The 71447-nt window shown below is 39.2% G+C and overlaps 5 protein-coding genes across 6 annotated transcripts in view; 1 reads left to right on the forward strand and 4 right to left on the reverse strand.

Moving 5' to 3' along the window:
* Nucleotides 1-17050: 17050 nt before the first annotated feature.
* Nucleotides 17051-19331, reverse strand: LOC133713022 (probable complex I intermediate-associated protein 30). The gene is made up of 7 exons (XM_062139146.1): nt 19311-19331; nt 19050-19161; nt 18519-18644; nt 18327-18376; nt 17951-18155; nt 17180-17272; nt 17051-17093 (listed from the first exon to the last, which is right to left on the reverse strand). The coding sequence occupies exons 2-7, from the start codon at nt 19120-19122 to the stop codon at nt 17086-17088; spliced, it is 555 nt and encodes a 184-aa protein (XP_061995130.1). The 5' UTR covers nt 19123-19161; nt 19311-19331; the 3' UTR covers nt 17051-17085.
* A 5691-nt stretch (nt 19332-25022) lies between these two features.
* Nucleotides 25023-28305, reverse strand: LOC133712044 (uncharacterized). Its single transcript, XM_062138123.1, has 2 exons — nt 25881-28305; nt 25023-25660 (listed from the first exon to the last, which is right to left on the reverse strand). Exons 1-2 carry the CDS (start codon nt 27969-27971, stop codon nt 25232-25234), a joined length of 2520 nt encoding a protein of 839 aa, XP_061994107.1. The 5' UTR covers nt 27972-28305; the 3' UTR covers nt 25023-25231.
* Nucleotides 28306-29559: 1254 nt separating this feature from the next.
* On the reverse strand, nt 29560-31876 carry LOC133710203 (guanylate kinase 3, chloroplastic). 2 transcript variants are annotated; one of them, XM_062136215.1, is made up of 2 exons: nt 30838-31876; nt 29560-29897 (listed from the first exon to the last, which is right to left on the reverse strand). In XM_062136215.1, the coding sequence occupies exon 1, from the start codon at nt 31736-31738 to the stop codon at nt 30866-30868; it is 873 nt and encodes a 290-aa protein (XP_061992199.1). In that variant the 5' UTR covers nt 31739-31876; the 3' UTR covers nt 29560-29897; nt 30838-30865. The 2 variants fall into 2 exon arrangements, with proteins under 2 accessions (XP_061992199.1, XP_061992198.1); XM_062136214.1 differs by having other exon boundaries at nt 30858-31873.
* A 1682-nt stretch (nt 31877-33558) lies between these two features.
* Nucleotides 33559-39077, forward strand: LOC133710202 (BTB/POZ and MATH domain-containing protein 1-like). Its single transcript, XM_062136212.1, has 4 exons — nt 33559-34254; nt 34812-35160; nt 36521-36806; nt 38611-39077. The coding sequence occupies exons 1-4, from the start codon at nt 33833-33835 to the stop codon at nt 38790-38792; spliced, it is 1239 nt and encodes a 412-aa protein (XP_061992196.1). The 5' UTR covers nt 33559-33832; the 3' UTR covers nt 38793-39077.
* Nucleotides 39078-67665: 28588 nt separating this feature from the next.
* The window catches only part of LOC133708533 (mitogen-activated protein kinase 16), a 5574-nt gene continuing 1792 nt past the window's right edge, over nt 67666-71447 (reverse strand). Inside the window, exons 2-10 of the mRNA XM_062134000.1 lie at nt 71324-71447; nt 71050-71177; nt 70874-70933; nt 70323-70472; nt 70037-70192; nt 69722-69933; nt 68872-68973; nt 68581-68738; nt 67666-68425 (exon numbers count right to left, since the gene is read on the reverse strand). The exon at nt 71324-71447 is cut by the window's right edge and continues 282 nt beyond it. Of these exons, the coding sequence (XP_061989984.1) occupies nt 68136-68425; nt 68581-68738; nt 68872-68973; nt 69722-69933; nt 70037-70192; nt 70323-70472; nt 70874-70933; nt 71050-71177; nt 71324-71447 (1380 nt within the window). The 3' untranslated portion in view covers nt 67666-68135. The remainder of the gene's footprint in view (nt 68426-68580; nt 68739-68871; nt 68974-69721; nt 69934-70036; nt 70193-70322; nt 70473-70873; nt 70934-71049; nt 71178-71323) is intronic.

Here is a 71447-nt window from a genome sequence, read left to right on the forward strand (position 1 = left end):
GGAGAGATCATACTTGGACTCTTACTGAAAACCTAGCGGCTGAATGCTGCAATCTTCCATGGCTAATGGCAGGCGATTTTAATGAAATCATGTCACTAACAGATAAATCTGGGGGGCCACCGAGAGCAGCTGCAGCAATGGCCAAGTTTAGGTATACTATGTCAAACTGTGGATTCATCGATATGGATTTTGTTGGAAGCCGTTTCACATGGTCCAATAAGTATACAAAGGAGAGATTGGATCGTGGTTTTCAAACTACTCAATGGAGAAGCAGATTTCCTTATAGCGGAGTCATCTCTCTTAATCCCAATGAATCTGATCATTGTTCGCTTCTAATTGAGGTCAGTGCAGAGAAGATGCAAAATAGGAGGGGTGTGAACAGATTTCGTTTTGAGGAAGTTTGGCATGGCAATGAGAAGTGTCGTGCTATAATTCAAAAGGAGTGGGCAAGGCAGAAAATAAAGTATGCTAGGAAGGAATTGATGCAATGGCACCATACTGAATTTAATAAGTAGAAGGTGGAGATGAGAAATTGAACGATATTATGAAGCGACCCTACTCACCAGAGCAGTATGAAGTGCAGCGTGAGTTACATGTCAAATATAGCATCCTACTTGCGCAACAAGAAAAATATTGGAGGCAGCGTTCAAGAGATATTTGGTTGCGAGATGGAGACAGAAATTCTGCCTTCTTTCATAGGCGTGCCAACAACAGGAAAAGCAGGAACACAATCAGGAGACTTGCTGTTGAAAATAGGTTATGGCAGACCGTTCCAAAACAAATTCAGAGGCTGCTTATGAATGATTTTACACAGATAGTGAAGCTATTAGAGAAGTCATTGAGGCTACACCGGTCAAAGTCACTGATATGATGAATGCAGAATTAGTAAAACCGTATACGGATGAGGAGATCAGGAATGCCTTGTTTCAGATGCATCCCTCCAAGAATCCTGGACCTGATGGGATGTCTCCCTTATTTTACCAGAAGTATTGGGATTTGGTGAGTCGTGATGTCTGTATAGCTGTTCAAAATTTTCTTGATGGGATGTCACCCTTCTTTTACCAGAAGTATTGGGATTTGGTGAGTTGTGATGTCTACATAGCTGTTCGAAATTTGTTTGATAAGGGTGAGGTGTGGGATGAATCTAGTTTTACGCATCTGTGCCTAATTCCAAAAATCAAGGACCCTAAAGATGCAACCCACTTTAGGCCTATTGCTTTATGCAATGTAATTTGCAGAAATTAGCTCCAAGGTAGTAGCTAATAGACTCAAACAATGGCTGCCAGATATTATCTCCCCCCTGCAAAGCGCTTATGTTCCTGGCAGATTGATCTCTGATAACACACTTGTAGCCACTGAAGCGGCTCACTTTATGCACAAACCGAGACATCAGGAAACAGGTTTCTTTTCCCTAAAGCTAGATATAAGCAAGGCATATGATCGTTTAGAATGGAAATTTATGCATGTTATGTTAACTAAACTGGGTTTTGTGCAAAAGTGGATACAAATGATTATGAATTGTGTTATTTCAGTTCAATATTCCATCTTAATTCATGGGGAACCTACTCCATAGATTATTCCTTCTAGAGGCATCAGGCAAGGTGACCCATTGTCACCGTACTTATTTATTTTATGCGCAAAAGGATTATCTGCGTTGATCTCCAAAGCTGTTGATACATGTGCCCACAAGCACCTACTCTACATAATTTATTTTTTGCAAACTATAGTTTCTTGTTTAGGACGGCTAATGAGGAAGAATGCTTCCATTACAGAAGAGTGATGAATGTATATGAAAAAGCTTCAGGTCAGAAAGTAAATTTTCAGAAGAGCAACGTTGTTTTTAGTAACAATGTTACTGAGGATCAACAATTGAAGCTAGCCTCTATTTTGGAAGTGAAATGTGTAAAGGAGCATGATCGATATATTGGGCTTCCTTTGAGGGTTGGAAAGTCTAAGACAACAATTTTTGCATATATTAAAGAAAAGTTGACAAAGAAGTTGGTCAGCTGGCCTGGAAAGCTAAAATTCTTAGTTCTGCAGGCAAAGAAACTGTCATTAAAGCAGTAGCATAGACCATGCCTCTTTATGCCATGAATTGCTATCTTCTACCAAAAGGATTATGTGATGACATTCATCAGCTATGTGCCTCTTTCTTTTGGGGTGATACGGATGAGAAGAAAAAGATTCACTGGAGAAGTTGGGAAAAACTGTGTCTCACCAAGCATGAAGGAGGTATGGGTTCTAAGAATATTTTTGCTTATAACTTAGCTATGTTAGCAAAACAGGGATGGAGACTGCTTTCCAATCCCAACTCTCTTATTGCTAAATTGTACAAGGCTAAATACTATCCCAGTTGTTCCTTTTGGGAAGCTGAATTGGGGGATGCCCCATCCTTTTCCTGGAGAAGTATTTTGCAAGGTAGACCAGTCTTGAAGGCGGTTGTTTAGTGGAGAATTGGCGATGGTCATCTAGTGAATATATGGAGTGACAAATGGATACCCAATTCTTAATCCAAAAACCCCCAGATACTGTTTTTTAGCATGTTGCTGACCTTATAGATGCAAGAGAAAGGAGATGGATACCGGAGGCAGTTCGGCGCATTTTTTCTCATGATATTGCTGAGAAAGTCTTATGCATTCCAATGAGTAGAAGACATATGACAGACAAGCTCTTTTGGGCTCCAGAAAAGAAAGGCTTTTATTCTGTTAAAATGGCGTATTGGATAGCTCAAGAGAAAGTTCTCGAAAATGTTCTTACATCTACTTCTATTGGTGACCCCTTTAAAGAGTTGTGGAAGCGAATATGGAAGGCTAATGTTCCTGGTAAAGTCCAAATATGTATATGGCGTGCTTGCAATGAGTTGTTGCCTACAAAAGTACAATTACTCAAGATGGGTTACACGGGAGACACTTATTGCATGTCTTCTTTACCCTAATGGAGTTGAAAGTGCTGCTCATATATTCTGCAAATGTCCCATAGCTCATACCATATTATCTGCACCGCCTTTTGAATTGCATAAAAGCCTTCTGCCCAACATCATTTTCAAGGAATGGTTGCTTGAGCATGCTATCAATCTCAAGCAAGACATCTTTGAAAAGTTACTCATGGTACTCTGGGCTCAATGGAAAAATAGAAACAACAAACTATATATGGAATGGTACGTCCCAAACTTCAAATGATATTATTTTCAGTTCGCTATCCTGGCTAGATGAGTTCAGGAAAGCAAGACAACCAAGTCAAAAACCGACAGCAGCTATCAGGAAGAGATGGTAGCTAGCTGGTGAAGGCAAATGGAAGCTTAATGTGGATGGTAGCTTTCTGCCACATCAAACTAAAGGAGGTATAGGTGGAGTGTTACGAGATGCTACTGGACAATTCAAAGATGCGTTTGCTATCCCTGTGCAGCATGTAGCCTCTGCTAAGCAAGTCGAGCTCCTGGCCATTATGGAAGGATTACACCTGCTCCAAAGTTTGCACATTCAGCAGGTTGTTGTCGAAACTTATTGCAGTGAAGCTATAGCTGATATTGCTACTCCGAATCATGATCTCTTAGTTAATGTTGGAGTCATTGATGATATCAAGATCGCTATAAGCACATTCACATGTTTGCGGGATGGTTTTGCTCCTAGAACCTGTAACATAGTAGCACATCGCCTAGCTAGTTTAGCTTTTGTGAGTACCCACAGATCAACTTGATCTGACCAGGCCTCAGAATGCATTCTGGATGTCCTTCAATTTGATTGCAATCAGCTGCATTAAGCTTTGAGCAATAAAGATAATTCCTTGATTCCCGAAAAAAAAAAAATTAATTAGAAAAAGTGTTCTAATGATCATGTACCTTATTTATACAAAAATTTTAGGTTGTACTCAAAAATAACCTACATACCTTATTAATAGAATTCTATCTTATATATAGAATAAATAGCCAACATATATAAATAAAAAATTCTAAAAACTCGGACTGTTCTGTCTAGGGTTTGCAATCTCTTCTTCTTGTCTGGTGGCAGCCATGGGCGGCGTTGGCTCGCCTCGTCGGCTAGCGGCTGCTGCCGGATGGGAATTTGAATACTAGAGGCCTGGAAGCTTCGTGGAGAGGGGCTTGGCTCGGATATGGCTCTGAATGGTTTTGGCGACGAGCTCCGAACGACATCTTCAAGGCGGTGGGCGGCGGTGCAACGCAGGTCTCGATTCGTCGAGGCTCCTCCAAGATCAGTGACATGCTGGAGGGGGCTGGATCGGCTGCATCTTGGGAGACCGGATTAGATGCGGCGTGGCTCAGTCGAGTTTCGATGGTGGGTTGCGGTGGTCGGGTTCGGCGTGGGCTTGTGGCGGCGAGGTCGGCGTTGGCTTGCAGGTGTGATCTGGCGTTGGTTTGCGGCGGCGTGATTCAGCGATGGGTTGCGGCGGTTACAATCTGGCGATGGATTGCGGTGGCCGACGACCAGTGTAGCTGAAGTTGCCTTTGGGCTTGGGTCAAGCCTTTTGTTGTTGGGCCTGAGTTGGAGATGGGCTGCTATTTTGGGCTGGCTATTTTTAGTTTTCTTTTTCAATAATTCCCTTTGTTTAGGGAACTCTATTTCCTTTGTTTTTAGGGCTACTATAAGTTTTACCTTCTATGAGCACTGGTTGTATAATGAGTGGTCTATCCCTATGTATCACCGTGGTACCCCCACAACCTCTTGTCTGTCGTGCCTGTTTTTCCATTGGCAGCGGAGGGATATGTAATGGTCATTCTGGCTTGAGATTTAATGACAATCATTGATGGATTGATTCAAAAAAAAAAAAATATATATGCAATAAGATAACCAGCAAACCTAATTTATAAGAAGAAATTGTATACAAAATATATTGATATATATATATATATATATACACAATATAAACCAAATATATTGTGTGTATATATATTGTATATATACATATATGCAATAAGATACTAGAAAGCCCAACTTAAGAGAAGAAATTGTGTGTGTGTGTGTATATATATATTGTATATAACTATATATATAATATCTTGAATTGAAGCAGGTCCGCATAGCAAAAAAAAAAAGTCTAATAAATTCTCTTTCACCTAATTGTTTCAAAAAATATATCAAAACTCCGTTATTATCGCAATAATAATGAAATGAATTAAAACAGCATAATATTTAGTATACAATAAATACCCGTAATCAAGATATTTAAAAGCAAAAACTTTAAGTTAGAAAGACTTTCTTTCTTCCTCTCTCTAAAGACTGCCGCCGTCTTCCAACCTAGGGTTTTGTTCCTTCCTTTCATTCTCGTCCGGAGGCTCCCGCGCCGAGCATGGCCTTTGGACTTGTCAGATTGCGGTGAGTGCAGCCGGGCGAGGAGTATTTTTCAATGGAGCTCGGTGGCTTTTGCAAGATTGAGTCTCTCTAGGATCGTCGGGATTGGGGTTTCAGGTGGGAGGTCGGCGTCGGGTTCTCGATTGCAGCTCTGAGACTATAGAGGTCGCGAGCACAGGTCCCATGGTTTGGGCTGGTTTCGGTTTCCTCCAGATTTATTTCAAACTATGGTGGCGGCGTGAAGAGGGAGGTCGACGGCTTGGGGTGCTGCGGATCCGCATCCGAGGGGATTTGGGTTCGTGCTTCGGTACGTCGGGTCTCTCTCGGACTCTTGGTGCGTCGTTGAGGTGGTGAAACGCTGGGGTGTGCTTGGATTGGTGGTGGCGGTCGCGTTTTGCAGCGGTGCAGCGTCTGCCCTAGCAGAGGAGGTGGTGTCTGGGCCTGAGATGGGCTTTTCCCGTTTTGGACCCTGGCCTGACTTTTCTTTTTGGGCTCAATAATTGCTTTTATGGTTTATGTTTTTTACTTTTCCAATAAATCCCTCTTTTGGGGGACAATAGTGGGCTTCGCCCAAGTTAGGTTGGCTAGGTTTTAGTCAGCATGAGCCTGCACGATTATGGTTTCTTTTTACACCAAGTTAATGAATCTCCTGGAGTACCACAATTGAGTGCATTGACGAAGGGAGATTCAAGGTAGTTTTCTTAGCGTAAGCTGAGATTTGTAATAGTGTAGGCTCTTGAATATTTGAGCGACAATGTACTAATGTATGGTACACTTTTTCCCTTACCTGCTTGACCACTGATGTAGGGTACAGGCATATGGGGATTACTTGTAAGTGCCGTTCTGGCTTTGGGATTGAATGAAATCTCTATTAATCTGTCAAAAAAAAAAGATATTTAAAAGCATATGTCAATCATGCTCATTTATTATGTTTTGTTATATTTTTTTAATCGAAAAAGGTCAACCCAATTTTATAATTCAGCAAGCAGTACCAAACGACCCACCCCAATGGAGTCGTCAATAAAGAGCCGTCCTTTAGGACTTATAGAGAACCTATTCTAGACAAATAGAAGATTCCACAATCCAGAGTACACCCACCTTTTAGGAGATTAACGCACCATTATTCTAACAAAAGCCAACAACTTAGAAGCCGTTTAAATAAAAAATGCAACCAAGCAGAAGATTTTGCGACCCAAAACTAAAATTAAAAATTACTAGTAGAAGAGGCAGCCAGAGCTGCTTCCTCCACCGCTCCCTCCACAGCGGTAGTCACCACCAAAGGAGTATTCTCATGCACCCCCTCCAACACTGTAACGTGTCCATCACCTTTATCAAGATCAGAAGCTTCAAGAATTGGGTCAAAAGTCAAAACTCTTCCCCTGCGTTTATACTCACGAAGTTTTTTTTCTTCCTGCTCCTCAGTAGATTTCACCCTATACTTACTTCCTTTGGGACATCCAATCTTCTTCTTCTTTGGTGAAACCAGAATCTTGCCATTCTTATGCTGCAAGATCAATGAGACATCAACTTCTACCTCAAGCGACGAATCAGGTAAGACCAAGTATTTCTTCCCAAACCTATCTAACTTCGTGATAGCTTTTCTTTTCCTTCCCGCTGACACCACTTGCATGGAGGAGAATTTCACAAGAGTAGTCTCATGCATATTCAACGTAGCAGCAGGTACCACAGCCAATGACAAGTCACTAGCCCCGCCTTGAGCCACAGGAAGTTGCATACCCCCTCCATCTTTAAGACCAGCTAAACCATTATCCAGTAAAATTGGAGTTCCCACCAACTGGGACCCCACGACCCCAAATGATCGCACAAACTCCTTACCTCCCTTCCCAGCAGGGCCGTCCCCTGCACTCATATCCTTTGATCCCGAGCCTTTCTCCATATTTGGTGCAGTAGTGCTTCGCGGCAGCCAGTGCTCCATCTCTAATCCCCAGCCTAGTCCTACCAGTGATCGAGGAGACCCTACCCCTGAGGTTAGAGACAAACCAGCCATAGCAGACGTTGGTGGAGCGGCCTGAATCTCTGCCTTCTCTTTAATCAACAGCTTGTCACAACCGAGAGTGTCATGGATGAACAATCCGCAGTCCCGACAAAATCCCTTAACCTTCTCATAAAAGAAGGACAATTCCGGTTTCACCACAGGGGAAAATTCGATTACCTTCCAGGTCCGTATCCGACGTCGAACGTCGAAAACAATCTTGACCCGCTGCTCCTCCTCCTTTCGTTTAATAGCTTTCTGATCCACCCGAACTGTTAACCCTAATGACGCCCCCACCAACTCGAGTGTCGTCCTATTCCGCAGAGCAAAAGGAAGACCCTTCACCCCAACCCAAGTCTCCATCGTGTTCAGCGGGACGGCCTCCACCAGACCGAGTCCATCATACGCTCCCACCACCAGCATGGTATTGCGGTAAAACCAAGGACCCCCATGCAGTATACGGTTCCGCACGGCTTCACTCCCAAACTGGAAAACAAATCTCTCACCCGCATCTTGTATCGTGAGCCCTGATTTAAGATGCCAAATAGCAGCAATGGTGCCTTTGAAACCTGGAAACGAAGCTTTTAGGGCTAACAGACAGCCAGCCATGTACCAATACCCACCATGAAACGCAGCAGCCCCTGCTTCCCCCAACGTAACCAATGACGAGTCCATATCGATGCCCGACGCTGGGATTCCCTCCCCCCCCCCCCGGGTCCGCCATCAGGGAGAGAAGAAGATCGATAAAGTTTTGGTAATTTGTCGATGGAGAGCCCACCAAGAAATCCTAGCAGAGACGGCTAGGTCACACACTACTTTTGATCTTTAGTTAAAAAGAATTTACTTTTTATGTTTTGTTATATTTGAGTTGTGGCAATTTGTGTAAATTTTAGAAAATATAAGACATAATATTTATCCTAGGTGCATTTTGGGTGTATATTGAAGAAAAATGTTTGTTGGGTTTTATCGATTGCATTTTACAAAAATTGGGTGTATATTAAAATTCCCTATTAAGAAAACATTCATGATCTAGTTAATTCTTTACCAAATCAAGTTGCTAATAAATCAATAAAAATGTTATCTTGAACTAATGTGTATACATCTCTATGATGATACGATGGTTTATGAGACTGCAGTGTGGTGGGTACTGCCCTTCCTAGGAGTCTTTTGGAACTGTTTATAGCGGCGCCACGCTGCTTGCAAAGCTTGAGCTATCCTTGTTTTGCATGATTGCTCCAAACCAGAGATGGGGAAAAGCCACCAGAACTTAGACGTTACATGCTTCAAGTCATTGGCCCCTAGAGCAAACACTTAAACTTTTCTATGCGTCCGGATTGTTTTGGTAGACATGGGAAGGTAGGATCGATACGCCCGGATTGGAATAAGTATTGATCGAACACCCAGTCAAGAAGTTCTTGGCCATAGAAGTCACCCTTTTTTAGACAATCAGCGCCTGCATTGCCTGCGGTGGTGCAAGTCAGTAACTTGCGCGCTGCGAGTGATGAACAACATCTCATCAAAAGGGTCACCTTTCTGGAGTATGAAGTTGTGTTCTATGTAAAGCACTGGCTTTAGATCATCACATAATGCATCAAGCAATCGTTTATCCATATTTTGAAGCTTTGGAACCTGCAGATGCAACCATTGTTGGAAGGGTTGAGGTTTTGTCAGATATAATTGCAACCTTGACCAACTCCAACAATCAAGAAAATATTCTTTCGGTGATGGCTATTGTAGGATTAGTAAGTCTAGGTAAAACTCGCTCAGTTACCAAGCAACTAAAAGAAGGTGAAATGGAAAAGTACTTCGATACTATGCGCTGGGTGTACGTATCTAATACTTTTGATGTCAATTCAAATTTATATCGAATGGTGGAATCATGTGAGGCGACGATAGCAAACCTTTCAAGTCGAGAAAAATTGATGGAAAGCCTCCGCAACAAGTTGAAAGAGAAAATGTATTTTCTTGTACTTGATGACGTTTGGATAAGGATGCTAATAATTGGAATGATTTGAAGAGTTGTCTGTTGCAATTAAATTCTGCCAAAGGAAGCAGTGTGATTGTCACCACCTGTAAGGCAAATTTTGCATCAATCATGGAAACACTTCCTAGGTGCTATCTAGGAACTCTATCAGATGATGAATGTTGGTCCACATTGAAGGATAGAGAATTTTCAGATTGTTAACGTTAGTGACCGAGGGGGTCTCTAGTTAGCTTAAGTGAGAGAGAGAGAGAGAGATTGACACGAGATGTATAGTGGTTCGTCTCCGCCTTGGCGGGAGACTACGTCCACTTGAAAGCTTATACTAGTGTGTTGAGCCTTGCGGCCCGAGAGGGATTACAAAGCATGTAATGGGATGAATGGTGTTTAAGTGGGAGGAGAGTTCCTTTTATAAGTGAAGGAAGCCATCTCCTTTACATTTTCTTAGATGTGGGACAAGAACCCACTATTCTAGTCTAGAAATGCCTATTATGGAGGCAACTTGGCAAGGCCGGAAAGGTGGCTTCCCGGCGACGGATTTGCGACTTCCGGATACCGTAGCGTAGCTTGAACATAGGGCTACAAGATGCAAGTAGCGGTTGGGCCTCACCATGGCTTGTGGGTGTCCCAAAGAGGGTGTTACTTATGCTTGGTGAGATAGCAAACTAGCCTTGCTAGTAGAGGTATCTACAAGTCCCCGAAGTCCCCAAGTAAGAGGAGCTTCTTGGTTGGGGAGTTATAAACATGAAGTCACCAAGCATAAGTAACCGGGCGGCACGGAGCCCCTACAAGTCCCCGAACTCCGTAAGCAAGAAGGGACTCGTTTAATCCTGCACAATGAGACAAAAAACGCGCATATGTAGAATGCTTGTTGTATTGGTTACAGGTATTAATGGAACGCGAAAAGAATTCGATTTGTAGTGAGCAACAAATGGTAGAAGAATTCAATATTCCATTAATGTGTATGAACATGTAAAACATTGATAGTTGTATATGTGGATCTTATAGCCATATAACACGCACAATAGATAGTGGCAAGTGTAATGGGTGTCCATATAAAATTGTGGGAGTAGTCCCGGTGACATCGTATGAAGCGTTTGTGAACTTGGGGCTTAAGTAAAACATGTTGGACATGATCGAGCAAGTTGGGTTGTTCGAGCAAGTTGGGTGCAGTTGAGTGTGTAGGCGCTGTGCGAGCATGCGAGGCGTGGCCTAAGCGCAAGTCGTGGCCATACTCGATACCCAAGCGAGTCGTAACCCGAGCAAGTCGTTTATCCGAGCATGTTTTAACTAAGTCGTAAGTGTCACAAGCTTCTAGATGAATGTCACATGTTTATTGAATTGAGTTGCAATAATAGAAGCATGGCATATGTGTATAGCATGTACTTGTAATAAAGTTGCTAATAACATTTTGTAGGCATGCTTAAGGGTCATGGAGACATGTATAGTCATGGCAAAGGCTCTAATTGCAAGAGCGTAAGAGATAAGATAGAGTGACTTATCTTATGCCGAGCATGACGGTCTATTGCATCGGCGAAGTTCCTTAGTAGAAGCCTTGTTAATTGATGCTGTACTAAGTGACGGTGTCCCCTTAACATAAGGTAAATGATTAGCATTCCTTCCATATAATTAAATTGATTAAATATGTGCCATAGATATTTAATGTACACATGTTTTAGAATGTCACAGTAGTGACCACAGTGATATTGTTGCTTCGTATATATGCATGGCATCAATTGACATGTAAAGTCTAGAATTTCATGCGCATGTGCAGATGCAAGTTTGCATCATATTTGAATTAGGTGAAGCAAAAAATGAAAATTGATCTAGGGTGTGATCATGGTATTTTGAGTTTATCTTATTGCTAGCTTTATAAACCAAGAAGGTTGTACACATGCACAAGCTTAATTTCAATGCTATGAACAGTGGTGTAGCCAAAAAAATCATTTAGAAGGGTCAAACTTTATTAACTAACAAATATACTCATTTCCAGTCGTCTTCTAAAAATAACACAATCTTTTGCCCAAAAAAAAAAAAATTTAGTATAATTAAGAAAATTTAGGTGTAATATTTCTTGTACTAATGCTGAAATTGAAAGATCCTTAAATCATGTTGAATAAATTTTGGGATCAAAAAATAGAAAAAATTATGTGTTACTTCAATTTAGCATATTAACAAAGAATCGTAAATATGCGCATATATCGATCAATAGGGTAAGAAAACCTTGAAAAGATTCGTATTAATTAGATATATATAGTGTATTAATAGTGTAAAATATTATTACATTCCATTAAAGTTCAAGGATAATTAAAACTAATTAAGATAAATTTGTATTGAATTTTGAAAATTGAGACTAGTTAAGGATTTTTCAAAAAATTGAGAAGGGGTCAATTTTATTTCATTTCATTAAGGTACATAGATCATTAACACTAATTAAGGATTTTTTTAAAATTGAGAAGGGTCAATTGACCCTTCTCGCCCTAGGCTAGCTACGCCCTTGGCTATGAACACGTAAATAAATGAAACCCATGTGTGATAGTGTTGATTGATGATAAGCATACGCTTGTGGTTAAGCACCAAAATAATTGAGGTAAACCATCTAAGAGATGATTAATATGGTGCATGGTAACAGATATGCTTGACATGATAATCGATGCGATTGCATTTCAATACTTGTACGTAGCAATGAAACAAGCTTAGGCAGTAGAAACTTAGTGGAATAAGTTTGACATTTGGGCCATGTACATCACAGAGTCATGTCTAAGTAAATGCCAGTTTGATAATAATGAAAACCAAATAAGGTAAACACATGTTAACCTCATGACACTAGTTTATTATGCTCTCAAAAGTCAAAAGTCATAAATTGCTAGTTGCAACATGCACGGATGCAGTATGTACTAGAATGAAGCATGAGGTGTCTAGTATATCATCATATATGCATGTGCCAAACCATTTATTCGGTGGACACCTGGAATCAAACAGATTAAGAGTGCATATGTGGCCACATATAATTTTGGCATCTGGTAAGTGACACATGCGAACACAAATATGAACGCACAGCAAGTTGAAGAGCACATATATATACATATTTGAATGCCAAACAAACTGCATGGAGAAAAAGGACTTAGCTGTTCGTAAATCAGAGGTTGAGCGAACAACGTGTGGCAGCGAGGATGGTGCTGACTCTGATCGAAACATGGGCGAGGCTGAAATATATATAGTCGAGAGTCGAAGATGGGCATTCGAGCGCGCAGAGAGAGTTAAAAACTGCTGGGTGCACAGAGTGAGTCTGAGGGGTGCCAAGAGAAGAAGGATTGAACACGAGTGCCCAGAGTAGATGATAATCTGGGTGTGGAGAGAGTTGTCCAGCGGTGGATTTCCTGGAGGAAGCTGTTGTCGGACTTGGCGAAGCTGGAGTGCAGCGGAGGAGGTCCGCTGACGGATATTGGCGGAAGGAGTGGAAGAATATGCCGCTGGAGGTGCTTAGCGGAGGATTTCCTGGAGGAGATTTTGGGCCAGCAGAGATGGTTCTGCTGTGGAGTTGCTCATCAGAGCCTTGCTAGAGGATTTCCTGTGGAGATTTTGGGCCGTTGCCGGTTGGCGGAGCGTGGCTGTGGCCAGCGATGGTATTTGTTGGCGGTAGTTTTCGCCTGCGGTAGTCTTGGTGGGCGGAGGTTTTGGCTAGCGAGAGTGAAGCTCGGCGGAGATGTGCTTGGCGGAAGAGCTCAGTTGGGCGGAGGTGCTGGTGGAGCAGAGCCGGCTAGCGGAGGGAGCAGCAGTCGGGTCCGGCGGAGCTGCAAAGCAGAGCGGAGGCTCCGAGCTCGAGTCCGGCGGAGATGCAAGTTGGGCGGAGCGGTGCGGAACTCAGCGGAGGTTCCGAGCTTGCGTTCAGTGGAGCGGAGTCGGAGCTTGAGTCCGGCGGAGATGCAAGTTGGGCGGAGCGGAGGAGTTGCAGCTGGCGGAGCTGCAAGTTGGGCGGAGCGGAGGATTTGCAGCTAGCGGAGCTGCAAGTTGGGCGGAAAAAATTTGAAAACAAAGGAGATGGGTGCCCAGCGAAATTTTCTGGGTGCCCAGAGTAGTTTTGCAGCCCCTTTTTTTTTTTTCTTTTTTTTTTTAGGGTTCAGCGTTGACTATCCCTGGTCAGCGTTGACAAGACGTTGACCGGACCCTGATGGGTGTTGACCGCCTCCGCCGGGCGTTGACCGACCCCTATTTGATGTTGAATGAGCGTTGACTCGATACTTTCGGGTCGAAGTTCGTGGTAGGTGACGAAGCCTTTGTGTTGGCTTCCCACAGACGGCGCCAATGTTAACGTTAGTGACCGAGGGGGTCTTTAGTTAGCTTAAGTGAGAGAGAGAGAGAGAGAGATTGACACGAGATGTATAGTGGTTCGTCTCCGCCTTGGCGGGAGACTACGTCCACTTGAAAGCTTATACTAGTGTGTTGAGCCTTGCGGCCCGAGAGGGATTACAAAACATGTAATGGGATGAATGGTGTTTAAGTGGGAGGAGAGTTCCTTTTATAAGTGAAGGAAGCCATCTCCTTTACATTTTCTTAGATGTGGGACAAGAACCCACTATTCTAGTCTAGAAATGCCTATTATGGAGGCAACTTGGCAAGGCCGGAAAGGTGGCTTCCCGGCGACGGATTTGCGACTTCCGGATACCGTAGCGTAGCTTGAACATAGGGCTACAAGATGCAAGTAGCGGTTGGGCCTCACCATGGCTTGTGGGTGTCCCAAAGAGGGTGTTACTTATGCTTGGTGAGATAGCAAACTAGCCTTGCTAGTAGAGGTATCTACACAGATCCTGATGCTCTGATAGCTTCAGAACTAGAGGAAATCAGAAGGGACATTGCCAAAAAGTGTGCTGGTTTTCCCTTGGCAGCAAAGGTACTATATCTTCACCGTATTAATTATTTTAATGTGTAGATGAACTACTTGATATGTATAGTCAGTATTGATGATATGTATAGATAAAGTTCTGCTAAAATTTGAGACTCATATAGCTGTAGGTTTTGGGAAGCTTGATGCGTTCTAAGAAGGGGAATTTTAATATACACCCAATTTTTGTAAGATGTATTGAATAAAACCCAACAAACATTTTTTTTATTGTACACCCAAAAATGTGCCAACTAGGATAAATATTATGTCTTATAGTTTTTAAAATTTACACAAATTGTCACAACTCAAATATAACATCAACATAATAAATGAGCATAATTCCACATATGCTTTTAAAGAGGGAGGATCAAGAGAGGACCTCTTAAATTTGAAAAGTGAGGATGTTTTTATTTTTAGCATGTATTTTAATAATAAAAATCATTCATTCTCTAGTTTTTTTTTTTTTTTTTTTTTTGAATAAAAGGCTGGTGCGGCTGCCCTCAAGCTTTTCATTCTCTAGTTACCTACACCATATGAATCATACAAAAAATTGGCCAAATAAAAAAACGTTAAGCATTTGCACAATGTTCGTTTTAATTTTATCTAGTCGACTACACACTACACCAAAAACAGTCTTTTACCGCCCACAATGTGCGCCGTAAATACCCTTTTACGGCGCACAAATGCAGGCTGTAAATGCCGGAGCCGTAAAAGACATTACCCTTTAACGGCGTTCATAAGAGGGCCGTAATTGTGCATCCAAGCAGGCCGTAAATATATTCTCAACTATATCCAATTTGATTTATGGGATGTTTGCACGCCGTGAATGTCAAGAAAGCACGCCGTAAATGACTTTTTAGACCACTTATTACGGCACACAGGGCATGCCGTAAAAGGCTATCTAGCACTCTATTTACGGCCTACTTCGAATGCCGTAAAAGACTGTTTTTATGGCACACTTTTGCATGCCGTAAAAAAAGTAGTTGCCCAGTTTTTTACGGCCCAATTTGCACGCTGTAAAAGGCTTTCCTGTCAATTTTTATGTCGCTTACGACGCACATTGGCTGCCATAAAAGTCTTTATGGCAGAGAGGTTTCGTGGCTGCTCATAATCCAAAAATGGTCAACTAACATTTCATTTTGTAAATCTTAAGCAAGAATAATAATCTCAAAGTACAGGTGAATCAACATATATATCATAGATAATAGAAACGGTTTTAACAAACTTGTCATATCCAATGTACTACAGACTCAGTACAATTTCTAGCCAACTTGAGTTTAAACTTATGTTAAGAATATAGCATATTACAAAATATACCGCATCATCTTTTGAACATCTAACTATCCAAATGCAGATTCTCTCAATCGACCATCACTTTGAGCACTTTATCATCAGTAGGGCATGTTAATATAAACCTCAAAATCTGGAAGTCCCTGTTATGAATGTAAAACACAGTTAATAATAAACAGAAGCAAGTACTCAGCAAACCATCTAATAGCAAATGACCATCTGAGTTAAACATATAATGAAGATGTCAATTTTTCACTAACAGTAACAAGTTCAATTACCTAATATTTCAGTACAACTTTTCTGAAAACAATCAATGACATAAAAACACAAAATAAACCAACAAACACTAAAAGAGAGTGCAAGTATCCGGCCATAGCGCTTTTCCATTCCTCCAATCACACCAAAAGTAAAACCCAAGCTCTCAACTTAGGAGAAGATATATGAACTCTGTAAAACAGAACCTGTAGATAAGCCCAAAATCTAGCAAAAAAATGCAGCTCTTTCAGACTATCCAACAATGCAATAAAAATCTGATGCTAAATGAAAACTCAGATAATTTGCAATGAAACTAAGAAGTAAGAACCAGAAAACCAAAAAGAACAAAAGTCACCTTATATCTGCACACAGATATGGAAGAAAAAGAGATCAGAGAATAAATTACCTCAAAGTTTCAATACTAGCTAAACCAACTTGATGTACTTGATAGGCCATGCAATTGTACTTCCTTGAGCCATACTTAGTGTTCCAAACTCTCTGGTTGTTATTTAGGTATTATAAATGCAATCAAATAGACTCTTACATCAGAAGTGCAAAAACAAAGAAAATTGGTAGCAAATAAAAGTATCCTCACAAGGAGGTAAACACTCAAGTGATACAAAAGTATCATAGAACCATAAACAACAAAGAAAGAAAACAAATAAAGTAAGAAATACGCAACCTAGCCTTGTGAAGTCCATTATGTCATTATTCCAGCTAGCAAACACACATTTAAGTTAATACAATCAAACTCCTATAGTATTACTGAAACTCCTATAGTAATGTAAAGGATTGCAGTAGTGAATATTTGGTCAGAAGACAACATGAACTCACAAGATTTTCTCAAAAGAGTACATCATATATAATCGAACTGTCAAAAGGGAAGTATTATCTACTTGCACAAAACTAACTTCATAATCATGCTTAATTAAAAACACTTACAATCTCAGCCTAGTCATAGAAATCATCATCACCAAATTAAAATTCATCCTCCCTGATCAGCTGGGGAGTTTGATTAAAACTTAAATGCTTGGTCATACTGATAATATTTTATCAGTAACAAAATACAAGATTCAAAAATTACAAAGTACAGAATCACATATAATACATCAGTAGTAGGCAGATCTCAAACAATTTTAGGGAACAAGAAAGAATAAGATTGGCTGAGAAATTCATACCAAGTGCGAGAATCAAGGCTGTTAGACTTTGGATGCCAGCTCGGGTAATAAATCAACCAATCTCAACTATGAACAACTGGTTTCAGCATCCAATTTATCTACTCTGATCAAAAGCAATGATCACCAAACCAGTTAAATAAAACCAAGTTCCAAATCATAATAGACCCATCATGCTCCTCCCTCATTATTACGAATCTGTCTCAGATCTCTGCATGTTCATGTGAACAAGAATTTCAGCAAACTATGGCCCTCAACACAGCTAGCAAGAATAAAATGAGAAAGAAAGAAACCCACCTGAAAGTCGAAAAGTCTGGCTCTCTTGTTCCTCTGGTGAGTGTGAAGCCCGGCAGCTCGGCTGAGGCAGCTCAAACCACCTAGCAAGTGATTCTGAGCCAAAACCCAAAAAGATAGAAGAAATCAAAAGCCCACCTGCTGACAAAAGATAACCAAAACCAAAAAGAGATATACACACACACATATACATATATATACATATATATATATATATATATATGGCCAAATATAAATTTCATCGTTGAATTCATAATCCAAACCCAGCCATTCACTTATCCAGGTCTTATACATTACCCAAATTTCAAACTTTTCACTCTCTAATCTCAGACATTTCTTTTCATCATAGATAAAAACAACAACCATTCAAAATTCAAACCCAAGCACATATTCAACTTCAAACTTAACAAAAAAATATAAACTTTTTCTCTAAACTATCTATCTGGGCTTGATCATAAATGCAGAAAACTCATAATTTGAACACAACTCAATAGACCCAGAATGGGATTTGATTCCTCGAATCAAAACACACTCCAACTAAAGTCCCACTAAAGCTAAGAACAATCAAGATACAAGGGGGGGACCAGCCCCTTATTCAAAAAAAGAACAATCAAGATTGATCAAAATAAAACCTCAAATGTAGGTACATACGGTCAAACAAGCAGTCAAACCAACAAACTAGGCAAACCAGACAAGAAACCTTCCCACAATTGAAAACCCTAAATAGATCAAGCAGAATATGAAAACTGAAACAATAAGTGAAAAAAATTGTACCTTGATTTGGCCAGAGAAAAATTGAGAGGACCATTGTGATACTCACTGTCTGCCACTGGTCTTTTACAGTGTCAAAGCCTGCTGTGTAACCAACAGTATCCCAATCACCACTTGTCTGAAGAATTAGTTTGTAACGACGACCATCACCTTTAAGGCGCAGCTCTATACCATCATATGCAGAGAGATCCTCAGGAGTTGATAGATTCTAAAAACAAGCCACAAGTAAATTAAGGAAAGCAAGCAATTTAGAATATCTTGTATCTTGACTGCCAAACTTAATATTACACTTGACAAGGACTTAGTAACTTCGGATGTCAAAAAACATTCATGACTGGGTAAAAAGTTCTAACAATCAAGAGAAAGCATCCCTGTTTACCTTTGTTCTGATGCTTGTAAACCCACCGTTATTTGCAGTGGAAACAACTCCTAAAGGAGACATACAAAATATATTAAATGTTTGAGTTGATGCAACCCAATATGAAAAAAATAATTACTAACTACAGTTTTATAGAATCACCAGTAAAAAAACACTAGACAACCAAAAGTCTAGAGTTTACAAAGAACGGACCTTTAAAAAGTCCAGTTGGTCCACCATTTTCACTGCCATTTGGGTCGATCAGAAATGTACTTTCACTCACTCCACCCATCACAACATCATCTAAAGCTCCCCAAGTCAATTCCCTATAATTATTACCTGAAGATTAGAAGAAAGAAAATTATTAATTTTTGTTATTGGGTCAGAGAAAAAAATCATAACTATTTTTTCTGTATGTTTTTCCAAAGACGTTACAAGCATAAAAGATCAAACCAAAAAATTCAGTTCATTTTGATATATCAAATACTCAACTGTAGAATCCCATAGAAAAGTCAGTGACTTGTGCTGGCCAGACCAATATTCACATTCTTTCCTGGCTCAACCAAGGTGTCTATGAATGAATGTTTAGATAATTCATCTTATGGAACTGGTTAAGCTTGATCTTACAATTTAAATTGTCAATTAGTGATTCAATTCAAAAAAGTATTCTATTTGATTCCAAATTATTTGTACAAAAACTACTGGAAATGACACAGCATAGGATGATGATATAGAAGAGTGTACCTTCATATCCAAATAGTAGCTTTCCATTTTGAAGTCCAACACTTTCTTTTAGAGCATTAATCAAATTTTTCATCCCAACGTACTCCACCTTTTCAGGCGAATCTCCCTTGATCTGGTTCAATCAATAAACCAATGCTTCATAGTTACTAAAAGAAACTTACAAAATTAATGGGAATATAACACTTCAAGTTCTAGTTTAAACTTTATACAAAAAAAAATTCTGACTCCAGATACAGAATGTAAGCAATCAATTCTTCCCACCTCTGGTTCAAAGAACCTGATACCTTGCAGCACATTAATTTAAAAGTCAAAAACCTGCTGAAGATAAAAAAAAAAAAAAAAAAAAAAAGCATGGAACATATGCTAGGATCTACGGTGTGAGGAATATATGCTAGGCAAGCTTATAATTTAACTATAGCCACTATTCTCCTGCACTAGTTTCTTTTTTCCCAGTATAAACAATTATAGGCACAATTCAATGAAGACCCATATCAGTTCATCCTCAATCTTTTCACATAAACATGCTTATTCACAACATCAAATTCCACTTGGGTTGCTTAATAAAGTATTGGCAGGGTTATTACATAGCAAATAAAGAAACTCACTTTCCCAATTACATAGACAACCGGCAATGAACCAAATTGGATTAGAGTACCCAGAAACAAAAATGGCTAAGCTTTGTTCCTACACATGCTTATTAATCATTGATTCTACTAAAGACTACAACTCAATATGAAGATTGAGAGAAAATGAGCAAGACAAGGCCAAAGTTCTCAACTTTCTCCAAAAGGGTTTCAGAAACTTCAAGACCCTGAAACCGGTGGCCCCAATCTCTGAGAGCAGCAACCACTTCAATGTTCTTTAATTCGCAGCTCAATCGATCCACGACATCTCGATGAGAAGAGCACAGAACGTCGTGGTGGTGGTGGTGGGAGGTACGCGGCCGGCGACTCTGTGGTGGAGCAAATCCAGTGAACGGGGACTTGGCGGTGGGAAGAGACGTGGAAGGAAGAGATGCGAAAATTGAGGTATGTGTCGGGGAGAGAGAAAAGTTTTTGTGTTATGAATGAAAAAAAATGAAAATGAAATCATTGAAATGTGTAGCGGGAAGAGATGGAGGGAAATAAAAACTTTAGTGAAAATTTTTCCGCCTTTTAGTTTTACGGCACACATAAATGCATGCCGTAAAAGTCCATTCTAAAAAGACATTAACGGCGCACTACTCTTGCACGTTGTAAAAGATAATACTATTACGGCGTGTATCTATGCATGCCATAAAAGACTAAATGAAAAATAACATTAACGGCGTGCATTAGAGCATGCCATAAAAGACCAAATGAAAACTAACATTAACGGCGTACATCTAATGCACGCCGTAAAAGACTAAATGAAAAATAACATTAACGGCGTGCATTAGATGCAAGCCGTAAAAGACCATATCAGAAACGGTATTAACGGCCTGCGTGAAAATGCGCCGTAAATGTGTACCTATTACGGCACGCATTAAATGCACGCCGTAAAAGACCATATCAGAAAGGGTATTAACGGCCTGCGTGTAAATGCGCCGTAAATGTGTACCTATTACGGCACGCATTAATGCACGCCGTAAAATGTGGGCGGTAAAAGAGTCATTTTCTTGTAGTGACATTTGTTTACACAATTTTAAATGACTAAATGAATATGGATTTGGTTGATTTTTTGTATACACAATTGAGATCATTGAATTAGGTCATATATTATTGTAAAATTGCAAAAATCCTCAAATTTTTAAAGTAAGGAGGTCCTCTCTATAACGGGCCTCTGCTTTTAAATATCTTGATTATCGATTTTTATTGTATACTATATATTATGATGTTTTAATTAATTTCATTATTATTGTGATAATCACGGAGTTTTGATATATTTTTATGAAAAAATTAGGTGAAAGAGAATTTATATAGAGAGAGAGAGAGAGAGAGAGAGAGAGAGGATCAAGAGAGGACCTCCTTAAACTTGAAAAGTGAGGATGTTTTTATTTTTAGCATGTATTTTAATAATCAAAACCACTCATTCTCTAGTTATCTGCACAAATATGAATCCTACAAAAAATTAGTCAAATTGGAAAACGTTTAACCATTTGAGTAGCGCAACGTTCGTTTTAATTTAATCTAACATACTACATTTGTTTGCACAATTTTGAGTGACCAAATGACTATGGATTTAGTTGATCGATATTTTGTAGACACAATTTTTGCATAGGAATCTAATGGATCAACGGTTGAAATCATTGAATTATATCATATATATATAGGAAGGATCAAGAGAGGACATCCTTGCTTTAAGAACTTGAGGATTTTTACTATTTTACACTAGTATATATATATATATATATATATATATATATATATATATATATATATATATATATATATATATATATATATATATGCAGTCCGGCTACACTAAGGACGTCCTTACCTAGCCTTAGGTACGGATTTCCGGTTTTCACCCACTTTCCTATCACATTTTCACATCTTAACCGTTCAATTTTTAGGTCCTAATGTATAGATCACCTCTACAAAATTTCAGCCAACACTACTAGCAAAAAGGCTATTACATACTGATTTAATCCGTATGTATTAGTCTTATTACCCACTGAAATCTGTGTGTGATGCTCATTGGCCACGCTACACTCACAGATTAGATTTCTGTCCCATTTGAGGGGGGTGGCCATTGGCCTTTGCACACAGATAAAAAAGTCTGTGCGAGAGTTTTCTATGGGACCCACTCAGATTTCATTTTCTATATATCCATCAAATCAGTGTGAAATGAAGGGAGTGCAATCCGTGTGAATCAATACAATCTGATGGATTTATTAAATTTTGGAAATAATAGTATTCCTTCAAAAATAATAAAATAGTATTCACTTCTAATTATAAATCTTTATATAGCATTAATTCTCAATTTTTATTAAAAAAATGATACAAGAACTCCATGAAAACTAATTCCTCTCCTCAGTAAAAGCAGATCTGGGCTTAAATCATTGCCAACAAATCGCAGCAAGACTTACCTCAGACCAAATCCTCCACCCTAAAGAATCCGACTAGATTTCTAGATCTATAACCTTATCGGAGTACTAAGGACTTGTTGACAACAACAAGGAAACGAAAAACAAAGCACAAAAAACATAAACAGAAACAAAAGAGAGATGCAGCCGCTATTCGACTTCAAAACGCCGCCAACCCGAAACGATCCATCCCAGTCGTCCAACAGATCGGACCAAGTCCAGCCTAACACAGGTGGGATCTGAAACAAAATATTGATCGATGGTATCAGAAATCAGAGAGGAGAATCAACCCGAAACATCTGCACCCTCCGACGATATCATTAACCACCTCGATCGGAGCACCAACGCAATATCCTTTCTGATCCAGCAACACGATCTGCCTTCAATGTTTGGGCTCTGCTTCTTCCTGATCTATCCGGGCAGGGGTGGAAGAGAGCTGCATCATCATATTTTTCTCTATGCGCGTGAGGCTGGGAAGAAGATGAGACTGAGACTGGGAAGGGGAAGATAGGCTATGGGAAAGGAGAGATACATGCACACCACTTGGATATGTGTAGACTGTTTGAAGATAGAACTCATAACATAACATATACCGGGAAATGGGACGAGAGAGAGAGAGAGAGAGATGCAGATTTATTACATACAGAAAACAGTGGCAGTTAGAGTTTTCATCGACATTTGTGTACTTGTTAATTCAAATTCGTTTAAATTCACACTGATTTCGGTGAGAATTGTTTACTCACACTGATGTCTGTGAGTAATTTTTACTTACTCTTATTATTATGAGTAATTGTTATTCTGTTTTGAAATTCAAAACCTATTAACTTTTTTTTTAATTTTAGGGAAAGAATTAAAAAATTATAATTGTCTATGAGTATAAAATTGTTTAATAAATGTTATTTTGTTATTAGACACAGATAACAGTGAGTAAAACATTTGTTACAGATATCTGTAAGTATAAAGTTGTTTAATAAATGTTATTTTGTTATTAGACACAGATGACAGTGAGTAAAACATTTGTTACATATATCTATAAGTATAAATTTATTTAATAAATCATATTTTTGTTATTAGACACAGATATTTGTGTGTATAACCTTTGTTACAGATATCTATGAATATACAATAGTTTAATAAATCATTTTTTTGTTATTAGACACAGATATCTGTGTGTAAAACCTTTGCTACAGATGTCTATCTATATAAAAGTAATTAATAAATTATATTTTTGTTATTACACATATATATCTGTGTGTAGAACTTTTCCCACAGATGTCAGTATCTGTTTAATATTTGGGACACACGGATATCTGTGAGAAACTTTATATCACACAGATTTCAGTGGGTAATATTGGCAAAATGTGCATTGTAGGGTCCAGTTGATCATCTCACACTGATGTATGTAGCCAAAGATCAAATCCCACCGATTTTTTATCAGTGTGAAAGTCAGTAGGTTTAAAATCTGTGTGTATTGCTACTTTTGCTAGTAGTGCAAATTGGTGATCGTTACGGAGTCCAAAACTGCAATTTACACGAACGGACCGAATCTGTCGAACCGGAACCGTTCGTATTTATAATGGTAAATTGCAGTTTTTGATGACTTAACGATCTCCAAATTCGCTGAAATTTTGCAGAGGTGATCTATACATTAGGACCTAAAAACTGAACGGTTAAGATGTGAAAATGTGATCGGAAAGTGGGTGAAAACACCAAATCCATACCAAAACCTTAGGTAAGGACATCCTTACCTGAGAAAAATCCTATATATATATATATAATTGGACTCATCATACCCGCTGCCAGCACCACCGGCCGGTATCCTACCTCTTTCCACCAAAATCCAAATTATGTTCTAGTGGGTTTTGCTAATGCCGGGTATCTTCGTGATTTGCACAAATGTTTTTCCCAAACTGGTTATGTATTCATGGGAAACACCGCATATCTTTGAGGTCTACTACACAGACCCTTGTTGCTACATCTTCGAATCATGCAAAGATTATATTTCTTCACGAAACAGTTCGTGAACGTATATGGCTCAGATCCATAATTATGCATTTTCAAAGTACATGTGGTTTGAAGTCTACCATAGATGAACCTACGTGCATTTATGAGGATAATGCCACTTGCATTGAACAAATGAAGCAAGGTTTCATCAAGGGCAACAACACCAAGCATATATCAACTAAGTTCTCCTACAATCAGCAATAACAATCTCTCCTCAAGATCGAAGTAAATCATGTCCGATCTGAGGATGATGTGACAGATTTATTTACTAAATCATTGCCTAAATCCACATTCGAAAAACATGTCTACGGAAATTATTCGAACTCCCATGATTGTAGCAATCAGGGGGAGACGTTGACATCAGGGAGAGGTTCGATGTCTACATGTTTTGATCTCGAAATGTGAAGGGAGCGTTGTGTTTTTTTTTTCTCCCTTCGACTAAGGTTATTTTTGTCCTAATGAGATTTGTTACTTAGCAAGGTTTTTGAGGCAACGTGAGGAGCGCCATCGATGTTACATGACGTCACGTTTGGATGGCACAAGGGAGAGTGTTGCAGGAGTTAGAGTTCTAGTGCCTAGCACAAACGAGGTTGCTTAACCTAGTTGTGATAGGGCTGGAATATTCTCATGGATATCCTATCAGTATCTTAGATAAATGTAGTGGGATTCTGTAATTGTATTCCAAGCAAACATCTATATAATCCTCTATATATAAAGGCTCCTATTATGAATGAAATACACATCTACTTTCTCCCAAAGCTCTTTTCACTACAACATATATTAGTTTCCACCTTCCTAATTTTAGTTTACAACTCATTGATCAATTGTGGAAAAGTCTCATAAAAGATTATGCTTTTCTTACTCGATCTTCCATACTCATCTAAAAAGTAACTGAAATTCTAAGTTGTGAGTTGTGACCAAACACAACGAAATTCTCAATAAGTAGCACTTCAATTCAATAGCTCATATATTGTACTGATTAACTTAAAGTGAAGAATCTTTCTTCACAATGAATAAAGAATTTAGTTACATTTATAACTTGTAGAAAAAAAAAATTTTGTTTTAACTTTAGGGCAAACATCGCCTTTCCCATGCACATTAGCAATAAATCCATGAAGCATGGCCTTTCCCATCATTCATCATCAGTTAACAACTCTAAAGCAGTTTCTACCAATGAGTGAATTGTAGTATTGTGCCTGCTCATTCCCACAGTACCAGAGAAAATGTTGAAGCTTTCCAACTCGGCTGTGGTCTCTAGCACATGTTCGAGCTCCTTTTCCATCCCCAATTCCTTGAATATTTGAATATTTGAAGGTTTGTCTTTCATCATCCAAATAGCCAGCTCTATGGAAAACCTCCTTATTCTTGGAACTTTAATTCGTGGGTGTCTGTACTTCCTCAGAATCTCGACTAATTCATAAGCTACTTCTGCCTCCGTAACTCCAGCTCTCTCAAACATGAGGCTTGATTCTTCAGGAGACAAGAATGACAGAACATGTGGAGCTAGGCCAACCATTACTTCCTTTAGTTTGTGCTCTTCTGACATGATTTCCTTGAGCACCTGCATTGTGAACCAATTGCGTAATAAATTATCAATATTTGTGTTGCATAACAATTAACAGTTGTAACCTAGCACAAGTATGACATGTTATAAGACTAACAATCTGAATCATTGATCAATTGTTTCTGATCCATCCGATTCAGATTGACGAAGAACATCATGATATATCAAACTGTCTGGTAACGAATACAAGTAGGTAATGTAGCAAGAAAGTACTCACTGTAGGTGCTGCATTTGCAATTCCCTTGAGCTGGTTGAAACAGTTTTCGCCACTGTATGTGCACAAGTTCCTCAAAACTCTAGCAGCATTGATGCGAATCAATGGAGAGTCAAGAGCTACAACAAGGCTATCCACTACACACAACTTCAAGATACGATGACAGTTGTTCCTGCTTTCTAATACCAGCATTGCTAGAGCTTCCCCAGCTCTAGTTATTACCTCTCTATTAGTGACCACAATTTCCTCCCTTTCCCTTTCCTTTTGAAGGAAAATGTTGAACAACTCCTTAAGCACTCCACCTGTTCCTCCTATTCTCTCTGTTGCTTCCTCTTCCAGTGCTAGACTAGATAAGATTTCAATACCCAATAATTGCAGGTTTGGATGCTTCTCACCATGCCTCAAGATATCTCTGATATTGCTGATTGTGAAAACTATCTCCGAAATCTCTCTCCGGAGAATATTTCCTGTGTTGCCTGTTGTGCTTACAAGCCTCTTCACCAATTGCAACGATCGCTTCAGCGTCAGTAGCTGAGTTGGTGTAACATTTTCTGCCTTGAGCAACACCTCCTCAGCATGTGTGAAGTCTATGATCTTTGGCAGGAGGCCTCTTGTGTTTCCAATCTTGCCAGAGTTATCGTGATCACGCGCAAGTTTCTTCAAAATAAGCAGGCCTAAATGATTGAATGTCCACAAACCATAGTTAGCATGATCAGAATGAGTTTTCTTTTCACTGATTTCATCACATGCACCACTTGAGCTTCTGCTGGTTTGGAGCAGAGATGAAATTGATTCCATTGAACCAGGAATTCCAGCTACTCGGATAGAGTTCTGCTTCTTGCCAGCCAGTTTTGACAGTATTTCTGCAGCCGATCTTCTAATCACTTCTTCATCTGGATCAGTCCAATTCAGTATCTCAACCAATCTTTCTATAACTGATAAATTTATCCCTATCTTCTGTAAGGTGTCATCTGAATACCGGGGGCTCATAGCGAATTGGCGAAGAATTTTAGCTCCAATAAGCTGCTCATCTGTGGAATTTGAACCCAATAGGTCCATGCCAAAAGAGACCATATCCATCTTCAAGCCATCAAAAATGCTTCCATTGACACATCTAGAATAGGCATCATAGAAAAACCTTCTAATCGAAACCAAACCTGAAGGGCCTAACTCACACTCCTTGTTCACCTCTTCCAAAAGTTTACAGTAGCTCACCTTGTACTCACAGTAAGTCTTCTCCATCAGAAACAGCATAGCTTCTGCCAAGGCCAAGGAATAGAAAACACTGAGAGCAGCTTGCCGGTTCCTCCTGTCAGTGTCTCCTTTCTCCACATCACCATAGTTGTGCTTTATGAGCTTCATCAATGAGAGAGCAATACAAGCTGAAGCTGATAAAAGCTGAAGCCAATAGAGCAATTTGCTGATGTGACTCGCCCGAAAAACCCATTGAGCATATGGAAGGAGAGGGACTTCTGAGCTTGTCCAAGTCCGAGTAGTCTTTCCTTGAACATTGAAACCTCTCAAGTTTCTCGCATCATTAGTCCCTGCAATCTGTCTACTGCGTTGACTATGCTTCCTGACTGGAAGAACAGGCTTGAAAAAAGCCTTGATGCTCCCAAATATGAAGCTCGAGCTCATTTTCAATGCTCGAAAGCTGTTGATCCCAGCATCAGTGATGGACCATGTGGCTTGATGCTGCCACTCAAGCTCATGGCTCCTGCTGAAAATCCGAGTCCCTTCAATCAACAAAATGATGGTGATGAACCAGAAGTCTGTTTTGTCCAAAGTAATAGCAAAACCGCCAAGAAGAACAACCGTGGCCCAGATGAAACCGAGAGTTCCAAGGCCGGTTGCTGCTTTTTCGAGCACTGCTAGGCGGAGAGCGAAAAGGGTCAGCTTCTTTTCGGGTGCACGAACTGTTGGCTTTGTTAATGGACCAACAGAAGCTGAAGTGTTGCTCTCTTTCTTCTCAATACTAGTTTGTGGCTGAAACATTGTGTTGCCTACACTGTCGGTCTCACTCAGCCTCTGAAGGTCAGAAATCTGCAGCCGAATGCTTCCTTCTTCGCCTTCTGCAGAATTATGCAGAACCATGGTGCTAAATCTCTCTCTCTTTCTCTCTCTCAATCAAATATAGGTTGGATGGTGGAAATAGATGAAGATTTGGTTTTCTGTGTTTGTAGCTGTTGGTGTTTTTGATGGTGCAGAAAATGATTGGGGAATTAGCCTTATAAACTAGGAGGAAAAGTAGCTTGGGGAGCACGTTTTTTGTGAGGAAATGAGGAGGAAAGAAGAGTAAACGCCATATTGCTTTTGTTTTTGGCTCACTTTCCTTTTTAGGTTTGTTATGTGTTTAGTTTGGAAATGATTTTGATCCTTCTGTCTTTGCTTCTACCAAGTATTTTCTTGATGAATCAGCTAAAGACATAAAAGCCTACATCTTTTTCTAACCTAAAGTGAAAATCTTTTGTCCTGTTGTTCATATTGTTATCTCCCACTTTATCTTGCTTTTCACTTTATATGAAAAAAACCAATGTAGAAGGTTTGTGTTCTTATAAAATCAAGTGGTTTACGATGTATTGTAGCTTGGAGACATTGACTTCTGTCCAGTTTTTCCTAAGAAGACTTTGACTTCTGCCTTAAGTTGATGTTAATCAATTATGTCTTCCTGGTCTTTCTCCTAATAGGATCAAGTTGGGATGAAATTCCATTTTGCCAACTAAGCATCTGCATCAGAACAGATATGAATGATCAGGATTGGATTTCATTATACTATCAAATTAAGCCACTTGTCCATTGCTAATTATATTAGTGTTTGATTATTAAAAGTCTGAGTTCTATCAGTTCAAAAGTCTTTTATAATACTTATAAATTAAGCATCGAAGTTTCAAATTAGCATATTTCTTTGTGATTTTGGCAAATTGGTTGTAGCTTGCAGAAAAGGAATTATAGGAGGAATCCATTTTCTACGGTGTTCATTTGTGTCAAGCTAAAGGCTCATCCTTTCCTACTTCTATTACTTTAAAGACTCGAGCTTTCAGACTTTGAGTGTACGATTGGTGTTTAGTCTGATTTGATCCAATCTCTGTTAAAGATTATGTTGGACTGCAACTAAAGCCGGTGTCTTTAGTTAATTATTGGTTCAGAACAAGTATGATTAAGAGATAGGAAGCTCCCTTAAGTTTGGGAATCGAATTTCCGCATAAACTGTTTCAATAAGGTTTTTGTTCTTCACTGGGTCTGTTAACCAAGCTCAAAGTTAGTGATTGAGGAATAATAAGATACCCACTTCTTTTATTCTTAAATTCATACCCTGTAAGGTCTAAAACCTCTGAACAATGGCAGATAACAATGTAAACTGAAAGAAAACAAGAATTCACAACAGGGAAAAGAAAAGTAAAGAAAAAATTATATGCCATGGAGTGCAGTGAGACTAAAGTTATGAACACCTGATTTTAGGGTTGGTGGAAAAGAGTGGAGGCAACATTTTAGTGCTGGGTTTTGAATGAGTCTATAGTGTTGGGTGGGTTTAGGGTTTAGGTGGTGTATATTCAGAAAGAAGGGTAGGTGAGTGGGTAGAGTAAGACTGTAAGACAATTAAGCTTTTTATAGGGAGGTAAAGTTCCTAAGCAAGCTCACTGTAAATCAACACATAATTCTGATCTGTAATCAACTAAACTCATAACAATGAATCGTCCTTTCAGAAGGACCATTTCTATATAACAGTATCTTAACATAAATTTAACAAATTGCAACTATAAACAAATGTATCTCCATTCAAAAGCTCATTGAATACAAAAATTTTGAACAGACCTAGATAGACCAAAGAATAGTTCTCCTCTTTGATATAAAGTAGCTACTCTACTTTATATCTTGAGTGCAGAACTTGCAGACAAAACTTTGAAGCAGGCGGCTGTTGATCATGCTTCCATCACCACCGGTGTGTTGCTTGCCCCAACACACTTCAATCACTCGACGAGATACATATGCAGCTGGATTACAATTTCCACCTCTTGCCAACTGTTATCATGTAGAAGAGATGTAATAGTTGCAAATATGCACTAGTTGCTAACATTTCTAAGCATACAAGTGCAGCACATACAATTTGATGTACCAATTCATTTGACAAAGTTCTTGAGCATTTCTACATAAAGCAGGATAAGCAAAACCATTGCTAAATTCCTAGAAGATCTCTTTTACAATGTACAAGCCCCCATCACTAGGTTAGCTAATAGACTTCACATAATCACTGCAGTAGCTTTTTGCATCCTCCAAGTGACAAGCAAATCAAATGACCATTTAGCTAGAGACCTAAGAAATTAAGGTCGGATCATAGGCAGCCTGACAGAAACTGATATGATCTAATCTTTAGACCATACTGAAATTTGATTTCAAAAAGTTCAAACCAGATTTCCTTTAGAGTGTACGCGAAGCTATTTAAGATTGGCTTCTCCAGTTCAGGCTAATAAAAAGACCTAATTCTCTGGTATATATTTTTGGCTGATACAGAAGCAAAGACAGCACTTCCGCACAGAATGACTAACAGGAAAGTCAGATGTTGCAAATGTATTTTTAAGGCAACAAGGGCAGGTCAGCAATATTGATTATAGCATCAAAATAAGAATGTCAAATATCGAAGTGAGAGGGCCACTTTTGTACGAATCTAATTGCAAACTCAACTTGCTAAAATGCCATCCCATAAACAACTCAGAGTTCACCTAATATTTTTCATCATCAGGATACTTTGCATTAATTAATATTCAAAGAAGATATCTCATTTATGGAGTTTAAGATAACAATGAAGCAAATGTAATATATTGATCTCACTAACTTCAAAAAGAGATGCAAGACATTGTGAACTACAGCTTAAAGCAGTCTATTTTCCAAGGTTATCCACTTCATATTCAAATTAGCTACAGAGCTCTAACTAACCAATGCATTTCAAATTGCTCCATTTTACCTAGCAAAATCCACAATTACCTCCGCAGCTAAATCACACTTCTCCTCTGGTGAACCTTGGCCTTCTCGGCGCAAATAATCGACTGCACTAACTGCACCGCATTGTCCAGCCTCCCCTCGGCATTCACCACCACATAATCAAAACTCTTGACATGCTTCACCTCCTCCCTCGCCGTCGCAATCCTCACAAGCAAAGACTCCTTCGTCTCGGTCTTCCTATCCACCAACCTCTCCACCAGCTTAGCCTCACTCTCAGCCATCAAGAATATAAACACAGCAGAATCCCCCAAAATCCTCCTCAAAGTCTGAGCCCCCTGAATATCAACTCTCAACACAATGTCATGCCCTTTCCCCATGTAATCCCTAATCTGCTGTTTCGGAATCCCCTTATAGTCCCCATACACCAATGCATATTCCAGAAGCTCATCTTTATGCACCATACTCAAAAACTCTTCCTTGCTCACAAAGTAATAGTCTTTACCGTGGACCTCGCCGGGCCGGATGGGCCGGCTGGTCGCCGTGACGACGAAATGGAGGTTAGGGTTGACATCCCGGAGCTTTTTTATCACGGCGTCTTTGCCGACGCCGCTGGGGCCGCTGATGACGATGATGAGGGGGGAAGGGGCGGGGCAGAGGGGCTCGGAGGTGAAGGCGGAGCCGAGGGAGGACTCGAGGGCGCGGAGGAGGTCGGAGCGGTCGGCTTTGTCGAGGGCGGGGATGGAGGCGGAGGTGGGGCGGCGGGCGTCGGACATTTGGGAGAGGAATCGGGGGAATGGGGGGTTAGGGTTTGGATTGGGGGAGAGGGAATTGGGGGTTTTGGGGAATTTGGGGGAGAAGAGGAAGAGGAGAGGAGGGGGGTTGGTGCGGGAGGAGAGAGAGGTGGTGAGGAATCTGCGAAACATTGAGAAGGGAAGGGAAGGGTGCACTATATGAGGTTGGAGAAGCAGAGCATGGAATCTGGGCTCTGTGGTTTGTATTAGGTGAGGGTGAGGTGGAGTGGAGTGTGGGATTTCGCTAGAAGTTTTGAGAGTTTTGGACCGTTTGGGGATGTGAAGGCTCCATGTGATTGTGGGGGCAACAAGAATTTGAGGGGAAAGGAAAACAGTGTCAATATATTTTCAATATATATTTTAGTGGTTCTAAACTTCTAATCTTAAAGATGAATGGGTAATAGGTATAAACAGTGTTACGTTAAGGTATTAAACGTATTGAAGTATGTTGTGCGGTGTTGAGTTTGAATCGTAGGGGGTTGTTCCGGAGTTCGTGGGTGGAAATGAGGGCTATCTGTTTATAATTATGTCTTAGACAAGTTGAACATGTCTCTTGATCATGCAAGTTCAATCCGTTTTTATTGATGTGAGGTCATGTCGAAATTGAGAATCATATATAGTATTGAAGACAACTCCAATTGACATGACTAGAACCAAACCCATAAAATAACATACGTTACACAATGCAACACATGTTTCAATTGTAATATGCATTACATGATTGGAGAAATTATAATATGTTACATTCACATATCAAATGCAATGAGCCATCAGATTAGCGGTCAATAAAAGGCTAATTCAACTAAAAACTCAATCCAATGGTCAATATTCAACATTAACAACTCATGTCAGGGGAGCCACGTGGGGACCCAGTGGGTCCCGTGCCCCACTGAGTTTTATATTTTTTTTTAAATTTCTGTATATGAAAATCAATATAAGTAACTGAGAGTCTGTTAGTTTCACTACAAGCCAACTTGGCGCAGTGGCAAGGCTGTTGGCTTGCATGAATTGTGCAAGGTCCCAGGTTCGAATCATGGTTGTTATCTAGATAGATTAGTTTTATCAATTTTCCTTTTCTTTTAAGAACATTAGCACAATTTTTTCTTATAATTTTAAAGTTAAAAATAAATTATGTCTCCATAATATAAAAATTGTCTAATATCTAAAAGTAATAAATTTTACTAATAAAATATGTCATTTTAAAAATATTAATCTTACTATAATTTTATCTAATTTATTATTTTTTATTAAAATTTTAGGATAGATTTTTAATTCTAATTTTTTTTTCTTCTAAAATTTCTGAGTGCCCCAGTTGATATGAAACTCTGGCTCCGCCACTGACTCATGTTATATATGAAAAATTATGGATCCGTTCCATGCCTAGATGTAGATTTCGTCCACCATAACATGTGCGCCATATAATTTGCTGTACTACTATGCAAGTGACAAAATTCATCCAAAACCTCGTTATATGATGTAACAACTCTACTCATATTAGATGTTAACGATTACCGTATTAAGATACATTCGCTATTCTCATTATTGTATAATATCAAAACTTATTTTTCCACATATCATTAGAGTTGATATTGGGAATCTTTACATGTTTGACTCAAGCTCACTATCCTCTAATAGAGGATACGTTGCATCAAGAACAATTTGGCTCTTGGAGTTAGGAATTTTATGATTTGTGCCGTGACATGTGAAACCCCATCTCAAGATTGTGACTTTGAAGTTTGAACCATAATTGTAGAGCCCCATGACTCCCAAACTCTTGCATGATTGAGTCGTCCCACCTTTGCATCAATTTCCTAGGTGGAGATTGAGCTCGTGAGCTGTTTGGCCAAAACCAAAACCAAAGCCAAACAACATTATTGAAAGCCAAGCACTCAACTTTCACACCATCCACCTCCACCACAGCAATTGTTTTTGGCCAAAGGGCAAGTCTTTTTATAAATACGCATCTTCACCACGCAATCTCAGATAACAACATTTTAAATCACAACCGTCATCCACCACCACCCCCAATTATTAGAGACCCCTCAATTCTCAATTTAACCCCAAAACCCCCAATTTCCACCCGATTCATCTTCTTCTTCTTCTTCAATTCGATCAAAAACCCTAATTCTCAATCCGACCCCCAAACCCCAAAATTCCCTCGACCCAATTCGCAATCCCTCCTCCCAATCAGACCCAGAGCGTCAAAATCGAACCTTTCCTCCATTGATGGGCACAGTCAAGGTCGGCAGCGACAAATCAAAACCCTCGCCGCCGCCGCCGCCGCAGCCCACGCCGACCACGTGCTCGACGTCGTGCACCGAAACCATCAATGGCTGCCACGAATTCAAGATCAGCGGGTACTCGCTCACCAAGGGCATGGGGATCGGGAAGTACGTCGGCTCCGAGCAGTTCAACGTCGGCGGGTACACGTGGGCCATATACTTCTACCCCGACGGCAAGAGCGTCGAGGACAACGCCAATTACGTGTCGCTGTTCATCGCGTTGGCCAGTGAAGGCAGCGATGTGAGGGCTTTGTTCGAGCTGACGCTTCTGGACCAGAGCGAGAGGCAACGCCACAAGGTGCATAGCCATTTTCTCAGGAGGCTCGAGAGTGGTCCTTACACGCTTAAATACCGAGGAAGCATGTGGTATGTGTTGTTCATTACTATTTCAATGTGTGTTGTTTTGTGTATTATATGCTGTGTGTTTATGGATTCGATTTTGATTGCCGATTTCGGATTGAGTAGTTTGTTTGTGAATGATGATATGGTTTTTGAGATGTTGGAATGTGTAGGTTTGTTAGAGTTGATTGAGGTTGGTTGTAGGAGTGAATTTGTGTTATCGGATTCTTACAGCTTTAACTTTAGGTCTATTACAATCGTAATGCTTCCTTGAATGCAATTCAAATATAAGATCACCGAGTAAATTTTGTTTAGATGAAATTCAAGTGAGCAGGCGAACAAGCTTATACTCTTATGTTGTCTGTAACAGTAGTTCTTTTTGACCTACAGAAGCCTGTGAACTTGATAATTGCTTCGTCTTCATGTTAGTGGTAGGTAGATCCTGCCAGATTGTTATGGTGGCTTAACAAAGTCTTGGAATGTTTTGTACTTTACCTTGTTAGGGTTTATGTAGGATAGAATTATTGCTTGGAATGTTGTGGTGATAGTTGTAACTGAATAGGCTCATTGTTGGTCTGTTGCAGGGGTTATAAACGTTTCTTCAGAAGAAGTCTTTTAGAGACATCAGACCACCTTAAAGATGATTGCCTCATAATAAAGTGCCGCGTTGGGGTTGTTAGGACAAATACGGAGGGACCCAAAACATACGCTATAGCAGTAGCACCTTCCAACATGGGTCAGCATTTTGGTAAGCTTTTAGAAAGTGGAAAGGGGACGGATGTGAGTTTTGAAGTTGATCAGGAAGTATTTTCTGCACACAAAGTGGTGCTTGCTGGACGCTCACCTGTGTTCAGGGCACAACTGTTTGGTCCATTGAAAGATAAAAACTCTTGTTGCATAAAGGTTGAAGACATTGAGGCTCCTGTTTTTAAGGTTCTCTCTCTCTCCCCACCCCCCGCTCTCTCTCTCTTGTGTGTGCAGAATTACTATTCACCACTAAAGAAGTAAGACAGTGTGCAATTATGGGCATGATGCTATATACATTTTGATAGAATATATAATTGATCATATAATTTTTGCATCAGTTGAGAACTTGGAATCTTAGATGTTAGTGACTCGGTGGGCAAAACTGTGTCTAGTTTGTGTTTGAGCATGATTAGGACATTCTGCAAATGAATGCACAGCTCGGGTGTGTTTTCACCATCTGATTAAGTTGTTCATGCTTGTTTAAGAGAACTTTAGAATGGTGTTTATATATGTCTGGGTGTGTGGGATTGGGGCTAAATACCATCTCTTTTGCAAATGGCAATTTTAAATTAGCTCCAGAGGATAAAAGAAAGGTACTCTCCTTGTAAGCCAGAGATTTTGACTGCAGACTCCCAATATGTTTAAAATAATTTATTTGGGGATGATTGATTTAGTGCTACATGCACTTGAAGGCTTGAAGCTTTTTGTTTGACCACAAAAGTGAGTCTGTTTAATTGCTGCCACACAGATGAATTTCGTAGATTATAACATCAAATTGTGTATGAGGTTGGTTAGAAACTTAGATGTTTGTTTCTGGTTGATCGCATATTCATGTATGAAATGTGTGGTTTACTTTTATTCAAGTATTCAACGGAAATTCATTTTTATGAACTATTTCATAATGTGTTTCTGTCATTGAAAAAAAAATTATGTCAATGTATTCTTAGAATTTTTCAAGATGCAGTATAAGCCTGTTATTCCTCATGTTTAAAATTGGGAAACGTAGCTTTTGTCACTCCTATATTCAGCACTTTGTTGCTGCAGCTGAGGCTCACTACTTTCAATTGTTTTTCAGAATGCTTCTATTCTATCTACATTTAGTTCATTATCAATTTTCGGATTTCATGGTTCATCCATATATCTCTTGTTATTGGTGCTTGTAATAACTAGCTATAAATATGGAAACAATGGTTTTCTCTTAAAGAGTCTGTTCCACTTGCTTCAAGTTTTATGGATGGCTATTGTAGGTGTGTTATATCTTTGTTGAACATGAGGTTGGGGATAATATGAAATGGAGCAAGCCATTTGCATTTAGGGAAGTTCATGGTTTTGGAGGATCCAAGTCTAGTTGGGGACAAATGTAGTTTCATAATGAGTTTTGTAAAAGCATGTTTTAGTGTTAGTGTTGATGATGACCTGCTAATTTTTTTTGTTTTTTCTGATGCGTTGGGCTCAAAATATAGTTGCTGGATTTTTGAATTGAAGGGGACTAGGAAGAGCTCGAGTGATAATAACTGCTCTTCGTGTTTGCTCTGGATGTGTGCAGGTTTTACTTCACTTCATCTACTGGGATGCTTTACCAGACATGGAAGAGCTTCTGGGGCTAAGTTCAAATTGGGCTTCTGCACAGACTACACTTATGGCCCAACATCTGCTGGCGGCAGCAGATCGTTATGCCCTCGAGAGGCTCAAAGTGCTGTGTGAGGCTAAACTTTGCGAGAATGTAGCCATAAACAATGTTGCAACAACATTGGCCTTGGCAGAGCAGCATCACTGTTTCCAACTTAAAGCTGTATGTCTCAAATTCATTGCAGTGCCTGAAAACTTAAGAGGTAATTATTTTCTGTACTGATCTGCTGTGTTATTATTTGCAGAGAGCTGTTTCCAGAAATTAAGAAAATTATCTGTTGTCAATCCTTAATGTTCCTTGGTTATAACTGCAATATCTTAGTTATTTTATGCCAAACACATTCAATTGAATCTGGTGTCTAAGACTAGACGTGACGAAATTTGCTATTCAACTTAAATAATGTTTTATTTTATTTATGTTTTTGGGTTTTTTTTTGTGGGGGGATGGGGGAGAGAGAACAAAAACGGCTTTGCTTCTCCGTTTACAGTAAGCCTGCAAATAAAGGCCAACAGACTAGACCAGGCAATACCCTTTTGCCTCTTTGAACAACGGTGAAAGTTAGTGATCCATCTTTCCCAATTCACAAATCACAAAAACCTCCCAAACTGTATGGCTTTACTTCTATCTGGAAGCAAATGAAGCATAGACTCTCAAGGCCAGGACAGAAGCAGAAGCTAGGATCCAAAATGAGGTTTCATTTGACCCTCTGACAATTAGTGAGCAATCTACTTCGGATAAGAAGCCAAATAAACAATCTAATTTTTGAAAGTAAAGCTAACTCCAAATAAAACTGCAAGATAGGTTTCAGCATGGAAAATGCTATGTGAGCTGATTTGACAGAGAATTGACCATCAGATGCCCATACTAGTTTGTCAGGACCACAACCTGCAAAACCAGCAGGGTTGCCAAATTTTCAGTGACATCATTGGGAAGGCTGGCATCAACATAGGGATATCCAAACTTGGCCATCCTAGAAGTCTTGACAGTCTACTTAGCATCAATAAATCTAGAATCAGTGCTTTGTCACAGCCAGACTAGTTATTAGTGCAAAAGTCAGCAGTACAACTGGTCTCCAATCCTCCAAACTAGCCCTTGTCTTATTAGATTAACTCCATGCGCAACACTACTCCCCAGTGCTAGAGCCCCCTTTTGGACTATTAGTGTCTGAAAAAGAGGCATTCATTAAATACTTTTTTTGAATAATAGCATCCCAAAGACAGGTATCATTCCCTGTTGTCCTCCAGCTTGCCTTAGCTAGCAGGCCTTATTCATGTCGGTGGTTTTTCTTTTCTATTCTTTTCCTTTGTACTTTGGCCTGCAGATTAGGTTGCAATTTGTGAGATGGACTTTCTTTTTTGAATCGATGTTTTCCAGAAAATTTTATGGAGTCGATTAAGACTATTGCTAGTTTGAGCAGGAAGTTTAGCTGCCTGCAAGGAGGATTAGAGGCTGTAACAGCTTGGAATAGGGTCAATTCCAGGCATAGTAGCAGTTTTGCGGTTCCAGCTACCAAGCTTGCTCTAGCCTAGCATAAGTCTTTTAAGTCAATCTAGAATGAACTGGTTCTCTTCTTTTTCTTTTAAAAGTGCTTTTGTTTCTTATTTTGAAAAAGAAAGATGTAATATTGTGAATTGTTTTTTGACCATACACCAGTTGTGTGGACCGTGGAGCAAACTAGGGTCACATAGCTTTCGAAAATATAAATTCATGATATGTCAGATAAGTTAAAATATACAAACATATGAAGTAAGTTTTCTTTGCAGTCGGGAATATTTTGTACATTAATTTGAATTGATATGATTAGTTTGGAGAAAACCAGGTAAAGAAAGTAGACTTGTGAATGAATGGGCTTTAAGATAACTCCTTTTGTTGTTGGGAACCTCTTGTGCATGTGTTCTTTTTTCAACTTTCAGTTGAATCTTATTCAAGTAATTTGTTGTAGTACATTTTCTAAGTGGGGATTTGAATAACTACATACTGACTAGAAATTGCTAAATTCTTTTCAGCTGTGATCGAGACTGATGGTTACAAGTACTTGACGGAAAGCTGCCCTTCGGTCATCACCGAATTACTGCAGTATGTTGCAAGGATTGGTGAGCATTCTTTTATTGCTGGTGGATATGGGAAAGGGACCTTGTTAGATGGCAGTGACATGCTTGGAAGGCGGGTTAAGCCGAGATTGTATTGATTTGGAAATAAGCTGCAAGAACGTAGGAGAGCGCTTGCTAGGTTTATACATTTATAATTGTATTAACACTGCTAATTCATATGAAAATAACATCAAAATTAGTGGTTCGTTGGGCCGTTTTCATGTAATATTTGCGTTTATGGAATTCTTTGGTGTATGTTTTGGTAATTTGTATTGTAAACTTCTGATGGCTATACCTGTGTGCAATTTTGCTTGGTGTAGACTTGTAGAGTGACTATAATGTTTGTTAATGAAAAAACACGGCATGTTTTGATGGTGGGTTTCCTTTTATGTGTAAATATTGCTAGAATATGATTATCAGTTATCAAAATGCCTGAACAGTTCTTCGACTAAAGCTTCACAAACATGTACAATATTCTGGAGTCAACCTTGGCCGACAAAAGTTCGTTGGCAAAAGAGTTCCCCTCCATGAAAATGGGTTGCCTTTGCACGAATATTTCGTCGGCATAGCTTCCCATATAAAAAATGGACATATTTTGCCTACATTGTGTCGTCGACAAAGCGTTCCATTTTCTTCTGGATTTATTTTCTTGTGTTTTCCTAGCATTAATTGTATGAATTTGGCATTAATTACATTACTTTTAAAATTAAAATATTCATTAATAAACATGTAAATATAAATTTGTTTCTTTTATAAAGGGAAATATTTCGAGGAAGTGTACGAGTTAGAAAACTGTGGCCTAATACCAATTGGTCTAATGTCACATATTCCCTTTATAAATGGGTGGTGAGTTCTACTCATGGAAGGTTGAAGTAATTTCTAGTTGTTGATGTAATAAACTCTATGCAATACATAAATATCACGTCTTATAAACTAATAGGAATCACTCCCGCTGTCTATAAGCCGCCGAAAAATACTTAACTATGCTTGAATATTATATAATTTCAAATGAGGGAACTATGATCCCAATTACGTGGGAAACTTAGACCATTGACTGTTGGTTAATTTAGAAGATCAACCGACATTAGTCAGTCATAATAATTTAACAGGGAAATAACAAAGTACCGATATTACCACAATTTCTCACTGTTAGACTATGCAAGTAAAGACCTTTAAAAAACCTCATGAACTCCCAACTCCCAAGGAGACCAAGGCTAGATGCCAACGTGTATTGGTGTTGCAAAGGCCTTTTTTTTTTTTTTTTTTTTTTTTTTTTTGAAAGGGGTAACACAAATGAAGAAGAATTAGATGAGAGACCACGAAAGATTCGATGCAATTGATTCATGGGGAAATATCACCAATGGTCACTGAGTTATGACTTATTCGACACTTAACTCACTGTATTTTCAATAATATCACTTAACTCACTCATCTTTACATCCGTATTTCACTTAACTCACTGCCGTTAATTCTACTGTTAGAAGCCGTTAAAATTGAGGGTATATTTGTCAAAACACTTAAAAATCATTTTTAACTTAAAAAAAAACTACATTTATTAGACTTTTTTTCAATTTTTTTAAAATTCTGAAATTTCTAATAAAAAATGATTTTTTTAACTTAAATATAATTTGAAAAAAATTTGTCTTTTTAAAAAAAAAAAGTTAGAAATGCATTTTTTTAGTGTTTAGACAAATATACCCTCAATTTACATTTATTAGACTTTTTTCAATTTTTTAAATTTCTGAGATTTCTAATAAAAAATGATTTTTTTAACTTAAATATAATTTGAAAAAAAAATTGTCTTTTTAAAACAAAACAAAAAAAGTTAGAAATGCATTTTTTTAGTGTTTAGACAAATATACCCTCAATTTTAATAGCTTTTAACGGTAGAATTAACGACAGTGAGTTAAGTGAAAGACGGATGTAAAACTGAGTGAGTTAAGTGATATTGTTGAAAATACAGTGAGTTAAGTGTCAAATAAGTCATAACTCAGTGACCATTGGTGATGTTTTCCCTTGATTCATGGTACTTTTGGCGAAAAAGCCAACAAAATATAAACAAAAAGTCGAGATTCCGAAGGACGTCGCTGCCAGTAAATGATGTAATCAAGACCTTGGGAAGAACTTCACCGTCAATGGTCTTAAAATCTAGCTAGGTGTTGATCAATTGTCGCAGGTTCCGGCCAAGAAAACTAATATGTTCATTAGTACGTTACTTTAGGTTTTAAAGGGTGTTTTATGGAAATGTGTTGGGTACAGTTAGAAATCATTCTGGAATTTAATAAAAGTTGTTATATTTACGTGTTGGAGATTCTCGTTAGAAAATTATGTTTTTATAAATGGGGCCGTGACCACTTGCCCGATTTTAGGCTAAAAATAGCTCACTTACTCCACTAAGAGTTTTTTAACCTCATTTACCCAATCCAACAGTGTTTGACAGTATTGCCCTCATTTTAATTTATAAATTACACTCATATCTATCTCTCTCTCTCTCTACCCGCAACGTGCCCGTTGCCGCGCTCCACAGAGGCCGGAGACGACGCCACAGAGGCCGGACGACGCCGCATAGGCCGAAGACGACGTCTCAGAGGCCGCAGATCGAGGACTCTGTTGAGATCGGACGACGACGAGCACGGTCGATTTCGGCGACCGGGCTTCTGGTCAATTTCGGCGATCTGGGCTTTCCGGTCTGCGGCGCCGATTGGAGAAGCAGCATCCACTCCTGAAGACGACAAAGCAGCTTTGGTCGGCCTACCTCGCCGGAGTCCAACACCTGGTAGGCGAGAAACGCGTCCGGTCTTGATGTGGATGCCCAGATCATTTTTCTGGGTGCCCAAATTAGTTTTTTTTTTTTAAGTAAAATAAGGGGCAGAAGGAAAGAAAAAAGAAAAAAAAAATGTTTTGAATGTCAATTGGAGGCCAATAGAGAGAAGTTAAATGTCTATTGGGGGCAATAGACGTCTAAAAATCACATTACTGGGGGGCAATAATATGTCTATTGCCCCCCAATAGACCAACATAGTACACTACATTTCCACACTATAAACACAAATAAACGTATCAGCTATCAAAAACATAATTCCCACAAATAATAACATAGAGTCAATAGATTATTGGGGGAATAACATAGAGTCAATAGATTATCGGGGGGCAATAATATGTCTATTGTCCCCCAATAGACCAACATAGTACACTACAATTCCACTCTATAAACACAAATAAACGTATCAGCTATCAAAAACATAATTCCCACAAATAATAACATAGAGTCAATAGATTATTGGGGGGCAATAATCTGCCTATTGGGGGGCAATAATCTGATTACTGGAGGGCAATAATATGGTTACTGAGTATTATTGAGGGGCAATAAATTCATACGCCGGAATCCCGACACCAGTCCGGTAGCCGGATTCCGGTCACCGATCGGCGGCCGGCCACTGGTCACCGGAGTCGGGCAAGGTGGAGGATGATTTCTCCCTCTAAGTGAGAAAGAAGGAGAGGGCAAAAAAGTCCCAAAAATTAATAAAAAAGAATTAATTGGGTATTAGGGACATAATCCCTTAGAGTGTTTTGGGTAAATGGGGTTAAAAAACAGTTAGTGGAGCAAGTGGGCAATTTTTAAGCATAAATTGGGTAAATGATCATTTCCCCCTTTATAAATATATACTCTATTTGAAGTGGTTTTTTTTTCTTTTTCAAAAGAATGGTTTTTAGGGGCCCGTGACCACTTACCCAATTTCAGCCTAAAAATTGTCTACTTACTCCACTAAGAGTTTTTTACTCCCATTTACCTAATCTAACATCTATTGACAGTGTTGCCCTCATTTTAATTAATAACTCCCCTCAGCCTCTCTCTCTCTCTCTCTCTCTCTCTCTCTCTCTCTCTCTCTCTCTCTCTCTCTCTCTCTCTCTCTCTCTCTCTCTCTCTCTCTCTCTCTCTCTCTCTCTCATCTCATTCATGGCGAAATTGAATCGCTCCGTTAGAACCAGTCTCGCCGATGGACACAGCATGAAGAACCCGAACACGTGGCCGTCGCCGTTGGCCTCAATCTCCGATTGGCAGAGTGCTGGCTCAGTGCCCGTCGCTGCAGAGAAAAGATACCACGGGGGAGTTGAGGTCCTGAATCGCTAGAATAGGATCAGAATCAGTGAGGATCGGGAGTAATGCTGGAGAGGCAGCCGGAGTTCGAATTCAAGTCCGGGTCGGGTCGGGTCTGAGATCGAGTTCGTTTCCGAGGGGTGAAACGGTGGAGGTGGAAAATGAAGACGAGGGTCGCGGCCCAGTTCTCCAACCCAAGCCGGTCGCATCATCCGCCGCCCAATCCGGTCACGACCTCCAAACCGCCGCCGGGGAAGCACCGGCGAAAAATGGAGCCGGCCTCACACTCCGGTGGGTGCCCAGAGCACTTTTTTTTTTTTTTTTGGTATACTGTGAGCTCCAAGAATGGGGAAGGAAAAAAAAGAAGAAAAAAGTGAACGTGTACAATTGAACATATAAATTGATCAATTGTGTCTGTAGTGTATTCATTTTGGTTTTGGGAGTTTATGCAATTCACTTGAGGGCAATAATATGATTATTGGAGGGTAATAATATGATTAATGGGGGCAATAATATGATTATTGGGAGACAATAATATGATTATTGGGAGGCAATAAAAAGAGTATTGGGAGGCAATAATATGATTATTGGGGGGCAATAATATTGTTACTGGGTATTATTAGGGGGCAATAAATTCAGATGTCGGAATCCAGTCACCAGTTCGGTAGCCGGATTAGGGATTCCGATGACCAGTCGTCAGATTCCAATGACCGGTCGCCAGATTCCGGTTGCTGGAGTCCGGTCACCGGTCGCTGGAGTCTGTCACCGGAGTCCGCGGCCAGCCACTTGTCACCGGAGTCCGGCAAGGTCTCCGATGACTTCTCTCTCTAAGTGACAAAGAAGGAGAGGGCAAAATTGTCCCAAAAATATATAAAAATGAATAAAAAAAATACTTATTGGGTATTAGGGAAATGATCTCTTAGAGTGTTTGGGTAAGTGGACATGCAATCTCATAGAGTGTTTGGGTAAATGGGGTTAATTAACCCCAAAATTGGGTAAATAATCATTTTCCCTAGTTTTTATCGAGTTGTTTTCAATATCAATTGTCACGAATTATTGCTCAAGTCGTTAGTAATAACTTAGTATACACCTTAATTAATAGTATCTAAGTTATAAACTATCTTAATTATAAATCATTTATTTAAAAGTCCTCATGAAGTTGATCCATTTTAAAAGTTCTCACTAGAGCCCTACCAATTGAAGAAAATAGTATGAACGCAAAACGCTAGTTAGAGACATCTGAAAAAGTAATACTCGTTAGAAACATTGGAACTTGCTTAAATTGAGCCTAGAGGCTAAGAAAAACTCTGCGTCCCTAAGCCCTCATTGTTTCACAAATTAATTTGAAGCTCAGGAACGAAAATGTACGTGCTGCCTTTCTCATGCTTCATGTTTAGTAAGCGTATGGTTTGGAAATTGGTTCCCCCTACAAAGGAAAATAGTGAAGAAAATTTAATCCCTCCATTTCCTTAGGATTTATTTCATTTAGTTTCGAATTCACAAATTAATTTGAAGCTCATGAACGAAAATGTGCTGCCTTTCTCATGCTTTATGTTTAGTAAGTGTTTGGTTTAAAAGGGAAAATGGTCCGTACCGTACCTGAACTTTTCCTCCTTATAACTTTTGGTACCTGAACTTAAAAAAATATCAAATCGGTACCTGAGGTTCTTTGCCCGACCGAGGATTGGTACATATGGTCGTTACCTCCGTTACAGAGGTCGTCAGCTGAAGGGTATTATCGTCACTTTAGGGCTTCCATTAATTTTTTTTTTCTCTAAAGATATATTTTTCCTCTATCTGCAATTAAAAAAAAAAAAAAAAAAACACGATCGACCACCCTCCCTCCTTCTTCTGTTTCAATTCAATTGTTCCTTCATTGATTTTCTTATATGTATTCTGAATCTTTAATTGAACCTACTTGTGTTAATTGCTGGGTATGGTTATAAATTGAAGCTCTATGATTTTTTTTATGTTTGTACTGGTTTCAATGTTAGCATTTGCGATTACTGAATCAGATAAACTTGTTAATGGTGTTCGTTAAGAATCCAGCAAGAACATGTAATGATATGGATTGTTGAGGGCCTGAGGCTAAATATTTGTCAAGTTATTGAATATCAATTGTAATGGCATTGTAACCCGTCAAAGTCCATAGATTCAATCTGGGTACCTTGGAAAAAGGAAAAAAGAAGGCTTTTTTCCATCTGGGTATTACATGACTGTGATTTTGTTTTCTCACCAAAACCCATCCATGACTGTGAGCAACAGTACCGGCAAAGAACGCCTTGTGGTGGAGGTTGTGGCGGCCCACAACCTCATGCCCAAAGACGGTGAAGGCTCATCGTCCCCATTCGTCGAAATCGAATTTGAAAACCAGAGGCTCCGAACCCAGGTCAAGTACAAGGACCTGAACCCGGTCTGGAACGAGAAGCTAGTCTTTCGTATCAAGGATGTGGCTGATCTTCCCTACAGAGCCATAGAGGTCCACATTTTCAACGAGAGGAGGTCCGGCAATAGCAGAAATTTTCTAGGTAAAGTCAGAGTTTCAGGGTCCAATATGTTGGCGTGAGTCATGCCATGTAATTAGGATTGTGAATATTGTGTATTATTAGGATTATTCTGTTGTTATTAGTTTCCTAATAGGACTCGATGTATCTTGTATATATACTCCATTCTTGGAGAAGGTAAATAATATAACAAAATCCCAAGTCTCTTGTTCCTTTGTCCTTTTTGACTTGGTATCAGAGCCGAGATCCATTGGGACTCGGTGGTACTATTTGGTGTCCGCTGCGAAGAAAAACTGTTTGGCTCCAATTTTGCTGCAGCTGGTCAACAGTCTCTTTTCTTGAGCGGGCGTGCCAGCACCGTTCGGGTGCGGTCGTCGGGGGTGTCCATTGACCTGACTTCTATCAAGCGATTGTAGACGAGGAGAGCACCAACCTCGTCGTGGGATTCTTTGTGCCTCGTGGTGAGGACTTTGCTGAAGTTTCTTCTTGTTCACAAGTCGATACTCAATATTGCAGATTGAGCAGAGCGAAATCACCGGGAAGTATTGAGATCTTGCTAAAGCGTGACTTTAGCTTGGCTGGGTTGCTAGGGCGTTACCCTTGCTTGGCTGGTTCTGTAACCGTTGTGGTCGCGGCACTACCGTCGGCTCCCGAGGAGACTAGGACCGAAGTACATTGACAGAGGGTTTGGTGGCACTGAAAGTCGGCTTCTGAGAAGACTAGGACTAGGAGTGTGATCACCGCTAAGAGAAAGAGAAGGAGAGGAGTTGCTCTTAGAGAGGTTTGCTCTAGAGAGAACTTAGATCATCTTAGAGATGTTGTTGTTGAATGTGAATGTGTGTTTTAGAATGAGAGGAGAAGGTGTTTATATAAGGAAGAAAAAGAAGAGTGAAATGATGAGTGGAAGAAAAAATAATGAAAGTAGATCTAAGTTCACTTGTAAAATATGGAAAAGATAGAGAAAAGATGAAATGAAAGCAAAGCATGAAGGTGCAGCAACATGGAAGTGGTGATGATCTATTAAAGAGATTGTAGAAGAAAAATATATCCAAGGAAAAAGAGAAAAGCATCTAGCTTTCTTCATGTGGGTAGGAAACATGAACATGTGAATATTGAGCTGCTTTTAGGTCAGTTTCTGCCTCTTTATTCCTTCAATTATTTCTCCAACAAGACTTCATTATATGCCTTCGATTTCTTCATATGAAATGTTCCACTATGAGTGTAGATCATCCTGACAAATTTTCAGATTTTTATTCCATGTGGTTGGGTCGAAAATGCTGCTGGACCTCTTACAGGTCCAGTTTTCCAGTTTTGCTTCTGTAGAAAATTGGGCTGATTGTTTGAAGGCCTTCCACTCAAAACAATCTCTGGCACTCTTCATAAGAAATTATCCTTGGGCTGTCTAGAATGGATCTACAGAGTTTCAGCTCATTTCAAGTTCATTTGGTCAGTCTGCCGCCCCTCCTTCCTTGTTTAGCTCGGTTTCTCCTAGCCGAAGTAGGAAAATGTGCTAAAGTTGACTTTTCATGTTTCCATGCTTCCATGCTTTCATAGTAGGCTTTATTTAGCCTCTAAATATATATTTCGAACTTGTCGACAATATATAGCTTGAGCCACTGACATTGGCTCAATTTCTCCAAGACACGCCTTGTCAGGCCAAAATGCTTATTTTGGGTCCAAACAAAAACAACCCTAGAATTAATCTTGTTCCCTTGTCCTTTTGTTTGAACACAATTAATCTTTTGTTTCTTTGGTCCCTTTGTTTCTCGTTGGTTCATCCAGTTTGTTATTGGTCCTTTGTCCTTTTGCATCAAACTATTATTGGTCCTTTGCCCTTTGCATCAAACTATAATTAACCTTGGTTTCCCTTGGAGGCATCCTGCATCAACGAAACAAGTCTGCACCAACGTTTTGCATCAACGCTCCTTTGTTTTGTTACCTTTTTCTCTACATCTTGGATACGTGTTTTTTTTTTTTGGAAAAACGTTGCTGGTCTTCTTTGGTTTGTGGTTTGTTAATTCGGGTATTTGGAGAAAAAAAAATGGTGGATTTGACTATTACTGATGGGAATAATGGAGGATCTTAGAGAGGAGGTGTCACGCCCCGAATTTTGAATAATAAATTCAAATCCGAAACATGAATAATTACAATTACAAAATCCAAATCTCGAAACTTCGAGTTCATTATTACAATTCACTCTCACAAGCAATATTGTAAAGCTCAAATGAGCATAACACACCTCACAACGTACAATTGCTGTAAAACTCTAACAATTGCTCTAACCGCACGATCACCGTCCTGGTTCTCCTGTCCTGTAGGATTACCCGCTACACAATTTGAATAGTGTACCGGGAGTTGCAACAACACAAAACCCGGTAAGCTTTTTACAGCCAGTATGAGTAAACAAGAAGAACTGTTGATTTAATAAAATACATTTCCTTTAACTCAAGTATAGAAATGTAGAAACATCACAATTACAATGATCACCACAAAACCACTTCACTTTCTCACTCTCATATATATATAAATATATATATATATAAATATTATACACTTATGAGTCACTCCCCGTTACCCTCATAAGGTCACTCAACATTTGGCAGACAGACTAGAGCTCTAACTGATCGTTTCCACCTACCCGGCGCGAGGGCGTGGTTCACGATTTAATGCTATTAGTTTCCACCTACCCGGTACAAGGGCGTGGTTCACTAATAGATGCCATGGTCACCCCCGTGACCTATTGATCTCCACAGATCAATATATCTCAACAAATCAACAATTTATTGTTTCTCAACAATAAATTTAATACCTCTCACAATATTGTTGCTTTTCAACAATAAACTCAACACAACCATAACAGTACATAATATCTCACAATTTCAACAATACATATTATTTCACATAAATAATATATATATAGATAGACATTCACACAGGAATGCCCATTAATACCAACTATAGTTCATATGATTGCAAAATAAAGCAATTAAATATATTGGGTTCGTAATATGAACCACGTGAGGTTTACTCACCTCTAATCCAGCTGCGTCTTCTTAACAGCTCCATTAACAATCTCACGAATCGTCCGCCAAATAAATCCATCGATCACCTAATCCAATAATGATCTTAACTTAGCCAACAACTCAAAAGCACACATATACGGAAACCCACGGTCGGATTCTAATTTTAATGATGATCCAACGGTCAGATCGAAATTATACGATGATCCAACGGTCGGATCTGAATTTAATGATGATCCAACGGTCGGATCCTCACGGATCGCCTTTAGGATCATCCTCCAAAATTATCACGAAGACTCAGATCTTCTTGAATCACTCTAACAAACATCTCCATAAAATTATATGAAAATCCGACGGTTAGATTCTCACGAATCGCCTTCCGAATCACTATTTCTCAATTATACGAAGATCCAACGGTCGGATCTTCGCCCGTGACCTCACAAAGTCACCGGGACAGTCATACGATCAACATATCCAAAATTGAAGCAAAACCGATGGTCAGATCTTCACAGATCGTAAACCGAAGATAAACGTAAAAACGTTAAATAGTAACGTCAAAACGTAAATCCACTATTTATCAACTTTTTCTAACATGACCATGTTATATATCAAAACGCTCGTATGGATGCATAGATCATCGCCTAGATAATGAAAACTCGAAATATGGTCTGATGCGCCGCCACAAGCGGTGGTCAGTGGGCGGTCAACGCGGCGGTCAACGCCGGTCAACCACCTCAGATGGCAAAGTGACCAACTACAAACTGGTTCAAAATGAAAGGGTGGTCGACTTTCATACCTGGAGCTAAGTCTGGTTTGGCCTAGATCGTCCTAGATCAAGCGTTGAAGTTGGATTAATCTCGTGCGTCTGATCAGATTTCAGATTAAATCAGGGACGTCGAAAAAGTCAAACCATGATCTAGCGTTCTATACACAAAATCGTGATGAAAGGCTTACATGGGGATGATCAGCATGAAGAGGAGATCACGAAAATGGGAACGATCGGCCCATGCAACGCCGGATAAGTGGTTTTCCGGTCGGGTCGGGTTCTAGCTTCGGGGGGGCTTCGATCCACTTCTGGGGGCAGCGGCGGAGCAAGATGACACCACCAGGCGACTGGGCGTGCGGCGGCGAGTTCGGGAGGCGCCGGGTCCTGAGCTGGAGGTGGCCGGAGGGTGGTGAAAAAGCCGGGTCGGGTCGAGCTCGACCCGCCGGGTCTGAGGGTTTTCGATCGAGAGAGAGAGAGAGTCCGGGGGACTATTCCGCAAAAACAGAAAAGTTTCGTCCTTAATGAATAAATCAGAAATTTTTCCTATTTATAGAAAATTCCCAATTTTCAAATATTCATAACTTAATCATACGAACTCCGAATAATGCGTTCCACATGTCCACGAACTCGTATCGACGAGCTCTACAACTTTCATGAAGGAAGTTTTCCCAAATTTTGAACGTATAAAAAGTCAACTTTGTTGACCCCCTAAAAACGTTCGTTTTCGAAAATAAAATCGTTCGAACTAATTCCACAACTTCTCCAAGCTTCGTACTCGCTCCTACTATCGTGAAATCATTTCTAAAAATCCACGGAATTTAATTTGGATTTTTTTCCGGGGTATTACAGGAGGAGCTAACTCTGTGGCCCGTGAGGTTGTGATTGTTCAAAATGTGACAGATAATTCAAGTTTTGGTGTCAAGCTTGACAGCACCAATTATCAATTATGGCAGAGGCTTATGAAGATCCATATTCAGGGGATTGGAAAGTGGAGTTATGTTACCGGTAGTGCAGCAAGACCTGCTGCAGGACCAAAAGCCGATGAATGGGATACGGCAAATACTAATGTGATGGGAATTCTTCTCAAAGCTATGACTCCAGAGGTAATGAGATTATTTGCTAACTATGATTCTCCCAAAGCAATTTGGGATTCTGTTGCTGCTACATATTATGATGGGAGTGACTTTGCTTGTGTTCATGAATTGAATGTCAAAGCTTTCAAAATAACTCAGAGTGGACAGCCTGTTGCAACCTTTTATGCGAATTTGAAGACAATTTGGCAGGAGCTTGATCAACGAAATCCTAATCCTATGACTTGTGAAGCTGATATTAATTCCTATCGGACTGAACAGGACAAGATGCGTGTCCATATTTTTCTTGCTGGCCTGGATCCTCATTTTGAAGGGGCAAAAAATGAGTTATTGCGTCTTGCAACTCCACCTACATTGGAACAAGCTTTTGCCTATATCCGAAGAGATGAAGGTAATAAGGCTACCGCTCAGAACCTTCATACTGAAATTTCTGGTTTAGCAATCCATGCTACACCTCCACCTCAACCTCAGATTGGGAATTCTACCCTAGTTCCATCTCAGAGTCGGTATCAACCACGGAATCAGGGATATCAGCAGAATCAGAATTATAACCAAATGACTTGCAACTATTGCAAGGAAGTTGGCCATTTCAAGAATCAATGTCCTAAGCTGCGAAGGTTTAATTACAACAACTCTAGTTGGAGAGGAGGCAATAATACTGGAGGACGTGGAGGACGTGGTGGTGGTCAAAGAGGCAAAGCAGCTGTCCAATTGGTGCCAGAACCTGATTTCTACGGCATTGCAGGGCAAGATCCCTCAAAGGGTAATGTTTCCTTAACACGAGGTAAAATTGGTGTTGCTTTACATGTTTCTGACTTTACTGGTAGTGACATATGGATAATTGATTCTGGTGCGTTTGACCATATGACCTATGATAAGTCCTTCTTTATGTCTATGTCGTCTCCTTCTATATCTCATGTCTCTAATGCGAATGGTGTGTCTTTTCCTGTCCTAGGTATTGGGTCTGTTCAGGTTACACCATCCATTGTATTGCATGATGTGCTTTATGTACCCTCATTGTCTCATCATCTTTTGTCTGTATCCCAGTTGGGGTCACAAAATAAGTGTTCTGTAACCTTTTATCCAATGTATGTTATTTTTCAGAATATGTGCACCAGGGTGATCATGGGCAAGGGAGACTTGAGGGGGAGACTGTTTCACTTGGATTGCATGTACCAGAGCCAACACAACCATCGGAACAACCTTTGGCCCTGACATTGAATTCTGACAGATTAAGTGAGCTATGGTTGTGGCACAGGCGTTTGGATCATCCATCTTTTGGAGTTATGAAGAAGTCCATGCCTTTGTTGTTTTTGGGAGTTAGTGAGTCTAGCCTGCATTGTGAAACTTGTGCTTTGGCTAAGAGTCATAGGTCTAGTTATCCTTCGAGTTTTCATTCTAGTACTATGCCTTTTGAGTTAATTCATTCAGATGTATGGGGTCCTTCTAAACATTTTATCCTTTCTGGAATGCGATATTTTGTGTTATTCATTGATGACTTTACTCGATTATCTTGGGTGGTTTTACATAAGTCCAAAGATTTTGTTTTCTTTGCTTTTACAGCATTCCATAAGCTTGTTCGTAATCAATATGATGCTCATGTTAAGGTCTTTCGTTCCGATAATGGGGGTGAGTTTGTCAATCATTCTTTTCATGAATATTTCCAACACCATGGCATAATACATCAAACTTCATGTCCACAGACACCTGAGCAAAATGGGGTGTCTGAACGGAAAAATCGTCATCTTCTGGACATGGCTCGGTCTCTTCTACTTAGTGCTAACATGCCTAAGTATCTTTGGGGAGAGGCCGTTTTGTGTGCTTCTCATCTAATTAATCGTCTTCCGTCTTCCCCTCTTCAAGGTCGTGTCCCACTTGAGGTCCTGTCTAACTATGTTTCTATTCCATCTTCTAATACTCTTCCTGCTCGTGTCTTTGGTTGTATTGCTCATGTTCATCTGTATAAGAATCAGAGGTCAAAGTTGGATGCTAGAGCCCTTAAGTGTGTGTTTGTGGGGTATGGTTCTCATCAGAAAGGTTATAAATGTTATCATCCTCAATCCCAGAAGTTTTATGTCACCATGGATGTTACATTCAGTGAAGATACATGTTTTTTTTGCCTCCTGTGACTCCTCGTCAGGGGGAGAAGTCTTGTTATTATGAAGATTTGTTTAGTGGGCAAGATGTGAAACTGACATCTGAGTTCTCAAGGCTGGAGTATTTGGGAACGAAACTTGAAAAAGAGGAACTTGGAAAAGAGGACAGCAGCCTACCGACCGGAGAAGAGAATTTGGGCAGTCAGCTATCGACCAGTCGACCGGATCAATCCGACCGATCTGCCGGAGATGAAATTTTTGATACTGTTTTCGATGAAATTCCCGATGCCGCCAATGCCGTTTTGAACAGTTCTCCTGTCTCTCCCTTTCCTTCAGCGGTCTCACCTGCTCAATCATCACCCGAGGTATGTTCTAATCCTTCTTTATCTAATACTCCTTCTGTGTCAGCTAGTGTTCCTTCTTCTGTGTCAGATATTGTTCCCATTGTTCCCACCAAAACTCTGCCTAGTCATTCCACCCGTGGTCAGCCTCTGAAACACTATGAACCTACTCTAAGTGCAAAAGCTAAGTACCCCGTTGCTAATTATGTGTCGACCCATAGACTGTCTAAACCGTATGTAGCCTTTGTGAATCAATTATCTTCTGTGTCTCTCCCTAGTAAAGTGCAGGATGCAATGAGAGATGAGAAGTGGATGCAGGCAATGACAGTCGAAATGGATGCTCTTGAGAAGAATTGTACGTGGGAGTTAGTATCATTACCACCCGGGAAGAAGACAGTTGGTTGTCGGTGGGTGTATACCGTGAAACATAATTCAGATGGATCGGTGGATAGGTACAAGGCAAGACTAGTGGCTAAAGGCTATACTCAGAAGTATGGAGTGGATTATGATGAGACATTTGCACCAGTGGCCAAAATTAACACAATTCGGGTACTTCTTTCGTTAGCTGCTAATCTTGATTGGCCGTTACAACAGTTTGATGTTAAGAATGCATTCTTGCATGGTGATCTGCATGAAGAGGTTTATATGGATTTGCCTCCTGGATATGGTACTTCTACTGGAGAGCAAGTGGTGTGCAAATTGAAAAAAATCTCTTTATGGTTTGAAGCAGTCTCCCAGAGCTTGGTTTGGCAGATTTACCAAGTTCATGAAGAAAATTGGGTACCGGCAGAGCAATTCAGATCACACCTTGTTCCTTAAACATCGGTGTGGTAAAGTGACTGCCTTGATTATTTATGTTGATGACATGGTTGTGACAGGTGATGACTTTGAGGAGATTCAAAGGTTACAAGGTCAGTTATCTTCTGAATTTGAGATGAAAGATTTGGGTAATTTGAAATATTTCTTGGGAATTGAAGTTGCTCGTGGGAAGGATTGTATTGTGTTGAGTCAGAGGAAATATGTTCTCGACTTGCTAGCAGAAACAGGTATACTTGACTGTCAACCTGTTGATACTCCTATTGAGCAGAACCATAGGTTAGCAGAGTATTTGGATCAAGTGCCTACGAATAAACCAAGATACCAGAGGTTAGTTGGCCGGTTGATTTATTTATCCCACACTAGACCAGATCTAGCCTATGCAGTTAGTGTGGTGAGTCAGTTTATGCATAATCCCAGTAAGACTCATATGGATGCTGTATTTCATATTTTGCGGTATTAAAGTCTGCTCCAGGGAAGGGATTACTCTTTTCAAAACACAGTCACTTAGATGTTTCTGGGTACACAGACGCGGACTGGGCAGGTAATATTACAGACCGCAGGTCTACTTCGGGCTACTTCACGTTTGTGGGTGGTAATTTGGTTACTTGGAAGAGCAAGAAACAGAAGGTGGTGGCTCGTTCTAGTGCAGAAGCGGAGTATAGAGGAATGGCCCGAGGACTGTGTGAGATGTTGTGGTTGAGAAATTTGTTGAGGGATTTGGGGTTCAGACAAAAAAAGGCTATGCCGCTTTATTGTGATAATAAGGCTGCAATTGAAATTGCTCACAATCCTGTTCAGCATGATCGCACGAAGCATGTGGAGGTAGATCGACACTTCATTAAAGAGAAGCTGGATGGACAGGTCATTATGTTTCCCTTTGTTCCTACTGAAGAACAGTTGGCGGATATTCTTACAAAGGCTCTCTCGAGTAAAGCCTTCCGTGACTCACTTGACAAGTTGGGCATCCGTGATCTGTATGCACCAACTTGAGGGGGAGTGTTGGCGTGAGTCATGCCATGTAATTAGGATTGTGAATATTGTGTATTATTAGGATTATTCTGTTGTTATTAGTTTCCTAATAGGACTCGATGTATCTTGTATATATACTCCGTTCTTGGAGAAGGTAAAGAATATAACAAAATCCCAAGTCTCTTGTTCCTTTGTCCTTTTTGACTCAATATTGCCAAAGAAGGTGAGGATATTCCTTAGCTTTATACTCTCGACAAAAGAAGCCTCTTTTCTCATATCAGAGGCGAGATTAGCTTGAAGCTTTACCTTTCGACGAGAGAAGTGGTCAAGGAAGTTGGGGCTAATGGAATAGTGGGTTCCTCTGTTTCCAACTCTGCTTCTCCTTCTGGGTTTTCTCCCTCTTTTTCATATCAAAGATCAAAGAAAAATCTCTCAATCAATCACACCCATTACCTGAGCCTTAGTCGAACAAAGCTTGCCATCAATTACACCCAAGACCGAATCATAAAAACCATGGCCAATTCAGAATTGTATTGTAAAACAATTAATTGTTTTTAAAGATTGAGAAGCACGCTAGAAACGTTTCGGAAACCCAGATTCCAATTCAAGCTCAAATCTTACATGCAACAATCTCAAACTCTTCACCATAATTGTGAGCCCCCGAAAATTTTATTTAATTTTTGAAGGTAATTTTACGCCAATAAGATTTTTCGCAAGGTGATTTAAGTGAAGAAATCGATTTCGGAGATTGTTTTGGTGTCGAGACCACCTATTGGGCCTTATAATTTACATTTGGGCCAAAGTCATCCCTTGGGCCTAAATGGTCGCCAAGTGTTAACGAGACAAAAGATTGGCGGAGTTATTTTACAAAGTGATGAATTGGATCTTTAAGCAAATCGAGTTTTAGTACGAAGTCGAGAATTAACTTAGGAAGTTTCTAACAAAAAACGAATAAAAGAAAAGTTACGAGCCTCAAACCGAAAGCAATTAGCTAGAAGGGTTTCGTAATTCTTCGCAAGGGCAAAATGGGTATTTCACTCACATTAGTATAAATAGGAAATTGTGAAAACCCTAGCCTCATTTTTCTCCTTCCTCCCTTGCAGCCGCGTCCTCCCTTCTCTCTCTCTCTCCCGACATCTCGTCCCCTCTTTCTTCTTCTTCTTCCCTTTGCAAGCACCGGAAGCCACCATCTCCGGCCACCACCTTGCAACACCGCCTCCACCCTTCGAACCAGCACCCAAATCCGATCAGAGCCCAGCCATTCTACCATCGATCGAAAGCTCCTAGCCACCACATGCATGCCCGGAAAGCTACGACGCCACTGTTCCTCGACCCTCACCGGCTTCTGGCGATTCCCCTCGCCCTTCCGCCACCGTCATTCTACTCAGCAAGCAAGGCGGAGCAAAACCCAGAGAGTCCTCTTCGCCGCCGACGCCTGATGACGCCGTTCGAGCATCGCCGGAGGCCTCAACTCTGCATGCGTTCGATCTCCGGTTTCCAGCTCGAATTGAGCTCAACGACCTCCCTAATCGGAATCAGAGCCATGTCAACCACCAAAACCCTATAGTTTCGATCTCTAGTTCCGACCAGAGACGCCACACGCGCCTCACGCGCCGCCGCTGTCACGTGGACTGCCATAGCTCCGCCACTCACGATCACTGGATCGTCTTTGATAGGTAATTTACGTCATCCTAGACTGGGTTGAAACCTCTATTCTGATTTAGACTGAAAACCCTAATTTCTATTGTTCGAATTGGATTGTGTGAGGTGTTGTGGGATCTGCGTTTTTGAAGCTTTGGAGAAGAAATGAGCTACTGGGTCAGTTTCGATTAAAATCGATTAAGGTAAGGACCGCAAACTCTATTCTGGATGCGAAATTGGTTGAGTGTTGAGTATTGATTGTATTGTTTTCTGCTAGAGGTCTGAATGGATTAATGGTGGTGGAAAAAGCAGCTGGCTTGAATCGAATCCATGTTTGGAAAAGAAGAGTGGTAAGGGCCTGTTACTCTGAATTGTGAAATTGATGGTGTTCGGTTTCTGATTGTTGTAAATGGGTTTGTTGGAGTTATTTTAGGAAGTGAAGTTGTTAAAAATTGCAGAAAATTGTTGTTGCCTCATGAAGGGAAAAGAGTAAAAATGGTGATATGGTGGTTTAAACCTTTGGTATGGCATCTGTGGTAACTTTGTGATTACTGAAGATGCTTGTGATCTGTTTGTGTTTAATTAAGGAGATGACATTGATATAATTTTGGTTTTGTCAAAAATTCAAGGTAGGCAAAGAATGGTTAATTTGGTGAGCTCTATGCAGTTAAATGAAATTAGGACATTCGATCTTGATAAATGAAGTACATTACAAGTGAAGTACTTTAAAGCTACCATATCCCAAAATCGTAATCCATCGGGAATGGTAATCGTGATTTGTTTCCTTAAAGTAAAAATGCTAAACAAATGAAGGTGAAAGTGCCGAGTATAACCGCCATATCCCGAATTATTCAAATGCTACATTGATCATTTGGATTATTTGGGAATGGTAAGTATATTTGTTGCTTAAGAAAGGGAATGCTAGACAATGGAATTAAATATTTAGTCCGAACTATATTATCGAAAGAAGTATGATCACCATCTCCCGAATGAGCTTACTACGTTAAGTGAATTATTCGGGAATGGTTACCATTAAATATCGATTCAGGATAAATTGGTAACTCATAAAGAAATTAAGCAAATGAGTTATGAATTGAGTACTTATCGGATTTAGTTTTTGTTAAAGGACTCGAGCGTGTGCGTCTGGATTTGGACAAATGATTGAAAGTCAGGAACAAACCCGAATGTGGACGAGCACTCCAATTCCAGGTAGGGTGAGCTGTCCCTTCCTTGTTAGAGGCTTTTCAGTATATGTGGAATGCTATACTAAGATAGTATGTTGCCTGTAAGAACGTTTTTGGTGGTTCATTAGTCGATGCCTCGTGATACATGTGTTTTCAGAACTAATAATTGCTTATTGTGAAAACCGAGGCTAGACTTGCATGTTGAGATACTGTACCCACTGTATGTTTGTACTTGTGACCTGAAAATGAATGGGACCTAGACGCGTAGATTCCTAGGGATCCCACGGTGTCGATAACCGTGAACCTCCGGAGGGGGCCGTGCTCCTATGTTTGTCGAGGAAGAGTGAGTACAGACAGTGAACCAGTCATAGGAGACTCAGGGCCAGGAAATGGACACTTTCGCTACTTGTAGTTATAAGGACTGCAGAGTAGTTGGCTGGTTCTCGAAGGATGACGAACCAGGTCGGTCACCGATTTGATTTATATTGGCCGGCAGGTAAGTATCTCGGAGCTCCAAATTGTGTGAAGCATACTGCATATGCTTATTAAAAGAAATAAATGTTTGTGGTTGCCTATTTTAAAAGTGTTTTCGATAAACGTGCACAATATTATGTAGTAAATATTTTCAAGCATATTATTTTTCAAACCTAGCATGGCTGGGTCGGCCCCTATTGGGCATGCGAGGACGAAAGCTCACCCCTACTATAGTGTGCAGGTTTCGAGCATGTGGTCGGGAAGCGTACAGGGGAGGCACATGGCCCGGCTTGGCGCATTTCTCTTTAGTTTTATCAAAAGGAAGGTTTTGGTCCCCTATCGGATTTTGAAGTAACTTAGTTATTTATTTTCTTACTAATTTATTTGTTTATTTGTTTTCTATTCGCTCATCTACAAAATTTCGAGAGACCCGTAACCCTGGGGCTCGTCTCTCATACTTGTTTTTACTTCGTGATTCGTTATTTTCCAAATTGGGCTCCTATTGTAAGCCCAAATCTTTTAGCTCACTTTAAATTCCGCTTGCGAAAATATGTTGTTCGGTTGCTAGAATGTTTTGTGACTTTTGTCCAAGAAAGTGTTTTGTAAACCAACAACCTAAACCTAAAAGGCCTTGCGATTTCGGGTTGATGAGTTATCGGGATGTCATTCGTGACATGTCGGTTCCTCATTGGCTCGGAGTCGCGGCGCTGTGGGACCCCCCTCTTGGGTCACCACAATAATCACCAACCACAAGTAGCTTTACATGAGAGTATCAAGACTTGGACTTTGATTACAGTTGAGGTGGGACGAGATTGGAATCGAATTGGGGAAGAAAACCCAGAAAAGCAAAGGGGGAAGAAACCCAGAAAGATAAGAAGAGGTTTGGAATTTTATGATTTGGGTGTGTATGGATTCTCTCTCTCTTGACTGAAACTTGAAGAAGATGGTTCAAAGATGAAGTGGGAAAAGAGAGAGAGAGGTTCAATCCTTGTTGTTGCTGCTGACACTCAAAGATTAATGGAAATGAAGAAGAAGAAAGAAGAACTGATAAGTGACGATGAATATTCCTGTAAAAAAAAAATATATATATTTCTTTTGTTTTTTTTTTATTATATGAAAAAAGAAGAATTAAGAAAAAAAAAAGACCAAAGGGTAAATTAGTCATTTTAAGTTTAAAATTGCCAGCTGGCAACTTCCGTAACGGACGTAACGGCTTTAGGTACCAATCTTCGGTCGGGCTGAGAACCTCAGGTACCAAAGTGATATTTTTTGAAGTTCAGGTACCAAAAGTTATAAGGAGGAAAAGTTCGGGTACCGTACGGACCATTTTCCCTAGTTTAAAATTGGTTCCCCCAATAAAGGAAAACAGTGAAGAAAATTTAATCCCTCCATTTTCCTCAGAATTTAGGCCTCGTTTGGTTCATGGAAAGTAATTCCTTTGTCTTTCCCATAGGAAGGGAAATGAAATTTTCCAATAACTTTCCATTCCGATGTTTAGTAACATTTGGAAAATTATCAGAAAAGTTGTTAAAAGGTTTGTAATTAATGGAATAAAATAATGAATTTTGAGTAATAAATGCAAGGAAAGAGAGGGGGGGGGGGGGGGGGGAGTGATTCCTTTGATGTTTGGAAGGAACCACGTACTTTCAATAAGTTCCATTCCTTCAGGAAAGTATTTCTTTTCCTTTTGTATCCCAAACACAGGAAAGGAACAAGTTTCCTTTCGTGATACTTATTTTCCGCAAATCAAACGTGGCATTATTTCCTTTAGTTTAACAAATTAATTTGAAGCTCAGGAACGAAAATGTGCTGCCTTTCTCATGCTTCATGTTTACTAAGTGTATGGTTTGGAAATTGGTTCCCCCTCCAAAGTAAAATAGAGAAGAAAATTTAATCCCTCCATTTTCCTCAGGATTTATTTTCTTTTGTGAATTCCTAGCATTGATTGTATAGAGCTTTGGCATTAATTACATTACTTTTGAAATTAAAGTAACCATTTATAAACTTGTAAATAAAATTATTTATATTATATACCTATTGAATAGCGATAAAATATATTTGCCAATAATTTCTCTCGAGGAACTGTATGAGTCCTAATAGAAAATTGTGGCCCAATATAATTTGGCCCAGTGGCATAAGTCTTCCATTTATAAGTGAGAGGTCGTGAATTCGACTCACAAAACACTAGTTGTAATTCCTAATTGTTGATGTAGTAAACTTCATTCTCTGAGGCATGCAATACACAAATATCACGTCTTATAAACGAATATGAATCACTCTCACTATCTGTAAGCCGCTGAAAAATACTCAACTATTAAGCGAAGATTACCTAATTCCAAATGAAGGAATTATGATCCCAATTACGTTGGAAACGTAGACCATTGACCACTAACCGTTGGTTAATTAACCAAAGACGATCTACTGCACTTAATCCTTCATAACAACTTAAATTGGAACTAACAAAGTACTGATATCACCACAATTTCTCTCAGTTAGACTGTGCAAGTAAAGACCATCTACAAAACCTCATGAACTCCAAGGGGACCAAGACCGGATGCCAACAGGTATTGGTCTTGCAAAGGCCTTTCTAACAACACCAATGAAGAAGAATTAGATGAGATACTACAAAATATTCAATGCAATTAATTCACTGCGCTTTCGACGAACAAGCCAACAATATATAGACAAAACGTCGAGATTATGAAGGACTATATTGCTGCCAGTACATGATGGAATAGAGACCTTGGGAAGGACTTCGCAGTCAATGGTCGCAAAATCTAGCTAGGTGTTGATAAATTGTCGCAGGTGGCGACCAAGAAAACTAATGTGCTCGTTAGTCCATTAATTTACGGTTTAAATAGTGTTTTATGGAAATGTGTTGGGTATTTTTAAAAATCTTTCCAGAATTTAATAAAAAGTTGTTATATTAAGTATGTTTAGTGTTCAAGATTCTCGTCAGAAAATTATGTCTTTATCATATACTCAATTTGAAGCACTTTTTTCAATTGGATAGTTTTTATCGAACTTAATAGTAAGTTGTTTTCGATATCAATTGTGACTGTCTAATTATTGCTTAAATCGTTAATATACACCTTGTCTAGTATTTTAGTTATAAACTATCTTCTGCGTATTGAAAACCTCAACTTCTTAGTTTTACGTAAACTGAAATAACAAGCATCACAACATATTGCGTGGCATCCCAATCTTTCAATTCACTAGTTGCACCAATACACTAACATCAGACTAGATTAAATTGGCAGCATCTCTCTTTGTTATGGTAATTGCAAACCTACCATAACCTGAAGGTCTATTAATATTAGTGCATGCATCTATGAATACCACTCAAATTTGAAAAATGTATCTAAGCGCCAAAAACCACAGTCGCCCACAGTATTCGGACTTGAGCAGACAAATTTACCCTTGAAATTGCCCTATAAAAGCACCACCGAAGACACCAAGAAGATCACACCTTCTTCGGCTCTCTTCTCCTTTATCTTTCAGAGCCCCGTCTCTTCTCACTGGTTCAAAGATGGTGAAAGTTGTTCATGAGATATCCGAAGCCAAATGCAAAGATGAAGAAGAAGAAGATGGTGCATGTCGGTATCGAAGAGCCTCAATTCATCGAATCTATGATTTACCAGAGGTAGATCTCTTTTTGAATATATGAACTGTGTTGATAGGGTTTTTCATAATTCATTGTTATTGATTACGTTCTTTGTTGAAGTCTGTAATATAGTACTTTGTTGCCAACGTCTTCAGAGAGATCGAGAGATTGCATAACTGAATATAAATCGTTCTGCATCCAATATCACTTGTTAAACTTTTTTTTAATTTTTTTATTGGATTTCAAACCTTTTTTTTTTGTGTGTGTTCAGTTGTAAGTGTGGATCCTAGAGGGGTGGAGCTTGGAGGTGGTCTGTTTTATCGCGTAGAACATACCATGCAAGATGAGGAAAAGGATCAGAAAGGCATGAGATCTGGATGATGAGCCATTAGGAGCAACGTCATTTGCTGGAGTAATGCGTTGCAGCTTAGCTACTTGGGATCTTTATCCTCCTGCTCAAAAGGGGCCACTCGGCCTCTTGAGATCTATATCCGTGCCAGAATGGACCCCAGAACTTGAAAGACAAACCGCTCTTCGGCTCCTGCAGCTTCATCCCAAAGACCCAAAGACAACAAGCTCACTACTCCTGGGTTTGCCTTTGGAGGCCTACGGGTTATTCAAATGATAGGGAAAGGAAAATCAATACCAAAGAGCTGAAGTCCAACTTGAGGAGTTGGAAGAACAATAGAAGCACTGTAAGCCCTGCCATCCATGCAACGGATCAACGATTTACCAGAAGCAAACATCTTACCAGAGGAAAACGAATTTAATTTAGATTTTAGTTATAGTTTATTTGGTTAGTTAGTGACTTAATGCTGACTACTAAGCTATAAATCTATTGCTGTTGAATGCTCATTTGGTTTTATGTAAGTTTGTGAATGTAATGTGTAACCAATCAATGATTATAATGTTTCTTTCTTCACTGGCATTGTTCACACAGCATTTTCCTTCTCTTAAGTATCTCTGTGTGCTGTTATTTCTTTAAGCAACATTTAACTCTTTTGCTTAGTTTTTGCCAGAACAGAGGATGAACTTGAGAATTTTGACTCTCGTGTGCACTTCACATTCACAGACGGCCTCCTTTCTAGTAAGTAGTATATAACTTGCTTTTGGTTAGTGGTATTTAACTATTTATGCATAGTAACGTTATCTACAATGGATTGTGATATCTACCAATGGATTGCGTTACCTTAATTCTTATTCCCAACTGTATTATTTCTCGAGCTCTTAGTGCATTCCTTCTTTTTTGCTTTAGAATCATGAAATTGCTATTAAAATGCACGAGACTAAAGTTAAGCTTGCTAGCCTGTTTTAGGTATGTAAGCTCTCTGTGCCACTGTGCCTTCTTGATAGCAAATGAATAAATATTTCTACGTGATAGGAGATTCTTATTTTTATTGAATGATGAGTTGGTTTTCATTATTGTCTATTAGTGACAAGACAAGCTTCACATCTATAACATTAATGAATTCTGTAACATCTGTTATCAGTAGTAATTCAATTTCCTTTTCTGTTCTTGTGTTTTATTATATGTCCCACTCCCTCCATATTGGCAAAGCTTTGTTTCTTTTTGTGCTCATGCTTCTAGTAATATACTCCCTTAAATTAAGGTCTAGGTATTGACATTTATTGGATGATAGATTGGTAGGAATTATATGAATATTGTCATCGAATGCAAGAATGTGCAATAGAGATGCTGCCATTGTGATTAGGACAGAAAAATGCAATTTCTCAGAAGTCCTGAACAAAATTGCTAAAGGATTACTATAGACGTTGTGGTTAAGGATGCTGTAGAGTTGGTGACCCATTACGATGGCTTAGTGGTTTATCTGTGTCACCGGATTCCAAATTGCCCATTCATATAGTGAGCCAAGTCATTTAATGGAAGCCAAGTATATTATGTACGTTTATATCACTGAATTGTGCATCACAATCTACACAACTGTAGTCAAAATTGAACCTTATGTTGGATGTTTATACTTCTAAATTTTATTGATGTCTCTCCTGTAAACATTTTCTGTGTGCTTGTTGTTTAAAACCATTTAATTTAGAGTATTGCTGCATATATCATTATCTAACCATGCTGCTGACTATATCTTTCTCAAAGGCAAACCCTATCTATGTGACAGCAAACCGTATCTATGTGACAAATTGGTGGTTAGTATACCTGGTTCAAATAGTTTTATTCTTTAATCTAATATGCTTTAGCACTGGGTGTATTTTTACCGTTGCATATGTACTCAAGATTGTCGTACTTTCTCCTTTCGCTTCATTTCTGTGTAATGTCTACGGAAGTGGTTCTGGGAAACATAACTGGATTTGGTAAAAATTCATGAATTTGCAGATATATCAAAAGAACTTATATTGAAGAAAGTACCTTTAAAAATGTGTCTCATGATCATGCATGTTTGCTATGGTGCCACTTATTTCTTGATACAGCACAATTTGACCTTTTAGCATGTCATGAGTTAATCATTCCACTTTGGGCATTAATTGGACAGGCAGATAGAGATTTAATTACAGCACTTTCTAAATCAAACTTGCATTTTATTTTATTTAATTACAGCACTTTCTAAGTAAAACTTGCATTCTAAATCTATACACATGCATCATGCATATCTTAAATTTTATTTTCTTTATCTTGTTCAAGTTTTAGAATTTGACATTCATAGTTTAAGATGATGAAATATAGATCAGATTCTTCTTTTCAAAGCATGTAAATTGAAAAATATTGAATAGAACAACCTAATGATGAAACAAGATATAGATCACTTACTAATAAATCTAGTTTTCAAAAATTTGAAAGTAGTCATATACAATTTTCTTTCTCCTCCCAGAATTTCATTCTCATGTCACTTAGATTCTAAGTGAAGTGTTTCATAACTTTGCTTGAACAAGTTCTGTTGGATGTATACTGCTTACTCAGCGGCCAATTGTATTTTACTTTTCAGAGAGATGTGCTAGAGAAGTGGAAGAGCAAAATCAAGCTTATCGGCAACAGTGTGGATTGCAGGGACATGCCTCCAATGTATGGGACAACCAGCCACACACACACTCCGGCTGACAGATTTGGGAATGTGCTGATAGACCATATATCAGGTTCCTCTAATTCACTTTTTAGGTCTCAATATGCAGTTATGACTTGTGATACATTAATTGCAAATACTAAGTCATTATTAAGATGATACATTAGTTTATGATGGCTGATGTTGTCGTTATTGCTGCTTGTACTACTGTTTCTGTTTCCATTGCTACAATCTCACATTTGTGGTTTTTCAATACTTTCCCTTTAAACTCCTGTTAATACATGTCAAAATGGAATTATAACAACAATCAACAGTCAACAGTTCTCTAAAGTAGTTCTTATTGTGTTGAATTTATTATCTTTTTGCCAGTTTCTATAATCTAATGAAAAATTTGGTACTGTTTAGTACCATATAAGTGTGATCTTACCATTTTCAAAATGCTCATTGATCTGGTGCGGGTTTTACGTGAATTAAAAGAATCCTTCCTAGTTGAATATGGATATATTGCTTTCAAATTGTTGATAAGAATGATTGTAGTAACATGGTTTCATCACTGAGTCATATACCAATAAATTTAGCTCTGGTTGGTTTTTCATTTGCTACTTTCTGGTGCTGGTTTCAATATTAAATTGTTAATTGTTCTGTGTTTGTTATGCTTAGTGTACATATGTTTGCATATGAGAAGACTTGGATTAAGTTATGAGAATATGAGATCCTTTTCTTTTGTTTGTTGTTTAAACTTGATCTTATTTTAACTTGTTATCTTGAGAAGGACAAGTTTCAATTCTTTCACTTTTATTTTGTTTAGGATTTTATTGATTAGGTTGGTGCCAGCGTGAATATATATTAAACAGAGCTTTGGTATCTTGAATGAAATCAGTAGTTACAGTAGTAATGTACGCTTGGAAATGGAAGTGAATTTGGTGTATTTTTGGGTTTTGAGTTTATGATACTTGTTGGGTTAGACTTTTGAGACTGTTGATGCAATGAGTGGGAGAAATAGCTCTATAGGTTATCTACACTACTTTTGCTTATGGGAATTGGCTTTCCTTTTTGGGTATAATTCCCAGTTATAACTCATTCTGAAAGGATATCATGTTCTCTTGTTTTGTTATGTTTCTTTCTAGTTTTTCACATGCAGTTTAAGTAAGTTTTATGATACTGTTTACTACCATGTAATTGTGAATCCTGGGTCTGTTTTGTGTGATTATACTAGTCAAGTACCCTGCGAGATGCTGCCAGCGTGAATATAGGAGTATTGTAAATAACTGGGAGGTATGCTTCTGTTTCCAAAAGCTGGTAAAAATAATGGTAGCAAATTAAAGCCTACTCTACCAATTAAAATGGAAGGAAGAAGAAAGAGGTTTAGTTCTGAATTAGATAGGGACAAGTAATAACATAGAATATGCTGCTAATGTAAGAATTGAATTGGATTTAGTACGTAGAAAGCAATGGAGATGACCTTTTCAGATTTTTGCTTGGATTTGTTTTGAAAAGCTGCTTGCCAGATGTCTCAAGGTTCCTCTTTTTTGTGGATGCAACCTTGTAGGCTGTTGAACTTGAGGGTTGGATGTTTTGTGGCTGAATATCTTGGAAGACTCCCTTGACAACGAAGTTTTGCGAGGTGCCTACTTTGAGCTTCAGCAGTTTGATCTGTCCCTGTGCCTGGAGGATCTCTGATGGCAGCACATTTGGATTTTTATAGTTTTTCTTGAGGATTAGATCATCGCATGTGGTTCCGAACAGTTCCTCTGCCTGTTTTCCAGTTATGATGGTTGTTGCCTCATCTGTTTCATCTTCTATCATTACAGTTACCTTAAAGCTGTATAAGTGGAGAAAAAGAAGAGACATAATATCAGTGAAGTCTAATTTTGTGGTTCATCACACAGTGATGTAACAGCTGACAAAGAGGGTCTGGATCACTTTATATTTGGATCAAGTCAATTCCAGGGATGTGCCAAGGTAGAGAAATCGAAAGCAGAGATCAGAGATGATCTGAATAGTTAAATTGGTAGACTAAGAACTTGAAATTGGGTTTGTACATACCAAACATTCAATTGAATTTTAACTTTTAGCAAAGAAAAGGTGTCTGTAAATTCCTGAAGGAGAAACTCAGGTTCCTTCACACATAATCCCAGCTATGAAGCAAATGCACCATGTCATCTCTTCTGTTGGATAGAAAACAAGAGCCATTAAGTTTGCCAGCCATATCAAATTACATCCGAATGATTTCCTTGCATTTTTTTTTGTTCTGATTCAAATGCATGTAATGGGCTAATGACAGCTCCAGAGTCATATGTAAAACGCATGACTAATGAAAATTATGAGCAGTGCTTCCACCTCCTAACTGAAACCTCTATTCACTGAGCCTCTGACAATGCAGATGAACAGAAGCGGACCCATTACTAGGCACCAAGGGGTCTGCATTTTCATTTGTTCATACCACATGACAAATCAAGAAGACCAGTTCTTGAATCCTTTAACATTAAAAGTTAAAAAATGAGAACTTTAAAATTAACGGTTTGGTAAGTGGTCTAAATTTTAGTTGAAGTATTATTTCCTTAACACACATGTTATCCTAGTTCTCATGGAATCCACATTTTAGAAGTCTTCATTAGAGCCCCACCCGCTGAAGAAAACAGTATGGAGGCAAAATGCTAGCTAGAGAGATATATACGCCACATCTAAAAAAGTAAAAGTCGTTAGAAACATTGAAACTCGCTTAAACTGAACCTACAAACTAAGAAAAACTCCACGTCCCTAAGCCCTCATTTATTTCACAAATTAATTTGAAGTTTAGGAACGAAAACGTGCTGCCTTTCTCATGTTTCGTGTTTGGTAAGTGCATGGTCTGGAAATTGGTTCCCCATACAAAAGAAAATAGTGGAGAAAATTTAAACCTCTTATATTGGTCAGCAGTCAGCACTAGTCTCCTCAAAAAATAAAAGGACACTATTACCAACAATTATTTACCAGCAATATTAAAGAACACTCTTGATGACAAGCAACCTGTAAGAGTGTTATAAAAATCTAGACGACAGAAATCTCCTTTTCTGAAAAATTGATTGTCGACAAAAATCTCCCATTAAAGAAATCCGTTAAACAAACTGTTCCATAAGCAAACAAAAAATAAAAAGACAACATTTACCGCCGACAATTCATTCACAACAACATATTTTAGAACATAAAAAAGAGGATTCCCTTACAGAAAAGAGAAGCACCTAGACCGACAAATACTTCCCCAATAAATCCTCAACTCTTGGATTTATCAACATTTGTTGGCTATTTTTTTTTTCTGTTACTTTTGAGCATTAGTTATTGCACATATTTTGAAACATTTTGAACAAAAGCAGAGATCCTTATTTCATTAACAAAATAACGTAGGTGATAACATACAGTCTCTGATCTTATGCCTGAAGTGATAACATACAAAAGAACTCGACTTAGCTCGCAAAGAATGACAGACTAGAAACAACAGGATAAGCTGATGAATAACTAGACATTTACTTCATTCAAATTTTCACACGCCCTTTTATGTCTTGGTTCTGATCTGAATCAGAGAATCGTAATGTAAGAGACAGATCATACAACTCCTTCACTTCGAATTAGTGATATAAAGTAGAACTTAGTAGCTAAACTTCCTCCATCAGATGCGGCTATGCAATACCTGGAACCGGCAACTGTATCACTTAAGTTGATGAGGTTCCAATTAGTGATGAATTAGTCCTGGTTAGCATGTGGTACATGACTGTCCCAACCAACATTTGTTGTGGCCAGTGGATTCCACCTTGTGAACCCATCATGTAGTCAATACCATTGACTTCCAGATCCACCTTGTGCAGCAGCAACTTTCCTTGGAATGTATTGAGGGGGCTTTGGCAGCAACCCATTTGAACCTTCCACTTCATTGTCTTCCCTCTCATTTTTACAGGATGCATTTCTTCTAGGATATGAAGAGCCTGCGGCAGCCGTATATTGAGTTGGAACAACTGGATTCCTAACCATCCTTCGCTGCTCAAGAGTCTCTGCTGCAGCTGCTGCCCCGCAATTATTAAAACGTAACACTGAGCCAACAACTTTGCCAGGCCTTGCAGCTCCTGCATCAAAATCAGTTACAACCACTCAGAACTGGACAATCGTAAGTAAGAAAACCAATATGAACTAGTGTAGGGAAAGTGCACAGCGTATTTCGGACCAAGGGAAGCACAAACAATCTAGCAACAAGTAACTTAACTTCAACTACAATCCATACCTTGGATGGTCTGAGGAGCTTGAATTGGAGGCTTTGTTGTAGAGATTCCGCAGTTCCTGTCCACTGGCTTCTCAATTTCTTTGATGCAGCATTTTGCAAGGTCTTCTGTGACTTCTGTTGGTTGCTGCACTGAGTTATTGGTATACGAAACACATGCCCTGCTTGCACAAAGTACAGTAAAACCCATAGTCAAGGTTAGATGAAGTTGATCCGATCGATAACAACAGCTTGACAAGAAACACCATCATGATTCACAGATCATGCTCAGAAAACATCAGCTACAAGGTATACCTGGGTAGTGATGCATGTTGCCTCTCAGGTGCAGCACCAACTGTGCCATTTCCATAGTGCTCCTCAAGATATGCAAATTGCTTCTTGAAATGGTCAACAGCACTATCATGCAAAAGTAAGTATATTAGCAATTATGATAAAGCTGCTTCTTAAGAGAACAATCAGGATTCATGGGAAGTATATTTTCCCAATATTGGACGGTTTAGACTCCAAATCCCAAATACTTAATTACAGACAATCTAATATATTTATATCTGCGAGACCTATTCCAGGCCTATATTTATTAATGTTTATGCCATGTAAATATTTATGCCATATTACTGAGAGAACTAATGTAGGTCTATATTGTAGCTCAAGAACTATTGTAACCTGTACATATCAACATTACTTGTATCCTGATTCCTGTAACTCATTGCTCAAACAGCTCCAATCTTGAGAATAAATTTCTATGGTTCCTCAGACAGAAAACCTCTAAACAATATAGACCTAAGGTTATGGACTCTAGCACTCTTTGTTTATACTTTTCAGAAGCGGTTTAGCAAAGAAATCATCTTATGGAACTTTCAACTATCCAGCATTCCTACTATGAACGAAATTGATATAATAACTTCAAGTTTTCAAAACTTAGTATGACAAAATGTTGTCCAGAAACATCAGCAGGTTTATAAACTCAACAAGGTTGACCAGGATTAGTGTTTTAGAAATACAGAAAGTTGGTCAGGCAATACTTACAACCGTGAACCATGTCAATGAGGGATTTGTATCAATAAGCAAAAGGTATTTGTCAGAGCCACACATGAGAGGAATGTTTGTTATACCAGACTAAATATAAAATTTTACACGAGAATACCTTGGATACATGAATCCTGTTGGCTCTGATCCGTCTAAGTACTCCTTCAACATCTTTGGATGATACTCGAGAGTCTCACGATAAATAAGCTCTCTAACATCTTCTTTGGTTATCCTTCGCCTCTCAAACTCAAATTCCATCTTGGTAACTGGTTGAGCCGAAGGTTCTCTCTCCACTTTTGCCAAACCCTTGAAATAGGGATCAGCAAGAGCCTAAAAGAAGCAACAATATTTCTCCCTTAGAAAAAATGAAAATAGAAATAGGTCGAGCTATTAAACATACTGGAAAGTAAAATGTACTTGCATAAACAGTTACCTCTTCAGCAGTAGGTCTATCCTTTGGTTCAAACGCTAACATTCTTTCTAATAAACGTAGAGCAAGTGGGTCTGCATTTGGGAATTTCTGGGAAAAAGGAATCTGCCTCTTCTTTCTCATACTGCTCAAGTATCTGCGAGCCTTCTCATTGCGTACCTGTTTTAAAAATTTTGACTTAGACAACAGCTTCTCATACAAAGAAATGCACTAGAAATGGGTAAATAAAGACACACATGTATATACGAGATATATCCCAAAATCTCTGAACTAATTACAGAAAACTAACCCTAGCAATTGCTTCAGCAGATGGTGTTCCCAATAAATCAGTCATGAGGTCCAACTGATGGACAACATTTTTGCCAGGAAAAAGAGGCTTTCCAGTTAAAAGCTCTGCAAAGATGCACCCAATGCTCCAGATATCTATTGCAGGTGTATACTGAAAAGAGAAAAGAAATATCAATAGACTGAAACACCTGATATAAAAAGAATAAAAACATAACAAAGAACAAAGACAAACAGCCCACATTCATTGCAGTAGAACAAAATGGCCATTACTGGGTAGAGGAGAGATGGGAACTCACTTATAATCAGCAATTAAAGGAGAGATGGGAACATTGTTCTAAATCCACTTATAATCTTAAATTATAAAGTTCACCACAAGATTGTTTTCAGTATGTTTTGGAGAGAAAAGAGAGGAAGAAAGAAACATTACAATGTAATAATTCAGTATAACACAAAAGGAAGTTGGAAACATATAAAGATAATGATTATGGAAAACTACAAAACCAAATATATCAACTGCATTTAAGAAAGTGAAAGGGATAATGATTCTTGCACCTTTGAGAAAAATGATCCACACAACTCAGGAGCCCTGTACCATCTTGTGGCAACATAGTCCTGCTCAAAATGGAAATCATAAATTGATGAGATGTGGAATTATAATTTCCAATTAGTTAAGATATATGCACTGATACCCTGGATTAAACTCACTAGCTGCTCAAAAAGAAACTTACCGTCCAAAATATAGCAGTGGGAGTATCATTGAAAGCTACTCTAGCAAGACCAAAGTCGCAGATCTTCAGTTTGCAGTCGGCATTTGCCAAGATGTTTTTGGGTTTTAGATCTCGGTGAAAGACATTTGCTAAAAGACCAATAAATGAAGAAAATCAGAACCAACATATTGTCATGTACTTTAAGCACATGGTAATAAAAATTCAGCACTGACACTAGTTGTAATAAATGCACTTAAAAATCAAGACTAGGTTAAACAATGTCTAAGAAAATGACCTGTGTGTATGTACTTCATTCCTCGGAGAAGCTGATAAAGAAAGAACTGATAATGTTCTGGTGTCAAATCATCATTTGCTTTAATAACCTGATGTAAATCAGATTCCATGAGTTCAAAAACAAC

The sequence above is a fragment of the Rosa rugosa genome, chromosome 5 (genome assembly GCF_958449725.1).
Source record: "Rosa rugosa chromosome 5, drRosRugo1.1, whole genome shotgun sequence".
NCBI lineage: Eukaryota > Viridiplantae > Streptophyta > Magnoliopsida > Rosales > Rosaceae > Rosa > Rosa rugosa.

What these genes read in the sequence shown, in the direction of transcription:
- LOC133710202 (XM_062136212.1), top strand. Translation starts at nt 33,833, where the DNA reads ATGGGCACAGTCAAGGTCGGCAGCGACAAATCAAAACCCTCGCCGCCG. An exon ending in TTGAGGCTCCTGTTTTTAAG is followed by an intron (nt 35,161 to 36,520) that starts GTTCTCTCTCTC and finishes GGATGTGTGCAG; the next exon opens with GTTTTACTTCACTTCATCTA. An exon ending in AGTGCCTGAAAACTTAAGAG is followed by an intron (nt 36,807 to 38,610) that starts GTAATTATTTTC and finishes AATTCTTTTCAG; the next exon opens with CTGTGATCGAGACTGATGGT.
- LOC133713022 (XM_062139146.1), bottom strand. Translation starts at nt 19,122, where the DNA reads ATGAAAAATTTGATTAATGCTCTAAAAGAAAGTGTTGGACTTCAAAAT. An exon ending in TTACAAGCATCAGAACAAAG is followed by an intron (nt 18,156 to 18,326) that starts GTAAACAGGGAT and finishes GCTTGTTTTTAG; the next exon opens with AATCTATCAACTCCTGAGGA. An exon ending in TTTTCTCTGGCCAAATCAAG is followed by an intron (nt 17,273 to 17,950) that starts GTACAATTTTTT and finishes GTTTTGGCTCAG; the next exon opens with AATCACTTGCTAGGTGGTTT.
- LOC133712044 (XM_062138123.1), bottom strand. Translation starts at nt 27,971, where the DNA reads ATGGTTCTGCATAATTCTGCAGAAGGCGAAGAAGGAAGCATTCGGCTG. An exon ending in TTGCAAATGCAGCACCTACA is followed by an intron (nt 25,661 to 25,880) that starts GTGAGTACTTTC and finishes TTCACAATGCAG; the next exon opens with GTGCTCAAGGAAATCATGTC.
- LOC133710203 (XM_062136215.1), bottom strand. Translation starts at nt 31,738, where the DNA reads ATGTTTCGCAGATTCCTCACCACCTCTCTCTCCTCCCGCACCAACCCC.